At 37.5% G+C, this 72,089-nt stretch overlaps 1 protein-coding gene across 2 annotated transcripts; it reads left to right on the top strand.

Moving 5' to 3' along the window:
- The first annotated feature begins 32,680 nt into the window (after nt 1-32,680).
- Nucleotides 32,681-49,413, top strand: LOC131398923 (aldo-keto reductase family 1 member C15-like). 2 transcript variants are annotated; one of them, XM_058532841.1, is made up of 9 exons: nt 32,681-32,764; nt 38,742-38,909; nt 39,782-39,898; nt 41,089-41,166; nt 41,973-42,095; nt 43,650-43,759; nt 45,428-45,593; nt 47,434-47,507; nt 49,362-49,413. In XM_058532841.1, exons 1-9 carry the CDS (start codon nt 32,681-32,683, stop codon nt 49,411-49,413), a joined length of 972 nt encoding a protein of 323 aa, XP_058388824.1. The 2 variants fall into 2 exon arrangements, with proteins under 2 accessions (XP_058388824.1, XP_058388823.1); XM_058532840.1 differs by having other exon boundaries at nt 47,434-47,516; nt 49,371-49,413.
- Nucleotides 49,414-72,089: the final 22,676 nt, after the last annotated feature.

Here is a 72,089-nt window from a genome sequence, read left to right as displayed (position 1 = left end):
CTAAAGATACATAATTGGGATTCATCAGAATATAGTGGCCATTTTAAAGCCACAAAGGCAGATGATCAGAGATTAGATTAGATGAGTGAGTGTGGACAGAGAAGAGAAGAGTAATGAAAGATCCCATCATTAAGAAGTTGTTACAAAAGTGGAGGAACAAGTAGAGGAGTTGGAGAGGGAGGGGATACTGAGGTACAAAGGATAGCAGGTGATTTTTGTGTCTTGGAAAGCAAATGAAGGAACTGTTTCAAGGAGAAGAATCAAATGCTACTAATAGGACAAGTAAAATGAGGATTAAAAATTGGCCAGTGGATTGGAATCTAACATTCAAAATGCAGTGCGATTGTAGCAAAGTTTAAAAAGGGACCTGTTAGACAGTAGTCCATTGTATCGGGGGTGTTAAATCCCTTAGAAAGAGAGATCAAGTAACTTTTATCTTAAGACTGACATCATCTCAACCCTATTATCGTACCCACTTCTCAGTACATTCCGTTCATGGTCTTAGTTTATAATTCCTTCCCAGGATATGTCGATACAATCTTTGTTCACGGACACAACTCAAGTTTGTCAGTATTTTGACATCCTCACTCCTGAGAGTTTCAACTTGTACCTACACTACACGAGGTAACTGCTCCCACGTTTACTTCTTAGAACTGATTCATCTCTGAAATCTTAACTTTGACACATTCCACCCAATCAATTCTCTTATACTGTGGTATATTCTCCAGCTCAATCCATTAGGTTCTTGATTCACAATTAAATACAGTCACTGAGTCTCTTTCTCCCGTTTCATCCTTTCAAGTCCCATAGAAGTTTACCCATTCAAATTAGGTTAAATAATAAATTAAATTGAAGTGAAATCAGACTCCACTCATTCTCTCTACATTTCTCCTTTAAACAGATTTGCTTCTGGGTGAGGCCTCCTGGCTTTTTCACCTTTTAGTCTGTGCTTGTACCAATCATAGAGGATAAATACACCTAAAAACAAGAAAATTGCTCTGCTTTTATTAATATGGATCCTTTTATCTGAAGCTGAGACCCACATCCACTGGAGATTATTATTTGTTTGACTGTGGTAAATTTATGCATCCCTTTATTTTAAAAACTCACCAAGCAGTTCTAATTGTGGCCATGGTCTGAAATGTCTAATCTAAAGACCGTCAGGTTCTCACTATGATTTCAGTGGTCAAGGTGTTTGCCTTCCCAACACCCATTGTATTCCAAATGGTTTGTTTAGATCACTCATGCTCGCTCCATGGCCCTTGACATGTAATCACCTTGGGAAAAGGACTGTGACCCAATCCTGGCCAATGACACATGAGAGGAACGGTGCTAAGGGCTTCTAAGACAGGGTCCCTCACTCCTTAAAACTGGTGGTCCCTCTCCTTTGACTGGATATATCCTGTTGAGATGTGATGTCTGAAATTGCTGCACTGTCCTCAGCCAGCCAAAGGATGATGCCAATACACAGAAGAAGGAAAAGCCAGGAGAATATCAGAGAAGATCTGGACCTCCTGTGGCTGACCCAGACAGACATGGCCCTTCGTCTGGACTTCTTGTTATGGAGGTAACACATTTCTGTGGTGTTTAAATCAATTTGAAATAGGTTTTCTTGACCTGGCTGTATCCTAACAAAGCAGCCATTGATGTTAATTTTCTCTTTACAACACCCTGCACTATGCACCAGCCATGAGTTTCACAATCTATGGAAATTGCTGAGTCATCCTCTGAGAGCAGGAGCCACCGTGGATTCTAAGGTTTTCACAGCAGTATTGGGTGATTTTAAAGTAAAAAATGATGTTTCAGAAGGAGTGATTTCCAAAAAAGCCTCAGCTTTTCTTTCATTCTTCTTGAGGCCAGATTCAGGACACATTTTGCTTTTCAGACAGAACGCACTCCATTATACAGTAGTGTGTGAAGTGGATTGTACTTAAAATTCCATGGGTTATGAATTTCATCAAGCACCATATTTCAAACTTAATTAATATCTCTTTAAACATCTCTGGTTTCTTTTCAAAATTCCTCCCAGGGACCCGTCAGTGCCTTACATCCTCTCTCCACCCTCCCTCCCTTCCATCCCTCCTCCTACACCGCCTCTACCGTCTTCTGCCTTTTCTAAAGTAATGCCGTCTGTCCTTTGGCCTGGACAGCACATCAGCTCCACACACCACATCCATAAGCCTGTGTCAAGTTCAAGTGTACTTTATTTTTGTTTCCACATAACACCACGTGACCCCAATTCTCAACAGAGAATTCATTAAACTAAGCAGACCACTTCCTAGGGAGAAGTACTTCTGGCAACAAAATTTTATTTATTTTATAAACCATGTCCATATGCCCTTTGCTGAGCAAATATTTGCTGTTCTCTGTACACTGAACATTCTCTTACAGGGAGTGAGTGAGGAGAAAACAAAGCAATTATTTATTGGTGGCACCTGAGCATTACTTTTTTATAATTCCAGAATGTTCTCTTCTTGTCCTTCTCTTATAGGACTGGGAAATCCTGAGGTCTCTTGACGTGCAGTTTTCTTGCTCAGTCTGATTGTATAAACTGGGAAAGTGTGAATCCCCACCACTCCACTAACCCAGACTGGTCAAGCACAAGCCCCAGTGGACCAGCCAGTTCCTCCAGTGAACCTTGGGAGGCTGGAGGATTCTCACTGGTCATTGGATTAATAGGGGAATGTCCAGCCTGGGCCCTCTGTAATAAATAGTCTATCCTAGAAGTCAGAGCCACCTAGATTCCAAAAAGGAGCAGCAACCCAGGGCTCAGGCCCCTTTCGACCTTCCCTCCAAGTATGCGGGTCTAGTGAAGGCAGAAGTTGCTAAGTTCCCTGAGCTTCCCTCCTGCTTCCCATCTCCACAAGATCCCTTTCCTTCCCAAAACCCATAAAACATCACAAAGTCCTAGCAGTCCCTGCTTGTTCTTTGTCTGCACAAGTGTCACTAGCCTGTTATGGAGGGGGTGACTTTAGTGCCTGATACCCATGGCTCTATAGTTTGTGAGGATTTCTTCCAGATTGGAGGCAAATGAGAGTTTGCAGTCCTGACTGAGGCCCTGGCTTGCTCAAAGAGTGTTGAGTGGTGGTGAACTTGGTTCTCCTGGTATCTGTGTGAACCCAGATCTCTTCCAGTCCAAGTCCACACTGGAGGTAAATCCTCACATATGAGTCTTGTTACCTAAGAGTAGCCAGGGTGAACTCCCTGGTTGTTCCTCTTGCATCCTCCAGTGGACCTGGGATTCTGAACTTTTATGGAAGCTTCAGAGGTGAGTTGAATGTGGCTACTTTGTACACTAGTATTTGAGAAGTCTTTGTAAAAGACTTTCAGTAGTTTATGGTTTTTGTTTGGAAACATCCAATAATGCCTATAGGAATTGTTTTATAAGGCATTCTCTGCTTCTTCTTTCTAAGGAATTTAACATCGCTGATGTAATGGGATGTTGTCTGATCATTTCCTATTCTAATCTTTGCTCCAGTCACACTGCATTCCGAGTATTAGGTTCTGAATAAACATAGGAAGGAAGCACTGGTTGGTATGAGGTCAAATCTTACCAACTCAGAACATGGTTCCCTAACACTGAGGTGTAGGGTATGTGTGGGGCAGCTTTGCTTAGTTGGTGCAGGCTGTGTCTCCAACCTTGGCACTGAGAATGAGAATGGCAGGGCACCTTCCCACTAGCTCTCCCAAAGCCACATCTATTCTCTTTCAAGGTTTGTAATTTTCGAAACTTAACTTACTTCTTCATCTTCATCAAAGCTGTACTCAGAAAATCTGCCTATTTTGTTCTATTAGAAATTGTACCTAGTACTACTCTTTTATAACTCTTGCACATAGTTAATGATATTCATTCTTTATAGGGCAGTCTTTAAATATCCTCTTGTCTGTGTTTACTGTTGGAAACCCACTTATCAATATCTAGAAGCGATTCTGCTCTACCCACACTAATCCCCCAGAAAATGAAGAGAATAGAAACTTTGATCTTTCTTTAATTTCAGAAATTAATTAAAAGAATAACTACCATCCTTTTCCAAAGCATGGATAACTGACCATGACTCTGGTCTTTGAAAGCATACAGAAAAATATAAATAATTTTAATATTAATCCAGACACATTCAACATATATATTTCAACACTATAACCAGTATATTGTTCATCATATTAGGACCTCATCCCAACCAGTGCTTCCTTACCATGTTTATTCCAAAGCTAATACTCAGAATGCCTGTGATCAGAACAAAGGTTAGAAGAGGGTTATATTTAGACAACAGCCTATTGCATTGGGGATGTTGAATTCCTTAAAAAGGAGAATCAGTTAACTCCAAACTTCTACTAGCAACACTATAATTCCCCTTGAATTTGTCTGGATATTAAAATTTAGCAACATTCCGACAGGACACTTGCCATTTGAATGAGTGACTTCAGCGGGACAGATAGCAGGGGAAGTGAATAATCAGAGGGCTGACTAAGGAAGATAATTCAGCAGGGTAAATTCAAATAGCATCTACAAATAGAGAGGGCACAAGGAAGGTTGTGCTGTGGAATTCCAACTAGTATATTCTTGATCTCAGTGTCATCAATTTGTGGTCTCTATAACTGAGATTATGAGGCAAATCCTGAATATCTCCAATTTGAGTTTTTACTGGGGAAATCCTGATCACCCGATATGTGAGGTAATCCATGGGGCCACCCAATTCTGCACAACCTCCTCACTGATAATGAAAGATTCTTGGAAGTTTTAGCCTGGTGGCTGTTAATAGGGGCATTACATGTGGCAGCAAGAGGCCCACTGTGAGAAGGGAGGAGCTATACCTGGCTGCTGGGATATACATGAGGAATCCATTGAAAATGTAAATCACTTTGGTTAGTATTGCCATCCTAATATTAAGCCTTTCCTTTAGGAACATGATTTTATTTCCATATATTTGTGTCTTCTTCAATTTCTTTAAGCAATTTTTGTAATTTTCATTGTACAGGTCCCTTTTCTCCTTATTTAAGTTTTTCTTAAGTGATTTTTCTTTTTCATGCTATTTTAAATGGAATCATTTTTTAATTTCCTTCTCAGATTGTTTTTGTTAGTGTATAGAAATGTAATTGATTTTTCAGTGTTGATTTTGTATCCAGCACATTTGCCGAATTTGTATACTAGTTCCAACAGTCTGTTGTTTCATCTTTGGGATTTACTTCGTATAAGATTATATCATCTTGGAACAAAGATAATTTTACTTCATCCTTCCCATTTTGGATGGGTATTATTTCCTTATCTTCTCTTAACTGTAACTGCAAGTTACAAAACTATGCTGACTATGAGAAGCATAAGCAGGCAAATTTTTCACATCATTGATCTTAAGGAGAAATGCTTTCATTCTTTCACCATCGAGTATGATATTAGTTGTAGGTTTTTCATACATGGACCTCATTACGTTGAGGAAGATTCTTTCTCTTTCTAGTTTGCTAAGCGCCTTTTATCATGAAAGGGTGTTGAGTTCATCAAATGCTTTTACCACAACAACGTAGAGGATCATGTGGTTTTTCCTTCATCCTATTGATGCGGTGTATTGCATTTACATATTTTTGTATGTTGAACAATCCTTGCATTTCAGGCATGAATGCTACTTGGTTATGGTGTAAAATTTTGCGTATGCTGCTGAATTCAGTTTTCTAATATGTTTTTGAGAATTTTTAATTCTCAAATCAGATGTAATATGTATCTAGAGTTTGTTTTCTCTTAATGTATTTCTCTGGCTTTGTATCAGGGTAATGCTGGCCTCAATGAATGAGTTAGAAAGTTCCCCTCCTCTTAAATTATCTGCAAGAGTTAAGAATGGTTGTTAAAGCTACTTTAAACACTTGGTGGAATTCACTGGTAAGCATTCTGGTCCTAGGCTTTTCTTTGTTGGCAGATTTTTAATTACTGAATCAATCTTCTTAATAGTTATATATCTACTCAGGTTTTATATTCCTTCATGATTCAGCCTTTGTAGGTCATGTGTTTCTAGGAATTTTCCATTTCATGAGGATTTCTCAATTTATTGGCATACAGTTGTTCATAGTATTCTCTTCTATTTTCTTATTCATCTTCTGTCTGGAGGTTTTATCCATTATGGAAAGTGAAGTATTGAAGTTTCCATCTAGTTTTCTAGTGGGGTCTATTTCTCCCTTCAATCCTGTCAACGTGATTTTCATATATTTTGAAACTCCGATGTTTGGCACATATATGTTTATAATTGTTCTATATTCTTGGTGGATCGACCCTTTCGTTAATATATAATAGAACGTTTGTCTCTTGTCACAATTTTTCTCTTAAAAATTTTTTTTTGTCTGTTACTGATATAGCCATGCCAGTTCTCTTTTGGTTATTATATACATGGAAAATATTTTACCATCTTTCCCTTTCAAACTATTTGTGTCCATTTATTCAAAGTGTGTCTCTTATAGAGAAGAGATACTTGATCCTGTTTTTTCTCCACTTTGTAAAACTATACATTTTGTATGAGGATGTTTATTTATGTGTAAAGTAACTACTGATAAAGACTTACATTTTTTGTTTTTTTCTATTTGACTTATTTCCCTTATTTCCTCTGTTACTGTCTTCCTTAGTGTTTAGATGAATTTTGGTAGTGACATGTTTTGACTCTTGTCTCATTATCAGTTGAACAAATTCTATTGTTATTTTCTTCGTGGTTACCATGGGGATTACAGATAACACTGTAAAGTTATAACAATCTATTTTCAATTGATATTAATTTAATTGTAATGCTATACAAAAACTGTATATTTTTACAGCTCTGTTCCCCTCTTGCAATTTATGTTATTGATGTCATTCTTTTCATTTTTATACATTGTGTATATAGTAACATAAATTCATAATTAATTTTATGCATTCATCTTTTAAATCTTTTTGGAATGAACAAGTAGAAGTAGAAACTAAAGACTCGAAAGTACATGATTTTATATTTGTGCATATATTTACTTTTACTGGAGGTCTTTATATCTTCATCTGGCTTTGATTTACTGTCTAGTATCCTTTCATTGAACCTGAATGATTCTGTTTACATTTCTTGTAGGGCAGTTCAAATAGTAATAAACTAAAAAATCTTTTGTTTATCTGAGATTGTCTTAATTACTCTCTCATTTTGAAGGACATTTTTTTCTGATATAGAATTCTAGGTTGACAGGTTTGTTTTTTCTTTTAGCACTTTAAATATACCATTACACTGTCTTATGTCCTCCAAGGTGTCTGTTGAGAAATATGTTGATAGTCTTATCCAGGATCCCTAGTACCCAATGAATTATGTTTCCCTTGCTGCTTCAAGATAGTCTCTTGTCTTTGAGACTGAGATTTTGAGGTTGAAAAGCCTCAAACTTTTTCAACAGTTTGAATATAATGTATGTGGTTGTGGATATCTTTGAGTTTACCTTACCAGTAATTCTTTGAGGTTCTTGGATTTGTTGATTATTCATTTCTTACACCCAGTTTGGGGAGTTTTTGTTCCTCATTTCTTCAGATAATCTATCTGTGTCATTCTCTTTCTTTTATCTTTCTGAGACTCCCATAAGATGTATATTAGTCCACTTGAGGGTGTCCTATAAGTCCTTTAGTGTCTGTTCACGTTTCTTTGTTATTTTCTTTTTGTAACTTAGGTTCTATAATTTCTATATCTTTTTTGATATTATCATTTTATTCGTATATGATTTACCTGAATTTCTTTAGTTCTTTGTCAAATTTTTGCTTTAGCTATATCAGTATATATAAGACAATTGTTGTAAAACTCTTTGTCTCCTGAGTCCAATGACTGTGGTTGTTCAGGAACAGTTTCTGCCAATTTATTTTCTTCTCTTGAATGGGTCATGTTTTCCTTTTGTCTGTGTGTTTTTGTGTGTTTGTTTGTGAGTGTGTTTGATTGGCCATTTGAAAAAACAGCCATCTCTCCCACTCTTTGCAGATCTTTTCTGTGCCCTGACAGTACTTCACTTATTAGCTTGGCATGCTCATATTCTTGAGATCAACTCAACATGAAAGTTGAAGGTCTATTCAGTTCTTTTCTGAGCATGCATCTTGCCCAGTCTATCTGTGACTGTTTTAACTCTCCTGAAAAACATGGCTGCTTTTTGAATGCGTTGATATCCCCAAAATTCACACCCCAGCTTCTCCTCATGGCTTTATATGGTCTAACCCATATCTCCACCCTTGATCTCTTCCCCTTGCATCTGTGCATCTATAGTCCCCCTGCAGCTGTAAGGAGCCATTCTGGCTACTTTTCAGTTCATGTCTTGAGTTAAGCAGAAACAACAGCAATCTTTCAGGCAGCCCCCAAATAGGTTAGATTGTTGCAAAAAGATCTGTGATCACTCTGGTTTGAAAGAGTTAAATGGGAACTGAGCTGATGCCTTTAATAAGCCTGCACTGTGCTAGGCAGGGGGAGGGATGAGTGTGAGTAAAAGCATGATGAAATTTCCTATCACTTTGAATCTGGCTTTTTCCAAACTCGGTGTTCACTTTGTTGCTGTAGATCTTTGTTTGACTGTTTTCCAGAGCTCCTATAAGGTTATTTCAGCTAGTTTCTGATTGTTTCATTATGTTTCCATGGGCGAGCTCAGAGTTTCCTTGCCCACCATTCTGCCAACGTCACTCTATGTGTTTAATTTTAAAAGGCTTCACGATATTCCATTATATTAATGCATCATAATTTCCCTAACTATTCCTAAGTTTATTGTAATTTCAGTTGTTTTCAATTAAGTCTTTCATGAATACTGTTGAGTAAGATAATAAGGTATGCAAAATATTCATCAGTTTTTTTGGTAGTTTCATTGTGATAGTTTTCTACATGTTATGTAACTAGGTGAAAGATATAATAAACATTCTAAGATTCTTTTTGCATAGAGCACATAATGTTCAAAAATTTAACAATTAATATGCTGATAATCACCCTGCCAGAGTGTCTTTTTTGACACCTTTTTCAGGATTGCACCATTTTTAGGACTGTATACTCTTCTTATAAAGCAAATAAAAGAAAAACAAAAATAATTTTGCTGATGATAAAGGTAAAAAGGCAAATACTCTTTCAATTGAAGTTTTATTTCTTTCTTGATGGTCAACATTTTCAAAAATGGTCATTAATCATTCCTCTAAATTGTGTGTGTGTGTGTGTGTCTGTGTGTGTGCATGTGTGTTCTGTAAGATAGTTAATTGTTTCAAATGATGTATGATCAAGAAGGGGCTTCTATGCGGAAATAGAAGTACAATGATGTACACCTGAAATTTTTACAATGTTATAAACCAATATTACTGCAATAAACAAAAAAATTAAAAAAAAATTAAAAAATAAAAAAAATAAAATTAAAAAAGCAGGGGCTTCTTCCCGGCAAAATCAAAAATAGAGATTGGTATCTGGAGGTCCTAGTCTAACATATGTTCAATAATTTTTCAGCAAATCTCTTGTACTAATTTGCTAATGTATATGCATCCTAAGTGACAAATTTACTTGTATTGAGTAAAAAATGAATGATTTCTTTATTACTATATAATAATTCACTAAGATAACTCTTTGATAAAAAACAAACAAGTTAACTATTTCCAATCTCTTCGCACTCCATGGGTTACTGCTTTAACCTTGCTCCACCTGAAATCCATTTGCTAACAGTTGGAGAGTGGACTTGGGTGTTTTCTCCCTATTATTCATATAACCTGTGAAGGCAGAAGAATAAAGCAGTGTCTGCTTAGACAGAGGAGCAACAGGCAATGGATCCCAAATGTTGGCATGTGGAATTAAATGATGGTCACTTCATTCTTGTCCTGTGATTTGCTATCTATGAACCTAAAGCGGTAACGATAGTGGTCTTTTAGTGGAGGATTCAAAAGAAAATAGACCTGGTATGAGGGGAAGCAAACCTGAATCGTCAAGACATTGAGTTCCTTTGTTACTCTGGGAGCCTCACCTGATTCTTGTAACCAGGCTAGAACCATTCCATGTACAAAGAGCCAAGTAGGCAATATTCACTCTGCATTGGGGTCTGATCGTGTGGTCACCTATGGATTATTTTGTGTTTTACTTCTGTTTCAATCTATTTCCCAGGTTGACAAAAAACATGAAACTCAGTTGACAAGAACACTATCAGCTGTTTTGTTTTGAGGGTGATTTCATGGGAGTGATTTCTCTGACTATTTCTGGAATTCAAGAAATCTTTCCTCCCACCAAGAAGACATAATCCAGAAAAATATTTGTGGAGATGAGGTGAATGAGCAATTACGGGAGAGAGTTGCTGGTTTCCTGTGGGGTAGCCTGCTGGCTGTGAGGCCATAAATATTTCACCTGTAGTTTCCCTTTAACTTCTCCTTCTTCTTGGGAATTTAACCTGAATGAAAAACACAATATCATTTCTGGGAATAAGCTACTGTCTTCTAGGGCAAGGTTTCAATTCTTTGTCCTTGTTAATGTACTTTTGATTGAAGTAAATGCATAGGGTTGGACCTTGGACATAAGAGGGAGCAAAGTGGACAAGTCATTAGACTGGAAGGCAGAAGTTTGCCTTTCAATTTTGTCTTTAGACTCTTTAGTTGTGTGACAAGGAACTAGTACTTAAACTTTGAGTCTCACTTTCTCATGTGTAAACAGAAGGAAACAGTCAAAGACACATTTTTGAGACAGAAGACAGGAATTCTTTACTTTCTAGCGCAAAGTGGAATTCAGGGGAAGGAATAGTCAAGGATACCACTGAATCTTTAGCTTCGGTAACCCTTTGAAAGCCCCTAAACCTAAGGAAAGAGCATGACCTGCTGAGGGCAGTTAGACCTAGTTAGATCTAGTTCCTTGCAATATCATTGAAAAAAGAAAACTTCTGAAATTCTCGGTAAGCAATGGACAGTTATTTGGCCTTAAAAATGGGGAGATGTTGGTCAAAGTATACAAACTATCAGCTATAAGATGAATAAGTTCTGGAAAACTAATGCATTGCATGATGACTACAGCTAATAATAATGTGCTATTTTTCTTGAGATTGTCCAACAGAGCAGATCTTAAGTTATCTCATCACACATACAAAAAAATTAACTGTGTGTGGTGATGGATATGTTAATTTGTTTAACTGTGGTAATTATTTCACAATGTATACACATATGAAAAGATCTCATTTTATACCTTAAACATATACTTTTAAAATTTATATAGAATTTTATTTAATGTCTTTTGTGTGACTACATTGGTATAGGACTATGAGAAGCTGTCACCATGTTTCTTGAGACATCGTTCAATGTGCCTTTTCTCTTTGCTGATTCTGTTTAGTAACCTCTCACAATACAAATAATATTCATGACTACAATTTTATGCTGAATCCTGTGAATTGTTTCAGCAAATCATTGACCCCAGAGTGGTCATAGGGGCCTTCAATGCTTGTAATTAACGAGTGTTTGCCCAGGATTGAAGGGGTTCCTGGGATGCCCAACTTTTATTACTTAAGAGGACAGATTTAGGCAAACTGCCATGGGTTCATCTCTACACATGTAGAACTAATCTAAGACATGAGCAAAAGTTGATTTGGGGATAGTCAAGGATTGTGCCTTAGCTCTCTCTCAATCATGTGAATGTCTAAATAATACCTTTGGTTCTTCGTCTACGTTCCTAAGAGCAAAGCTGTGGAGGTCATTAAAGTAGCTGTATATACTGTGTCTTGCCATTTTTATTCTGCTTTTTCAAACACTAATGAAAAGGAGATTGGATGGGCCATCCAAAGCAGAATTGAAAAAGGCACTGTGACGAGAGAAGACATGTTCTACACTGCAAAGGTTTTGTGTATGTGGTGTGTGTGTATATGAGTGAACGTGACTGTGTGGAGATGACGATTATATGATAGGATCAGTACTTGTTGGGTGAATTTTGCTTATTGGTACAACTTTTTTGACACATATTCATGTATTAACAATAGTGTCAACAGGATGATGGTTTTCTCATCATTGATTTGTTCAAATTGATGACTTTAGAGTAAAGTCACTTTACTTTTCTAAGCCTCAAACAATATAAGTGTGATTTAGCATGGACTATGGAATCAGACAGAACTGTGATCAGATTATAGCTTCCCTTATTGTCTGGATGACTTAATCCAATTTTTTAACATTATGAATCTTGATTCTTATCACCATGAGTAAGAGAGAACAATAAATGAGGCATTTTGTGTATTAAACAAGATATAGCTTAAGTGTCTTGAATTTTGTCCAGCAATATTAATATGTTCAAAGCTCTTTTTCACTGCAGTTATCTAAACAAAAGGGATACTAATTATTCCTTATAGGATTGACCATTTGATAGAATTAGACAAAGTTTGTTAACTGCTTTGTAAACTTCATCAAACAGAATCTCGATAATGGACATAGTTATTAGTTGATAACACTTTTTATGTCTTGGGTCATTTCCTTCCACTGTTAGTAGATGTACCAATGATAAATCCAAACAAATAATAAAGTTTCTATGGGTAAGTCAGTTCAAAATGGAACCCAAGAAATAAAAAAAGTATTTTTCTTCTGTGGTTGTCAGTTTCCAACCAGTAGCAAAATGTCTAATTATTCAGTGAAACAAGGAAAACAAAACTGACTGAAGTATTAATCTAACACAATTGCTATTCTTCTATATATATTATCAAATTTTAGTTCACATATGTATGATTGCAGGAGAACCTTAATGTTGTAAAGACCTAGTGCATAATTACTGGGATTGAATCCTTTAATAGGCTGCAGTTGATCTCTTTTATTATTTACAATGTCTCCTTGGACATATTTTTAGTCAATATATTAAAAAATATATATATATATACATATTTTTTTAACTCTCCTGGGAAGATCAGTGTATATGATGACGATAAACTCCCTAGGTGTGCTTCAAGCAGGAAAAAGATAAGGAGAAGTGGGAATGCTCAGGAAAATATATTGTTTAATTCAGAACTGATCACAAAATAGGGCCAAATTTTAATAATATTGAAAAACCTAAACTTCTGGTTTCCAGTTTCATAGGTAAATACCTACAATGTCAATAATTCCACTTTCATAACAGGAAAAAAGATAAACAAACTAAAAATATGCAGCTCTTTTTAGATCCATCAGAAAATTGAAGTCACAGAGGAAATTACAGACCCCCAAATCGGAGAGACAGATGGATAGAGATAATCCTGATTTTATGGGAGCAGAAGAATAACAAATGGGTTGGACTGACATTAATCAGTCTCAAGACTTATTATAAAGCTACAGCAATCAAGACAGTGTGGTACTGGTGAAAGTACAGAAAGTACAGAAAAACCAACCAATGGAACAGAATACTGAGCACAGAAAATGACATACACAAATAGAGTTACCTGATCTTTGACAAAATACCAAAGGCAACCCCATGGAGAAGAAAAGTCTTTTCCACGAATGGTGCTAGAACAACAAGACATCGACATACAAAAAATGAATCTAGACTCAGACCTTATACCTTTCACAAAAGTTAACTCAAGATCACTTATAGAACTAAATGTAAAATGCAAAACTATGAAATTCTACAAGATCATGTAGGTGAAAATGTGGATGACCTTGGGCACAGTGATGACTATTTAGACACAACACCTAATGCCCAATCCATGTAAGAAAAGAATTGTTAGATTTCATTAAAATAAAAATAGTTCTGCTCTGTGAAAGACACTGTAAAGATAATGAAAAAACAAGCCACAGTCTGTGAGAAAATATTTCCATAGCTGTTTCTAATAAAGGACTAGTATCCAAAATATACAAAGAACACTTAAAATTTCATAGTAAGAAAATGGTCAACCCATTTTAAAAATGAGCAAAATAAGGGCCAGTCCAGTGGCGTAAGCTATTAAGTGCGTGTGATCTGCTACAGCAGCCTGGGGTTCTCCGGTTCGCATCCCAGGCACACATAGACACACCGCTTGTCGAGCCATGCTATAGCGGTGTCCCATATAAAGTGGAGAAAGTTGGGCACAGATTTAGCCCAGGGCCAGACTTCCTTAGCAAAAGGAGGAGTATTGGCAGATGTTAGCTCAGGGCTGATCATCCTCTCAAAATAAAAGAAAAAATTGAGCAAAGTATCTGAACAGACACTTCACCAAGGAAGATATACAGATGGCAAATGAACATATGAAAAGTTGCTCAACATCATTTCTCATTAGGGAATTGTGAAAAAAAAAAATGAGATACCACTACACATCTATTAAAATGGCCAAAATCCAGAACAGTGACAGCAACAAATTCTGGTGAGGATGTGGAGCAACAGGAACTCACTTTCATTGCTAGTGGGAATGCAAAATGGTACACCAATTTGGAAGATAGTTTGGCAGTTTCTTACAAAACTAAATGTACTTTTCCTACATGGTCCGGCAGTTGTGCTCCCTGGTATTTACCCAAAGGAGTTGAAAACTTGTGTCCACGCGGAAACTTTCACACAGATGTTTATAACGACTTTTAATAATCACCAAATTATACAGAGGTTCATTGGATGTGGATACATAACTGTATCCATACAGATTAATCTTTTTCAGTGATAAGACGAAATGAACTATCAAGCCATGAAAAGACATGGAGGAAACTTCAATGAATATTACTAAATGAAAAAAGACAGTTGTAAAAGGTTACATGCTGTATACTTCCAACTGTATGACATTCTGGGGGAAAAAAAAAATAGAGACAGTTAAAAGGTCAAGGTTGCCAGGAATTAAAAGCAAGAGAGACGGAAAAGGATGGATGAGAGGTGCACTGAGGATTATCAGGATGATGAAATTGTTCTGTATGTAGGGAGTGGATTTTAGTTAATAATAAAGTATCTATATTGGTTCATCAGTTGTCACAGATATCCCAGAGTAACACAAGATGCTAATAATAAGGAAAACATAAGTTGCAGGGTGTGTGGTGAGGGACTGTAAGGGAACTCTCTGTACATTATGTGCAATTTTCAAGTAAATCCAAAAGTATCCTAAAATAGAGTCTATTGATAAAAATAAAAAATATATGGTCTAGTTTTTAGTCCTTCTAACAGCTTATTTCCATTAATTAAAAAAAGTTTTTGAGCAACTGCTAAGAGTCAGATTTTGTGACTCTCTCATGGCATAGCTTTTAAAGGCTCTGACATTCACATAGTCAAGATGTCTGTCTTTCTGATAATTATGAGATCTGTGAAGGTACATTGGAACAGCAGATGAGATCATTCTCTGGTAATCACCTACATCTTGGTGAACTAGGTTAGCAGATTTCCAGGCTTAATCACATGAGATCATGTGGAATCGCTTTGGGGGAATTGGTTTCCAAGGGGGTATTTCCTTCATAAGAAAAGTGGAATCAGACCACAAGGGACCACTCACCTCTATGAGTTGACCTGCTTATGTCTGCAGGTTTTTGGCAGCTCTCTTAGGCTAGATATTTTCTGCCTGCACAACATTTAGAGATACCAGAATTCTTTCATAACTTGCCCTGAAACTTAAGGATTTCATTCCACACTTGCTTTCAGTAGCACAAAGGTACAGAGCCATTATTCCCTGGAATGATAGTAAGGTTCAGAAATGAAGCCTGAGACAGCGTGGTCTGTGAATGGCACCTATGTCTAAAAACAGCTTTGTACTTGTAGAACTGTGCTAACTGGGAAAAATCCCAAGATTGTCAATAATTTCTTCATTGTATTCTGTGGAATTAAAGGTCTCAAAAATCGTCCTCACCAGCAAAAGCCCATGGAATTTGCAATCCCAAACACAAAAAGGTTGAGTAATCATGGAATTTCTTAAAGAGATTCAGCTAAGATAGTTCAAGTAAAAGACCGAAGAATTATACTGATATTAGTCTATTTGGCTTCAATGTCAGGGAACTAGATGTTCAGAAAGAAGAGTGCAATCATCCTGACTTCTGACATAAGGCCTGGAAATATGAGAATTGCCACACAACCCTGTGACATGCAAGAACAATACAATGTTTCTCAAATCAACAATATTGCAGCTTATAAGGAATTCTACCACCATGAGAATGAACTAACAGACCCAAAAAATAGCAAAGAATTCACGCAAGAATGAATAAAAATGATGGAGTCATTTAGCATGACGTAAATAATTTGGTTTAGCATTCTCAGAAGTTGTAAGAAGGGATAAACATTTATGAAAGGACAAGGAAACCATGTACGACAGATGGGAGAAAGAACTAATTGGAAGATATTAGTTTATGAAAAATAAATTATTTGAATAAAAACAGGAAAACCTAAATATATGCAATAAACAGGAGGCTAGACAGAGTAGCTACGAATTTTATTGAAATTACTGATTGTTTTTAGAAACTACTTGTTTTATCTTTATTTACCAAAGCCAATGACAAGAGTACATTCTGACGACTTCAATGTAAAAGAGATTAATCAGCGTTATTTTCCCAGTAAAAATTATTTTGCCTCTAAAACTTTTTGGCATTTGCATTCAATTGTTAAGCCACATTATACTTAGGCTTCACTCTTTATATAACTGCTTTCAAGCTTCAATCCAACTCCTTGTATGCATAGCTATTGCTCTTGGCCCCTTCTTCTTTCTGACTCTCCTTCATGAGCCTCCACTTCTGCTGCATAGTGGAAAGCTGAATCAGTCCAATTCAGATTTAACCAGAAAATTCAATGATTCCATCCCTTCAGGCTGAAACTTTTTCACAGAAACTTTCCCATCCACAGTAATATATGTGAAGACTACTACATGTTCTCTCACTCTGTCCTTTTCTGGCTCTCTTATTCTAACCGGCAAATAATGGCAGTCCACAGGCTCTGTTTTTTTTCCCACAAGTCACTTTTGTGTTCCCCTGAGAACCCATGGAATCTTTCACATGTCATGTTCTCACCTAGAATAAGATCAAATCACTGGCACTCTTGTTGGGACTCACAAAATGGGAGCCTGTGGAATGGCGTACACCAGAAAGATTGTTAATACTCTCCAATGTCATTTGAGACAAGGTATGGAGAAATAATGTTCCTCTATTAAAGATATATTTTCTGGGAATGTTATAATTCAAACAATAATTCTCCATTTAATAGCCCCCCTATCACTAGTTTTAAAGGGAGACAAAATTGAGTGAAGACTCAATGGTTGACTATTGTAAGTTAAATGTGATCGTCTGTCAAACATTATTGAAGTCATCCAGGACATGCAAATGACTCCCGGTGACTACCTTGCTGGCACTGGTTGGGCTACCATATTTTACTCGATACCTATATCTGGTTTTCCTTCATGTATGTGGGCATTCAACCGATGATCTCCCAGCCTCTCTTGGTACCTCAGTAGCCTGGCCATGTCACACAACCTCTACTACTAGGAATGAAACAGCTAAATACACCACATTTTGGCATTATGTGGATAATATCTTTTTGTGGGGCTCGCTTTAGAATAGGTGACCCAAAATCTTAAGTCTCTCACAAGTGTTTTATAACACAGAGGCTGGGCCATTGCCTCTCATAAGACTGAAGGGCCTGCCAAATTGGTCAGATTCCTTGGTTTATGTCATGTGATCCTCTGACTGACAAATGATTCCTGAGACCACAAAGCAAGTTTTGTTTTTTAGGCCCGCTTGAACCTGAAAACAGGTATAACACCTCCTGGCTTTGTACACCTTCAAAGACGACACATATCTTTCTTGTCAATTTTACCACACCAATTTCTCAAATTACTAGAAAAACTTCTTCCTTCCAGTGGGGTGACTACAACATAGGGTCTTGGGATTAACACACAAGCTTGCCAGTAATACTGGTCCCTGGTCTCTGGTTCTGAATTTCTGGTAAGGCTCTGGCTACCACACACTATGCCTCTTGGAGTTTACGGCCCAAGCATGGCCTTAATGCCACCTGTGGGTTTGGGGTCAAGTGAGTCACAAGACACTTTGCAGGAGACACCTTAGAAAAACAGATACTTGAGCCTACTGGGTTGTCTTAGAGCCTGAGGTCCTGGGCATCAATCAGTTGCCTAAGGACTCAGATTCCGTTCTCCATGCCTAGGAGAACTTTCATGTGGCAGTTCGGGCCAGACACAAAGTCTCCTTGGTTACATGACCATAGCTCCTTCAGGACAGGGCCAAACTCCAGGAGGATGACTTCTGTTATGCTCAGCCCCACACCAGCAACCATGGGGGCGGTGCAGGTGTCCCCTCTGCCTGACACTTTGGCAAAGTGAGGAGACCCTTGGGGATCACAGTGACACTTTGAAACTGAGAACAAAGTAGTTAAAATATTCCCTAGAGCAAAAACTTTGAGATAAGCTTTTCTAACTCTAGATTTGCATACTCAGCATAATCAATTGTTGCTTAAAACTAATCAGGGCTTTCTGTTTCTCCTTAGTATAAAAGTGAGCTGTCTTTCCCAAGAACTCAAGGTTCAGACATCAAGATTCAGCCTCATAAAGCCAAACACAGGCTGATGATGAAAACGAACCAGAAAAGCCCAGACAGTCCAAGGAAAAGAAATTAAGTCTTCAAGGCCAAACATAGACTAGGGGGAAGGTGCTGACCAACAAAGCCACGTGCTTCCCTTCCCATACCTAAAACCCTGGCAGATGCTCTCTGTCTGCTACCTTAACCGCCCACACATGCTCCATGACGCCTACCTAAATCCCCAGATAAAGATGTCTACCTTTTTCCCTTCAAGGAGGCAGTTTTGAGTTTTAATTTCCTTCTCCTCATTTGGCTGCCATTCCATAATAAACCTCTTTCCTTGTGACAAGCCTGGCATTCCAGTTATTGGCCCTCCTGTGTGGTGGGTAAACAAACCAGCATTTGTGTTCAGTAACAATTTGGGGAGCCAGCCAGGAGGCTCTTACCCCTGGCTCTGTGGCCCTGGGATGACTGCTATTTTCTGGGAAGCAGTCCAGCAGCTGCCTAGGCAATTTTTCTTAGAGACTCTGCCAGATACTTTACATGTGACTGTGTACCACTGGCCATAGGAACATTTTTCATCTGGCGAGGAAACAGGCTTTAGATTTTTTATTCGTTTGTTTTTGCTTCTGGTCTGGAACAGACATCCTTTTGGTGAGTTTCTTCATTAAAGCTGACTGAGTGTTATTTTTCCTTTTGTTTGATTCTCTCTTCTTCAGGGGTTTTGTACCAGGTTGTTGGAGTTTGGTCAGGGGTGGCTCTGATTTAGTTGAAAGGACTGGGGATCTTGCTCAGAGAGAAAACTCCAGGCCCCATTTCTTTTGGTTTCATTTGTTTGCCTCTGTTTCAGGGGTTTTGTTTCAGGTTGCTAGAGTCTTGTTCTCATAAAGGAACTCTTGATGCCATTTGTTTTGATACTTGTGTGTGTATAGCTGAATGTGTATATTGGATGTGTGTGAGTGATGTCATGATGGAAAACGCAGATTCAATTCCGAGAGTCGGCCCTCTGGGTTATATATTGCAAAATTGGAATGTTTTCAGGTAAAAACTTATGAAAAAGAAAAAGAGGAAACAATCAAATTTGAGATCTTAGCTTCCACTCATGGTCTTAGAAATCCTTATGAAAATATTAATTTAAAAAAAATGAAAAGAAGCTGAGAAAAAAATAAAATGACTCTTCAACAAGGTGAAAAATTTTAAAGGGGTTTAAAGATAGTGGGGTAAAGAAAATATATACCAAAAGGGGTAAAAACAAAGAGGAATCAGAGAGGGAAAATCACAGGACTCATCCCAGCAGGATGGAAATCTTTAGCTAGTTGTTAAAAAGAAAAATGGGATAAATAAGATGGACATTAATGGGGTTAAAATAAAGGTTTTCATAAAACATAGCATAAGGTGGCAGACTAAAGGGACCCCCTATTTGTTCCCCAATATTAAAGAAATTCAAACAAGCCCATTCTAATCACCCCACTTTGGAAAAAATTTTTTTAAAAAAGCCTGAAGGCACAAATCACAATGAGAAAGCTGACCAACAATTGCTTAGGGCAACAGTTAGGCTTTTAAGGTTGATAAGATTATAAAGATTAAGATGTTTGAGGGCCGCCCTGTGGCTTAGTGGTTAAGTGTGCATGCTCCGCTCCTGTCGTCCCAGGTTTGGATCCCGGGCACGCACCGACGCACCGCTTCTCTGGCCATGCCGAGGCTGCAGCCCACGTCTGGCAACTAGAAGGATGTGCAATTATGACATACAACTATCTACTGGGGTTTTGGGGAGATAAAAGGAGGAGGATTGGCAATAGATGTTAGCTCAGTGCCAAATTTCCTCAGCACACAGAGGAGGATTAGCATGGATCTTAGCTCAGGGCTGATCTTCTTCACAAAAATAAATAAATAAATAAAATAAATAAAAAAGAAAGCAACCTTGTTTAAAAAAAAAAATCAAGATGTTTGAGATAATATTTTATGAAGAGGTCATGTCAACTTTCCCTGAATGGTTTTTGGGAATGGATGTTATGTCCAGCTGGGAATGCTTCCCCTATACAGTATTATAAAACTGAGACTTGTTGATGGAATCCTAATAGAAACTATGATTAGAGATATTAGAGTTGATAAAATTGAGATAAAATTTTGTAAGAACAAATTAGTATACTTAAATTGATTTGATATGAAATGATGGCATCTCTTTTGCCTGACTGTATTATAGAGTATGTTGTAGGGGCAAACATTGTGTCTCGCTGAGGAATCTTTCTCCTGCTGGGCAGTCTAAGAACTTATAAGTCCATCCTTCAGGTAACGTTAGTTAAACATGCTAAAGGAGAGCTCACTTTAAAATGCCAAAATGGGACAATTCAGTTTACTGAAACTGATGTAATTGCATATGCAATTGGCAAAAGCCAGCTATGAAATTAAACAATCAATGGGAAGCCGCTTTAATATTTTGAGGCTTCTAAACAAAATCAGGAAGACATTACTGCCTCTTTAGACGTCAATCATGAAATAAAAAACATGCCAGATTGGAGGGTGTCAGTTGTACCAGGGACTTGCTACTGAAACAGTATGAAATCTGCTGTTCCTCTCTCCTCTCTGGTTGAGCTCCCTCACTTCACTCCCCTGAAATTGCTGACCTAAAATTAAACAAATGAAAATAAGTAAAATTTTGATCTAATTTGAAATTATAATGGAAATTTTGGGGAACTTCTTTTTCAGATGAGTCCACTTATATGTCACCCTTAAAAGAGAGGATTCAAACCTCTCAGAGACAATGGAATGCAGTATTTGATTAATATGCAGAAGCTTCTAAAAGACAAAATGATTTCCAAAACAGCTCTAAAAAGGAGACTTACAGCAAAAAGAAATGAATCTTTCATAAAAATATTTGGCCATCTGAACAGGTCTATCTCGTAGAAAAACAGTTTGGACCCAATTATTCTTCTGAGTTTTGTACCAGAGAACTGTTTAAAATTTTGAAGATATCTGTTTGTGTCTATCTGTCTGTATATGTATTTGTCTGCCTCTGAATGGCATTATTTCTAAAGGAACTCTATTTAAGTGCCTTGAAGTAAGTGCTTATACAATTTACTTTTAAATGTAATAAAAACGAACTCTAATGTCTTTCAAGCTAACATGATATAAAATGATCTTTGGTAAATGAAACCTTATTTATGTTTGTTTGATTAAAATAAACATGTTTTCAGAGTTATCAACATTGGATATGATACAGACATGTTATCTCTTCTACAAAACTTATCAGTAAAATAAAATAGACTAATAGCATATTTTATTTGATGTCTCATAAGGCTTTTGTAGGCAATCTAAATATAATTGTGGGTAGCAAGTAAATTAAATAGATGAGAAAAAGATAAAACCTTTTGGGGAAATTTTTAACATTAATTATGTGTTATAGTGTATGTACTTAAAACAACTTAAGATAATGGTTAAATGCTTTAACGTCATGTGAAGATTTGTGAATTATTTAAACATAATTGTTGGGAATAAATAATTTAAACAGATAAAAATGTGTAAGAGCATTTGGATGCAATAATAATGTTTTATGGCATGTATGCTTGAAAAATAGCTTCCATAATCTTTTTGGTAACTTAAAACTTTAGAGTTTTGTTAAATTAAACAATGAAATTTCTTTGACTATCTGGATAAATTTCCAAATAAGATAAAATATTAATAATTAATTACTAAGTATAGATTTGACTGTCTTTGGCTTCTCATTTTAGAGAGGCTGAAAAATGCTTGGGTTTATTGATAAACATGTTTTATGCATGCTCAGAAATTTTCCATGATAGAACATAAATTTCCAGAAAGTCTATTACAAGGAAAGTATAATGTATGTTTTCAGTAAAGAAGGTATAAAAATTATAGATACTTTTGTTTGTTTTGTTAAGATAAATTTTCCTCAAGTACTAGGAAAGAAAGCATGGGACAAATTTTGAATGTTAAAAGTAAGGTACAGAAGTTTTGTAGATGTAAAAACCTGAGGAGTTTTATGTATGGTCAAGTTGGCTAAAATGAATGAAATGAATTTAATCAAGTAAATAAGTTTCAATATCAAAAGTAAACTGGTGCAAAATTAACATTTGGCTTTCTCTTTCTTAACAAGATAATTTTATTGAACTTTTGGTCTGCTCTTTATGAAGAAGATATAAAAAGTTTTTCTTTACCTTTGTGTTAGTCTACCTAAAAGAGAGAAAATTTATTTAGCTAAGAAAAATTCATATATTCAAAAAGGTTGAGAATTCTCTATTGAGTTTTTTTATTATTATTATTTCTGTTGTCTCTTTGATAGAATAGATAACTAAGAATTGTTTCCTATTTGGCCAAGTGTTTTAAAATCTCTTGATGTTTTTCACAAATTTTCCCCCAAATTGAAATCTTTCCTTAGACTTAAAAAGGATCTTTGAGAATTTCCAATAGGCCATGGAACTTCTCAAAGAATTTGTTCTCTCATTCTTTATGGAGAAAAATATTGACATAATTAGGCTTATTTGGTATGTTAAATTACATGAGACACATTGTCAAATACACGATGATAAACCCTCTTAGGTTTTATTGTGTGGGTAAATGCTACTAATATAAATGTTATTATTAAAAATTTATATAACATTCCAAAAATTCTTATCTGTCCGTGTTGTCAGTCATAATTCTAGTTATTATCTCAAAGTGTTGTATGTCACAGAAATAGCCAGCTGTCATTGTCAATGGGCATTTTTGTGTGTTTTGTTATTTGCAGATAGTTGTTGTTTTACTCTGATGTTTTTGCAAACACGTTTCATCTTCGGAGAGATTCATGGAAAGGATTCTGACACACATTCTAAAATAGAGGTTTGTGATAAGCTTTCAAATTATAAATCTGAGCTGGGTGAGAAATTACAGAACTCTAATGGAGAAACTGATGGCCTCTAAAACTGTTAACAAAAGATAAAAAATTGATTAGATGGGACTAAATAACTTGATGAGGATGATTATATGTTTCATGACTTTTTGTTTAAAATATCCCAATTATTTGGATGTTTTGTTTTTCCAGGTTTAAGGAAATCTTTTTCTCTTTTCTCTTAAGCTAACTCTGACTTATCGCAATTTTTAAGCAGAATTGAAACATTTATCGTTTTCTCCCTACCTGATTCCACCTGAATTTGAAAACTCTTAATGAGTGAGTATTCTTATTTTCACGGTAATGTATGTATTTACATAAGTACAATAAGAATCTGTTCAACTTATAGCAGGACACAAATTGGAAAAACTTATTATATTGCCAAGTCTTTGACTTGAATGTCATATGAGAGAAACATGCATAGACTCAGATATGACCGTACAAGTTTAAGGAACATGGATTGACTTTATATAACAAATGATGTCACTTGGAAATATTGGCCTGGTCCCTTGCTTGTAGGGTTCCCAGCAATGTTACCAGGTGAATAAAGAAGGTCACTTCCCTGGCAGGTGCAAGAACCTCAAGTATTTGGGGGTACTTGAGAAGAGAGGAATTCATCCAAATCTATTGAGTGTTGCAGGCAGAGTCTGAGGACAAGTTCTTGGCTTGGTTTCTCTAGCCTCGAGAGGTCTTTAAAGTTTAATTAAATTCCTTATAAAAATTCCCAGCACAGCAGATTTAAAAGAGCATATGATGAATCGCTATTCTTGCTGTACTTATGTAAATAATTGGGCCAAGGTTCTTGAAACTAGACTGATTTTGCAAACCAATGAATCTTAATTTGGCTATTGTTTGCAAAAATAGGGTGATTTTAGAGAGAAAAAAATATATTTGCATCGAAACTATACCACACATTTGTGGATGTTGGATGCTGGTTCTCTTAATTGTCTTTGAGGTGTTGGATAACTATCGATCCACTGGATTGGATCCTGAATTCTTCTGGTTTCCTCAAATACCTGGTCCAAACAAACATTTTCAATTTTTTCCCTCCTTGTAATTTGGATTCATTGAAAACTGTGACCTTTCTTATTCCTGAAGCCCTGCAAACAGACCACAAGTGGCATTCAAAAGATGGTCTCGTAATGATAAGCAATGGATGACACTCAGGTTCTTACTTGAATTGTTGGACTATTAGACAGCAGGCTACTTGACTACAAGAGATTTCACCTGAGGTTCTTGGCACCAACCTTGATTCGTTTACAGGCCTCTTCTCTTGGATTCCTCAAGAAGAGAGATCTATTATGAAGGGGACACCAAAATTTGGGCAGTATATTTTGCAATCTGTGTCGTTGCCTATGTAATTATAAAATGTGTACTTAAGTGTTCTTCCAAAGCCATTGACCAGAGTTCAAAAATAATAGTCATGCAAAGAATATCTCACTCTCCCCACTTGGTGCCCCAAATATTTTTTGAAAAAAGGTAAAACAGTTTCATACCTCTGACTCTGATCTTTAACTTCTTATAGCAGCAGGTAGGTAGGTCTTCACCCCAATTACCCAAGATTGAGGAATGATCATATGACTGTGGGTATTGAAACTGAGAATGACAGAGAAAAAGTCTTCCCCAGAGCAAAAACTTTGAGATAACCTTTACCAACTGTAGCTATGCATACTCAGCATAATAACCTGTTGTTTAAAACTAATTCTTTCTGTCTCTCCTTAATATATGAGTGAGGTCTTTTGCTCAGGAAGTCAAGGTCCAGATGTCGAGATTAAGCCTCACAAGGCCAATTGCAGGCTGAAGATGAAAACTAACTAGAAGGGCTGGCCTGGTGGCATAGCGGTTAAGTTCGCTCACTCTGATTCAGTGGACCAGGTACATGGAATTGGATCCCGAGTGCAGACGGACACACCACTTATCAAGCCATGCTGTGGTGGTGTCCCACATAAAATACAGGAAGATGGGCATGGATGTTTGCTCAGGGCCAAGCTTCCTTAGCAAAAAGAAGAGGATTGGCAACAGATGTTAGCTCAGGGATAACCTTCCTCACATAAAAAACACAAAAAACAAAACAAAACAAAATGAACCATAAAGTCCAGATACTGAAGGGAAAGGAAATACAGTTTTCATGGCCCAGTGCAGGCTGGTAGGAATGCACTAACCAGCAAGGCGACATGCTCCCCCTCTCTTACCTAAAACCCCAACCCATTCTCCCCTCACCTACCTACAACACAGCACACGATCCTGCTCCCTTACCTAAAACCCCAGATAAAAACCTCTACCTCTTTCCCTTTGGGGAGGTGGTTTTGAGTTTTAACTACCATCTCCTCATCTGGCTGCCTTTTGAAAACAAACCTCTTTTCTTGTCACCACCCTGGCATTCGAGTTATAGGCCCTCTTATGTGATGGCTAAACAAATCTTGGTTTCTCTTTGGTCACATCATTACACAGAATGGAGCTCACTGACCATTGGCAGCATTCCTCCTGCCTCGAACAATTCCCTGACTGTGATGGGACACAGGACTCTTCTCGACTGGCTGGGTTAAAAGCTGTCTGTTTGGCCCTCTTAAGATTACCTGACCAGAGACCTACTTGAGTGCCATATTTTTACTTATTCTTGGGCGGCTGCTAACGGTCCTATGACATGACCTGGAAGATGGACAAAGCATAATATTTTATTACATGGAAAACCAGCTTTGAGCAGTCCACATTTGGCAGGTGTTGGTGGATTTTCTTCTCCCATTAGGGTTACCCATGTCTCAGCTCTCACCCTGTATGGTCGGTATAAGGACAGACCAAGAAATGAAAGAGCCAGGAGGCCTCACCCAGAAGCAAACCTTTTTAAAGGAGAAATGTAGAGGGAATGAGTGAAGACATATTTAACCTCAATTTAATTTATCACTTAACCTTATTTGAATATGTATTCTTTTTTGGTAACTGAATGGATGAAAAGGAGAAAAAAGATACAGTGATGACAATTTTGATGAGTTGATAACTTGATGGATTGAGGTGTAGTAGAAACCACAAAGCAAAGAATTGATCACATGGAATGTGTTAAAGTTAAGATTTTAGAAAAGAAGTAGTTCTAAGAATTAAACATGGCTTTAGTTACCTCATTTATTATAGGTACCTCTAGAAACTCTCAGGAGTTCGGAACGTCAAAACACTGAGAATCGGGAGTTGTCTGCATGAGCAAGGATGATGTCAAAATACCCAGGAAGGAATTATAAACTTTATAAACATATAAACATTATAAAGACAATGAAGGGAGTGTAGAGAGAAACAGGTAGGAGAGTAGGGGTCAAGATGATGTCAGCATTGAAAGAATAGTCTTGTTCTTCTCTCTAAGGAATTTAACTTCTCCAATGCAATGGGCTATTGTCTGATCATTCCTTATTCTAACATTTGCTCCAGACACACTGCATTCTGACTATTAGATTCTGAATAAATATTGGAAGGAACCAGTGATTGGGTTGACGTCTTAATATTGCCAATTAGGAGCATGGTTCCACAGCACTGAGGTGTAGGTGGTGATTGGGGGTGTTTTTCTTAGTTGATGTAGGCTGTGTGTCTCCAACCTTGGCACGGATGACAAGAATGGCAGAGCAGCTTCTGACTAGTTCCCTCAAAGCCACATCTGCTCTCTTTCAGATTGGCAGTTCAGGAAGCTGAACTGATCTTCCCCTTCATAAAAGCTGTAATCAGAAATTATATCTATTCCATTCTGTTAGAAATTATACCTAATGCTATTGTGTTCTAACCCTTGAAAATAGCTAACAAATATTCATTATGTATAAGGCAGTCCTACCATATCCTAGTGTCCATATTTAATGTTGGAAACCCATTTATCAATATTCCTAACTTGGAGCAAATTTGCTCAACCCACACTATATTTCCACAGAAAATAAAGAGAATTGAAACTTTGATTTTTCATACTTTTCAGAAATTAATTAAGAGAACAAACACCATCCCTTCCCAAAGCATGGAAAACTCACCATGACTCAGGTCTGTGAAGGAGTGGAGTAAAATAGGAAGAATTTTAATAGAAATCTAGATATTTATATATATATATATATATATATATATATATACCTATATATTTAAATCAACACTACAATAAGTACAGTGCTTGTCAGATTTAGACCTCATCCAAAGGGGTGAATCCTTCCTTTGTTTCTTCTGAAGCTAATACTCAGAATACAATATGACCAAAGCAAAGGTTAGAACAGAGTTATGATTAGACAACAGCCCATTTCATTTGGGGATGTTGAATTCCTTAAAAAGGAGAAAAGGTAACTCCAACCAACTACGAAAAACACTATAATTCCCCTTGAGTGCACCTGGACATTAAAATTTAATAACATTATGACAGATCACCTGCTATTGAATGTGTGACCTCAGTGGGACAGATGGCAGTGGGAGTTGAACAATCAGAGGGCTGAATAAGGAAGAAAATTCAGCAGGTTAAATTCAAATAACATCCATAATCAGAGAGGGAACAAAGGAGGGTCAGGCAGTGGAATACCAACTAGTATATTCTTGATCCCAGTGCCATCAATTTGTGTTCTCCATGATTGAGGTCATGGATCAAATCTCAAACATCCCCAAAACAAAGTAGTCAATGGGGCCACCCTATTCTGGACAACCTCCTCAATGATTGTAAATGATCCTTGGAACTTCTAACCTAGTGGCTCTTACTAGAGTCATGTGTGAGTGCAGCATCCACTGGGAAAAGAGAAGCTCTGCACCTGGCTGTTGGGATTTGTAAAAATCTCCATTGAATATGGAAATCACTTTGGATATTATTGCTATCCTAATATTAACTCTTTTAGCTATGAACATGATTGTCTTTCCATATATTTGCACCTTTAACTTTGTAATTTTAATTATACAAGTCTTTTGCCTCCTTGGTTGACTTACTGCTAATTATTTTATTCTTTTTCATGCTCTAGTAAATGAAATTGTTTATTTTTAATTTCCTTCTCAGATTGTTCATAGTTAGTGTATAGAAATGTAATTGATTTTTCTGTGTTGATTTTGTATCTGGTGCCTTTACTGTGACTGTCTATTAGTTCCAACAGCTCGCTGTTTGATCTTTAGGGTTTTCTACATGTAAGATGATGTCATCTTGGAACAGAGACAATTTTGATTCTTCCTTCCCATTTTGGATGAATATTATTTCTTTTAGTTGTCTTATTTGTATAACCAGAACTTCCAACTCCATGTTGACTATGAGTGGCAAAAACAGGCAAATATTTCCTGTTATTGATCTTAAGGGGAAAAGCTTTCAGTCTTTCAGCATGGAGCACAATGTTAGTTGTGGGGTTTTCATGTATGGACTTCATTGTGCTGAGGGAGATTCTTTCTCTTTCTAGATTGTTGAGTGTTTTTTCTCATGGAAAGATGTTGAGTTTCTTCAAGTGCTTTTTCCATATCAACTGAGAGCATCATGTAGTTTTTCCTGCATCCTGTTAAAAGTGGTCTATTGCATTTACTTATTTTTGTATGTTGAACATCCTTGCATGGAAGTAATGAATCCCACTTGGGCATGGGTAAAATTTTTAGTATGCTGCTGACTTCAGTTTTGTCTTATTTTTTTGAGAACTTTTAATTCTCAAACCATATTAAATATTTGACTTAATTCATTTTCTCATAGAATGCTTGTCTGGCTTTTTATAAGGGTAATGCTGGCCTCATAGAATGAGTTAGACAGTGTGGAGTCCTCTTCAAATTTTTGCAAAAGTTAAGAACGATTGTTGTTAATTCTGCTTTAAAGGCTTGGTGGAATTCACTAGTGAAGCAATGAGGTCTTGGGCTTTTCTTTGTTGGGAGATTTTTAATTACTGATTCAATCTCCTTAGTTGTACGTCTACTCGGGTTTCATATTCATTCATAATTGTGTCCTTTAGGTCATGTGTTTCTGGAAATTTTCCATTTCATCAGGATTTCTAAATTTCTTGGCATAAAATTGTTCGTAGTATTCTCTTTTCAATTTCTTTATTGATCTTCTGTCTGCTAGTTTTATCCATTAGTGAAAGTGAGTTATTGATATTTCCAACTAGTTTTTCTCCCTTCAGTTTTGTCAATGCGGGTTTCATATATTTTGGATCTTTGATGTTTCGTACACATATGTTTACAATTCTTCTAAATTCTTGGTGGATTGACACTTTTATCAATATACAATATCCTTTTTGTCTCCTGTCACAATTTTCGTCTTCAAATTTTGTTCATCTGTTACTTGTATAGACATGCTAGCTCTCTCTCAGTTGTACATGGAATATCTTTTATCATTTTTCCCTTTCAAATTATTTTTGTCCTTAGATCCAAACTAAGTCAATTATAGAGAATATAGTCTTGATCCTGTTTTTCTAATCCATTCTATCAATCTGTATCTTTTGATTGGGGGATTTTATTTACATTAAAACTAATTATTGATATGGAAAGAGTGACATTTTTATTGTTTTCTATATGACTTATGTCCCTTCTTTTCTCCATTGATACCTTTCTTTGTCTTTAGATAATTTTTTCTTAAACAACTTGTTTTGATGCCCTTCTTATTTTCCATTGTGTATATTCTATGTTTATATTCTTTGTGGTTACCATGAGATTACAGATAACATTATAATGTTATAACAATCTATATTGAATTGATATCAATTTAGCTGAAATAGCATACAAAATCTCTAGTCTTATACATCTCTGTTCCCCTCTCCAAATCCATGATATTGATGTCACAAATTTCATCTTTATACATTGTGCACATATTAACATACATGCATAATTATTTTTATACATTCATCTTTTAAATGTTGGAGGAATGATAGAGTTACAAAGTAAATTTATAAAAGTACATTATTTTATATTTGCCCATATATTTACCTTTACCAGAACTCTTTCTATATTCAGATGGCTTAAATTTACCATCTGCTGTCCTTTCACTCAACCTGAATGACTCCCTGTACATTCCTTTTCAGTCTGTACCAATAGTAATGAATTCTTTCAGGTATTGTTTATCTGAGATTATCTTAATTTCTCCCTCATTTTTGAAGGAAATTTTTACCTGATATAGATTTCTTGGTTGACAGTTTTTCTTTTTCTTTCAGTACTTTAAATATGTCATCCTAATACTTAATGTCCTCCAAAGTTTCTGATGAGAAACTGTTGATAGTTCTACCTAGGATCCTTTGTGCCTGATGAGTCATGTTTCCTTTGCTGCTTCAAGATGGTCTCTTGTCTTTGTTTTTCAACATTTTGAATATAACATATGTGGGTGTACACATCTTTGAGTTTATCCTGCATGAAATTCTTTGAGTATCTTGGATTCATTGATTATTCAGGTCTTACAACAAGTTTGAGGTGTTTTTGTTCATTATTTCTTCAAATAATCTCTCTGTCCCATTCTCTTCCTCTTCTCCTTCAGGGACTCCAATAATGTGTATATGAGTCCACATGATGGTGTCACATATGTCCATACAGTCTGTTGACATTTCTTCATTCTTTTCTTTCTGTTCCTTGGGCTCCAAATTTCTATACCATTTTTGATATTGTCATTTTATTCACATATGATTTACCTGGTTTCCCTTACTTCTCTCTCAAAATTTTCCTTTAGCAATTTCAGCATGTATAAGATGGTTGTTTTACAACTTTTTTTCTATTAAGTCCAATGCCTGTGCTTGTTCAGGAACAGTTTCTATCAATTTGTTTTCTTCTCTTTAATCGGTCATATTTTCTTTTTTCTTTGTATGTTTTGTGTGTGTTTCATTGGGCATTTGAAAAAATAGCCATTTCTCCCACTCTTTGCAGATTTTTTCTATCTTGACAATCCTTCACTACTAGTTTGATATGCTCCTAGTCTTGAGATCAGCTCGTCATTGAAAGCTGAAGGTCTATTCTATCCTTTTCTGAGGATCATCTTTTTTGGCCTGTGTGTGGCTTTTTTAATTCCCCTCAATACATGGATGTTTTTTGAGTGTCTTAATATTCCCCAAATTCACATCCAAGCATCTCCTCTGGACTTTATGTGGTCTGTTTTATGTCTCCACACTTTGTCTCTTGCCACTGGTATCTGTGCATCTATATTCCCCCTGCATCTGTAATGAGTCATTCCAGCTGCTTTTCAGCTCAAGCTTAGAGTTAGGTGAAACAGACAGCAGTCATTCAGGAAGCCCACAAATACGTTGGAACATTGCAAATAAGGTCTGTGATCACTCTGGTCTGAGAGAGGTAACTGTGAACTCGGCTGATGCCTCTTACAGACCAAGCCTTCACTGTGCCAGGCAGGAGGAGCGGCAAGGGGGAGTAAGAACATGATGAAATTTCCTACCACTTTGAATGTAGCTTTTTCCTAACTGGGTGTTGACTTTGTTGCTGTAGATCTTAGTTTGGCTATTCTCCAGAGCTCCTGTAAGGTTACTTCAGCTTGTTTCTGCTTGTTTCCTTATGTCTCCGTGGGAGAACTTAGAGCTTCCTAGTTCATAATTTTGTTAATATTACTCTATGTGTTCAATTTTTAAACAGCTTCATAACTTTCCCTTGTACCAATGCATTGAAATCTGTCTAAATCTTCTCAGGATCATTGTCATATAAATTGTTTCCAGTTTTTTTTTTCATGAATACTCTTCAGTAATATAATAAATTATATAAAATATTCATCAGGTTTTTTTGGTAGTTACATCACGATCATTTTCTAAAAGTTATATGACAGGGTGAGACAAATAAACACTCAAATATTCTGTTTCCATACTGAAAATAATATCTCAAAACTGTTAATAATTAATACTCTGATAATCACTTTGCCAGAATGTCTTTTTCTGGCACCGTTTTCAGGATTGCACCCTTGTTAGGACTGGATATTCTTTTAATAAACAAAGAAAAAGGAAACAAAGTAATTTTGCTGATGGGGAAGATAAAAAGGTAAGTTTTCTTTCAATTTGACATTTTAATTCATTCTTGATGGTCAACTTTTTCAAAAATTACTCATTAATCATTCCTTTAAATTGTGCATGTGTGTGTGTGTTCTGTAAGACAGTTAATTGTTTCAAATTATGTATGATCAAGAAGAATCTTCATCCTGGCAAGAAGAAAAATAGATTAGTATTTGGAAATTTCAAGTCTAACATGTGGTCTATAATTGTGGAGCAAATCTCTTGTAATAATTTACTCATATGTGCAAATCCCGAGGAAAAAGAATTTACTTGTTGCAAAAAATTAATGATTTCTTTATCACTTGATACTTATGCACTAAGGTTACTCTTTGAGAACAAACAAACAAATTAACTAGTTTCAATTCTCTTCTCACTCCATGGCTTCCTGCTTTAACCTTGCTCCTCCTACAATCCATATGCTGACAGCTGTCCAGTGGATTGTGTGCTACTTTCCTGTTACTAACATAACCTGTGAAGGCAGAAGAATAAAACAGAGTCGGCTTGACAGAGGCCTAACAGACAATGGATCCCAAATGTTGGCGTGTGGAACTGAATGATGGCCACTACATTCCTGTACTGGGATTTGGCACCTATGCACCTGATGAGGTAACAATGGTGGTCTTGGGTTTGAGAATGAGAAAGAAAATAGACCTAGCATGAGTGGAATTTGACCTAGGTGGTCAAATCATTGAGTTCCTGTGTGAGTCTGGGAGACTCACTTGATTCCTGTAACCAGGTTAGAACTATTCCTCATACAAAGAGACAAAGTAGACAATGTTCAGTCTGCATTGGGGTCTGACCGTGCGGTCACCCACAGATTATTCCAAGTTTTCCTCCAGTTTCCATCTATTTTCCTGGTTGACAGAAAACCACGAAACGTAGCAGTCAAGAACACTGATAATCAGCTCTCTTGCTTAGAGGATTATTGCATGGGAGTGGTTTCTCTGTCTACTTCTGCAACTCAAGAAATTTTTCCTCCCACCAAGAAGACGTGATCCAGAGAAATATTTGTGCTAAAAGGTTCTGGAGATGAGGCGAATGACAAATGTTGAGAACGAGTTGCTATTCTGCTGTGGGGTAGCTGCTGAGTGTCAGGCCATAAATACTCCACCTGTTGTTTGGCTCATACCTCTCCTACTGCTTGGGAATTTATCCCGAAAGTATATCATTTGAGGGAATAAGTTAGTCTTCCAGGGCAATATTTCAATTCTTTTCCTTTGTAAAGTACTTTCAATTGAAGCAAATAGAGTTGGAGCTTGGACACAAAAGGGAACAAGGATGACAAGTCACTAGACTGGAATCTTAGAAGTTTGTCTTCCAATTTTGTCTTTAGACTATTTAGTTATATGACAAGTGATTAGTACCTAAAATTTGAGTCTCATTTTCTCATCGATAAACAGGAGTAAATGTTCAGAGAAACGTTCTGGAGACAGATGACAGGATTTGTTTACCTTGTAGTGCAAAGTGGTATGAATGAGAGGGCAGAGTCAAGGACACCAATGAAGCCTCATCTTTGGTAAACCTTTGAATGCCCCTCCCCCTAAGGAAAGAGCATACCCAGCTGACGGCAGTTACCAAGTAACTAGTTCCTCACAGCATCATTGAAATAGAAAGCTTCTGAAATACTTACAAAGAAGTCGATTATTATTCAGCCTTAAAACAGAAGGAAATCCTGCCATTTGCAAGCAGATGGATGAAGCTGGAACACGTTATGCAAGTGAAATAAGCCAGACACAGAAAGACAAACATTGCATGATCCCACTTATATATGGAATCTAAAAAAGTCAAACTCATAGAAGAAGAGAGGAATGGGGACCAGGGAGTGGGGGAGGAGGCAGTGGGAAATATGGGGAGATATAGTTCAAAAGGTATAAACTTTAAGTTATAAGATTAGTAAGTTCTGGAGTACAGTTGTACAGCATGGTGACTATCATTAATAATAAAGTATTATATTCTTCAGATTTGCTAGAGAGGAGATCTTAAGTGTTCTCACCACACACACAAAAGTTAACTTTCTGATGTGATGAAATGTTAATTAACTTAATAGTGGTAATCATTTCATAATGTATACTTGAATAAAAACATTATGTTGTGCACCTTAAATATTTAATTTTTTATTTGTATATAATTTTTATTTAGTGTGTTCTGTGTGACTACACTGCTAGAGCATTCTTAGAAGTTTTCACCTTGTTTCTTGGGACTTCGTTCCATGTACCTTTTCACTTCATGGATTTTGCTTAGTGAGTTCTCACAATATAAATCATATCCATTACTAAATCAATATGTTGAATCTTGTGAATTTTTTCAGCCGATCACTGACCCCACATGTGGGGTTGGGGACCGTCAATGATCAACCAGTGTTGGCCTAGGATTGAAACCATTCATGTGATGCTGAACATTTATTACTACCAGGAAAGGCCTAGGCAAACTTCCATGGGATCATCACCACACATGTAGAGCTAACCTAAGACGTGAGGAAAAGCTGATGCTTGGGAAGGTCAAACTTTGTGCCTTAGCTCTCTCTCAGTAATGTGGATATCCAACTACTACCTTTAGTTGCTCATCTGGGTTCCTAAGAGCAAAGCTGTAGAGGTCACCCAATTAGCTATAGATGCTGGCTTCTGCCATATTGATTCCACTCATTTGTAAAATCATGAAAAGGCAGTTGCACAGTCCATGAAGCAACATTGAAGATGGCACTGTGAAGAGAGAAGACATATTCCACCCTTCAAAGGTGCTGTTTATGTGGTGCACGTATGTGCACGTTTGTGACCATGATTGTGTGGAGATGACAATTATATGATAGGACCAGTAGTTGTTTGGTGAATTGTGCTTATTGGTACAATATTTTTCACACATGTTCATATATTAAATCTAGTGTCAAAAAAGATGATGGTTTTTTCATCATTGCTTTGTCCAAATTTTATAATTTTAAAGTAAAATCATTTTACTTTTCTGAGCCTCAGACCATAACAGTGTGATTTAGCATTGACTACTGAATCAGACAGAACTGTGATCATATTATAGGCTTCCTATAATCTGGGTGACTAACTAGGATCTCTTACCACCTTGAATCTCAATTCTCACCTCTGTCAATATGAGAGAGCACCGTTGTCACCATCTCTGGCTTTCACTAAGTGGCATGACAAGCAGTTCACTCTGGGGCTTCAGGGGCTGGGTCTTTTGAGGGTCGGTTATCATTATTATTATTTTGGTTACTTAACATATATTGAATACTTACCATGTATTTTAAGTTCTTTCCATGTATTATCTTTAATTCCTCAACACCTCTCCTAGGTAAACTATTATTCTTATTTCTTACACATGTAAAAATCTAAGCTCAGGCTACTCTCCGTGAACTCGTCTGCTGCCTCATTCTGAGTCTCTCTTCTCTTTGTTAGAAATCCCTGATGGTCACTGGGCACAGGAGGAAAATACAAGTGACATGACCAGTTCGTAGTAGCTTTGCTGTGGGTTTCTTGGTGTTGGAAGTATTTGACAATCAATTTGCCAGAGGTTTCCAACATTGAAACCTTTGTTGTATCAGAAGCCACTCATTCCAAGTATTAGGTGTTAGAAAGGAAGACATAGGCAGCATAAAGTAACAACGGAGACAGAATTCTGCTTCTCATCAAATATATAATACACACATCCATGTGGTCGACTGCAATACACTTAAAAAGTGTCAAACACTGGTAAAAGTGAGGTAGGGGCAGCTTCGTGGTTACTTTGGAGGGATTGCACCTATAAGTTACAGAAACCAATATGCTCTGTCTTGGTAGAGCTATGACACGAAATATCAATAGCTAATAGCTGTCAGACAGGGCCAGTTTGTTTGCAATGACATAATTATCCAATGTATACACCATTATATCTTAAGGATAGTGTATGTCTTACTTAGATTATATCCAATTTTTATTACTGTTGTTAAATAGGGAAGAGGACCATAGAGAATAGAACAACTAGGCAATGCTACATGGGATCCTATAAGGATAAATCCAACTCTCTGTAGCCCTTACATAGTAAGCTCTCTGAGGAATTGGGAAAAGAGATAGCAACTCATACATAGAATGTTATCAGTCTCAGTAAAGATAAATTGTGGCTTCCATCCCCAGTTAGATGGAGAGTTTAATGTAGTTAACTTGCCACTGAGGGGTTGGCCTTTCTCCTAGAGGAAGGATGCCTTACCAAGTCTCAGTGTTAGTCTCTGCTGCTGCTGACAGTCACCCATATCAAAATAGCGGTAGCTCAAACAACTTTGGTGTTGGCCATGAGATTGACCCATGCGTAATCTTAATCTCTTCCACTATGGCTATTCCATTCATGAGCCCATTGTGTAGGCACTAGTAGTACAGAGGCTAAGTAGCATCCAGGGGACAAGATATCCTCTTTACCAAATTATTGACAGCCTCTCCTGGAGACTCTGGTGGTCATAGAAATCCCCCATGCAGAGCCATAGGTGCTCACAGTTAGAAGTCTGAGTCAGTCTACACGGATACATTGAGTGCCTAGCAGATATAGGTAGAGTGACAACTGTGTCTGTCACAATAATGGACTCCATCTAGTACACTTCTCATTTAATCCTCCTTACAACCCTTCTAAAAATTAACTATTATTTTCCCTTTAAACCAATCGGTATGCTTTATTTTTTTCAATTTTATTTCAACTTTTTTCAGGTAAAATTGACAAAATTCTAAGATGAGTAAAATGTGTGATGATGAAGTGGTACATGTACACTTTGTGAAAAGATTCTACTCGTGAAGCTTAACACAAGGATCACTTCCTATATTGAACTTTTTTTTCTTTTTTGAGAACATTTAAATTATATTCTCTACCAAACTTCAGTTATACAATATAGTATTATCAAATATAGTTACCATGTTAGATCATTAGACCTCTGACCTTATTTTTCTTATTGCTGAAAGTTTGTACCATTTTACCAACCTCTCCCATTTTCCTCCAACATCTAGCCCCTGGCAAGCACTTTTCTACTCTTTCTATGAATTTGAATTTTTTTCAGATTCCACCTTACAGTATTTGTCTTTACCTGTCTGCCTTATTTCACTTAGTATAATATCCTCCAGCTTCATCTATGTTGTTACAAATGACAAGCTTTTCTTCTTGTCCAAAGCTGAATAATATTCCATTGTATACATATACCATATATTCTTTATCCATTCATCCATCAGTGGACACATAGGTTGTTTTCATACTTTAGCTATTAGGAATAATGCTGAAATGAACAAGAAAGTACAGATATCCCTTTGAGATAATGAGTTTGTTTCCTCTAGACAAATATGCGGAAGTGGAATTGCTGGAGCAGATAGTAATTCTATCTTTAATTTCTTGACACACCACCACATTGTTTTCCTCAGTGGTTGTACCAATTTACATTCCCACGAACAGAGCACAATGGTTCCCTTTTCTCCACATCTTTCCTAGCATTTGTTATCTCTTGTCTTTTTGATAATAGCCATCCTAACGGGTGTGAGGTGATATTTCATTGTGGTTTTGTATTGCATTTCCCTGATGATTTGTGATGTTGAGCACCTTTGAAGGTACCCATTGACTATTTGTATGTCTTCCTTGGAAAAATGTCTATTCAGATCCTTTGCCCATTTTTAAATTGGGTTATTTATTGTTTTTCTATTCAACTGTAGGCCTTCTTTGTATATTTAGAGTATTAACACCTTATCAGACATGTGATTTGCAAATATTTTCTCCCATTCCACAGATTGACATTTAATTTTGTTGGTGGTTTCCTTTTCTGTGCAGAAGCTTTTTATTTTAATGTAGTCCCATCTATTTATTTTTTCATTTATTGCCTTTGCTTTTGGTGTCTAATCCAAAGCATGATTGTCAAGACCAATGTCAAGGAGCTTACCACTATGTTTACTTTTAGGAGTTTTATGCAGGTCTCTTTCGTTAATGGTTAAATTCCCAGGGCTCTAGAGTCTAGCACAATATCAGGCACACAGGAGGCACTTGAATATTTCTTGCATAAATATTGAATGAGAGAACCTGGGATATGAAAGATAACAACAACAACAAAAAAACACACATTAATGACTTTAAGGGCCCAGTTGAGTGGAAACTGGATGGAGAATGGATATTATGGACTCATTTCCAATTCTAGCCTCAAAATAGATACTGGAATCTATATTCGTATCTCTATGTATATCATCTATACTTATATGTATCTCTATATCTCTATCACTATACCTATATCTACATCTACATATAGATCAACATCTCTCCCCATCTATATCTTTAGACTTTTTCTCCATATGTCAGAAGTTCTCCTGTTAGTTACCTCTTTACAATGAATCCTTTATTGAGAGAGACTGGATTTTCTGTGTTCTATGGTGAAGCCCATTTCACTAAGTTATTTCAGATTAGACGTCATATTTGAGTTTAGTCTCTACCCCCCTAGGAGAAACAAAAGGTTTCTTACCAAGGCTTGCACCATCAAGCAGGGGAATGGGAGATACGGAGAGACAACTGGTGAAACTGCTATGAAGGAAATAAATTGCTTCCCTCTGAGTCGGGTGTATTTCCAACCCTTCTTGTTAATATTTTATAGGTTCCTAAGAGCAAGGCTGAAGAGGCCACCAAAGTGGCTATTGATGTAGGTTTCCGTCACATCGACTCGGCACACCTCTATCAAAATGAGGAGGAGATCGGCAGGGCCATCCGAGACAAGATGGCGGATGGTACCGTGAAGAGAGAGGACATATTCTACACCACCAAGGTGCTGTGAGGGGAGTGATGAGAGGTTGCTGTCATCACAGATACAATATTTTGCAAAAAAAAAAAATGGTATTATTTTGACTAATGTGTTTATCTCCTAATATTGCAAAGGCCCATGGTAGAAATACAGAAAAAGCTTGCTTTGCCCTGAAATGTGTTAAGGGTGGGACCCCTTTGCTCAACCTCTCTGATCATCCGTCAGCATTCATATGTCAAGCGCAAATAATGATACTTCTTCATCTGTCATACGGAAGGACTGAGCCCCTATGGAGTGAGTCCACTCCTTTTATCCTTCAGCAGATTCTCTCAGGTCATATCCTAGTGAGAATAACATATTATTAAGAAAAGGGAGCCAGACTAGGAAATAGTTCTTTCATGTCAGCATTGAGTTTACGGAAATGTGTATAATTTTCTGAGGTGGAAAACTCTGCTTCCAATGTCAAGAGATCTGAGGTCTCTACAGAATGATCCTATGTATTTCAACATCAGTGATAACATGTAGTAAGAATGTAGGCCTCTCAGCAGAGCTCTTTCCAGGCATTTATTATATGGGCAATAGGTTCCTTTTCCCCTTACCTCACATTTCTTGACTTTCCTTCCAGAGATGACTTTTCTAATCCTTGAAACATTTGGGTTGCTTTTCCTCAGCCATCCAAGTATTTTTACATTTTTCTTAGAGTCACTCAAATAGATCTCAGTTCCCCTTGAGAAGCTCATTTATATTGTCATATAAATTTATCCCCAACAGTTCTTATTTTTAGACCACCACAGTGGTTTGTTACTCACTTCTCAATCTTTTAACTATGAGGTTTAATTTGGGTCCACAAATGTGTGACATAATAAGCCATTTTTTATTTATTTTTATCATTGCAGCTTTGGCTTACCTGCCTTCGACCAGAATTGGTTAGACCAGCCCTGGAAAGATCACTGAAGAAACTTGGACTGGACTATGTCGATCTCTTCATCATTCATTTTCCAATTGCTATGAAGGTCAGCTTCTGCTTTTCCCTGGTATGCCAAAGAGTATTTCATCACTGCTGTTGCACCTCCATTCTCTCATTCTGGCTGGGTTTTCTGAGTTCTTACTGAGAGAAGTAGGTTTGAATGTGGTGGATAGAATTGCTAAATGATTTACAAGTCTCCTTGACAGTTGTGTCACTTCACTGTCAAAAACTTTTTTTATCCTCATCCCATAGCCTTCAGAAGCACTGAAATTCAATGATCTCAGTGTCTCCACCTCAAAGAGTTGAGGATACTACCTTACATGTCTAAGTGACATGCTGCTGTCTGTAGTCTCTTAGTGATTAGGGTCCTCAAGAAAGTTGAGTTACAACAGACTGCTGAGATACAATGGGAAATCCCCACCTCTTTAGGGGGAAAGTCTCTCCCATATGGACCTCTCAGTCACAATCAAGAGTGAAACACCCTAGGATGGTCCATTTTACACCACTGGGCTCCTTTGGTCTTTGCTGATCCAAAGGATCAGTGACAGTGGATGTTCACTGAGCACACCTGGTATCCTCACTATCGCTGAGTTGCATTATCATAAGCTGGAGATAAAACACATTCCTCAATAGTAAAGGTAAGTCCAAACCAGTGTGTCCCTGGGAAATGAAATCAATTCCAACCTTGGGGGAGAATTCATTCTTAGTGAAGTTCAGGGGTTTGTGTGGATAGAAGGGCAGAGGTTACTGGGGGAGAGGCACTTTGCTACAGTCTCTCAGGTGCTGCTGATCTTTCTTCCTCTGATATCTTCCCTTATAACACAGACACACACACACACAGACACACACACACACAGACACACACAGATACATACACACACAAAAACTCCGATTAGGCTCTTGTAGGTTTTGTGACCAAGCTCCTTAGGCACAGGAAAGTAATTCTTTTTTTTTTTTTTTTTTAAAGATTTTTATTTTTTCATTTTTTTCCCCCAAAGCACCAGTAGATAGTTGTATGTCATAGTTGCACATCTCTCTAGTTGCTGTATGTGGGACGCGGCCTCAGCATGGCCGGAGAAGCGGTGCGTTGGTGCGCGCCTGGGATCCGAACCCAGGCCGCCAGCAGCGGAGCGCGTGCACTTAACCGCTAAGCCACGGGGCCAGCCCGAGGAAAGTAATTCTTAAAAAGGAAAAAAAAAAAACTCTTCTTTATCCTCTCTCCTCTCCATATTCCAGCCTGGGGAGGAGCTTGAGCCAAAAGACGCCAGTGGGAAAATAATTATAGATACAGTGGACTTTCGTGACACATGGGAGGTAAGTACCTCCACTGATGTACAAGAGACTCTGAGTGACGAGGTGGAGATCACTGGATCAGAGTCATAAAGAATGGGTTCTGGCCCAATCAGCTGTCTGTCCTCGGCCACATTGCTACACTTCTCTATAGCATGGTGTTCTCATCTGTAAAGGAAGGGAGCTGAATGGGATGACCTCTAAGGCCTATTCTTCATCTAAACTTCTGTGGTTTTAAGTATGGATTTCTTTGCCCAATGATAAGGCTGAGCCTAGGAGCTCTATAAGTAATATTCAGTCAAACTTAAGAGGAGTTAGCGCTCCATCCCAAGATGGACAAACAAGTCATGGAAGGAGGGAAAGCTTTGTCTGACTTAGCAGCAGAGTGGACTATAGGAGAGTGAAGCATGCACTTATGTAGCCCTTCCCACCACATCTTCCACCCTTCTAGGAAAGAATAAGCAGCCAAACACTTTACTAGGAAATCCTGAGGGTTTCTCTTCGCCCTTGACTGAGACACCATTGCACAATAGCTAATCCAGTCGCTATTAAATGTCAACTGGAAACAAGCACATGGAAGGGGATGAGAAGGGAAATTGAAAGCGTCTTCATGTCTATTTATCATCCTGGATGTCCATGTAATAGAATCAAGGAGACAAAATATATGTGTATAGCAGTAAAGGACATTAGGAAATGTATTCAAGCGATAAAATGGGTTCAGTCAAATCATGATATATGTGATAACAGATTTCCTGTTTTTAAAACATTCAATGTCAAATGAAAGGGCCAAAGTACACGAACTTTTTACCACACATTTCCTTCCTCCCCAGGCTCTGGAGAAGTGTAAAGATGCAGGATTAACCAAGTCCATTGGGGTGTCCAATTTCAACCACACACAGCTGGAGATGATCCTGAACAAGCCAGGGCTCAGGCACAGGCCCGTCTGCAACCAGGTGAGCCTGGAGCCCCCTAGGTCTTCATTGCTTTCTGCCCTTCACTCATTCTCCCTTAATTAACAGTCCATAAAATTTCTGTCTCGATGTCACTTGTGTAATGGTAGCTCCTTTTACTGCCATAGGAAATGCCAAAGAAGGAACAGGTAGAATGGCATGGGAAGAGTATTGGTTCAATACTTCAGAGGTGGGTGTGAGGTTCCTATGAGACGTCCAAGTGGAGATGCTGAGTTGGCAGATGGCAATACTGGTCTAGAGCTCAGGAAGGCAGTCAGGGCTATATTTTTGAATCATTTCCTCATGGATCGTAATTAAGTCAATATTTAAGGATTAGGCAAAGAGGCACTGGTTAGGAGATTGAAGAGGAGATTGCCAGAGAGGGAGAGAGAAAATGAGGAGAGTATGGTGTCAGGAAAGCCAAAGAAGAGGCATGAAAAGGTTTGTGTGAGCCATAGGGTGGGTCCTGCTGAGTAGCAGCCAATCCAAATAAGGATGGGAAGAGTTATTGGGTTAATGACATGGAGTCGGTGACACCTCGCAGGAACAGGTACACAGAGGTGAGAGAAAAAGCCAGAGAGAAAAGCAAAGGAGTGGAAAGTGAGGAAATGGGAAAATATAATTAAAGGAAATAATTTCTAAAAATAACACCCAAGGCTGCCAATTTTTAAACACTGTGGCATCGTAAAGCTGTACAGCTTTTCTGTAAAACAGATTGAAAATTATTCCAGACACCATTCAAATATTTATACACTTTGTCTTAGTTATTTCACTTCTAGGAATCTGCTTCTAGAAAATAATTCAAAATATGTCAAAATGTGTCCCTCCCTTTCCCCCTCCTTCCTCCTCCTCCTGCTTCTTTTGCTTTTTCTTTTCTTTCTCTCCAATTAATTTGTGAAATAAACTAAGCTGTTTTTCCTTTAAGTCTTCCCACACAATTGATGTAACTGATTGATCCCTGTGATACAGTTTGATACGATACTGTATTTTGTACCCTTGTATATTGGAGGGTACATAGAAAGACTTGATCACATACGTATGTCATTGTGAATTCATGAATTTTAACAAATATGATGTTTTCCTATCCAATGTAGTTACTTTTCTTATTGATGATCAGATTGTCACCATTTTCTAGCCTCATCAGTGGTTTCTCGAGTCCTTTGACATGCCTCATTGTCTTTCCTTTCTTATTCACTTTCTAGAGTGTAATTGTTCTAGGCTCAATTTGTAGCTTTTTGCCCAGACCCACAATCAACCATTTTTCTAAGAAATCTTGGTTTCTTTCAGTAGGAAATGACATTTAGAGGCCACAACCTGGTTGTACGAGTCTTTAATCATTTTAAACACTAAGAAAAATATAAAATGAGAATTGTTTGATCATTTCTGAAAACCAACAGCATTTGAAGGTATTTTCAGAATGTGCATGGGAAAAAAAGCACCAATCTGAAAAATATAGTACATAGATTAATGTAGTGTTAGATATTCCTTCAAAGTCTTTTCAAATTTACATGTTATTGGCTTTGTATTCTGATACTTTTTGATCTTGTCAACTTACAGGTGGAATGTCACCCTTACCTCAACCAGAGCAAACTACTGGAGTTCTGCAAGACCAAGGATATTGTTGTAGTTGCCTACAGTGCCCTGGGGTCCCATAGAGACCCAAAATGGTAATGAAAATATCAGAGTGAACCTATGTCAGCAACTCTATTGATGAAGAAACACTTTATTTATTTATTTTTTTGTGAGGAGGGTCAGCCCAGAGCCCACAGCCTGACTAGCAATGCATCTGTGCATGCCTGGGATCTGAACCCGGACTGCCAGCAGTGGAGCATGTTCATTTAACTGCTACGCCACAGGACCAACACCAAAGAAACACTTTTTTTAAGTTAATTTTTAGCATTTTATTGTGGAAAATTTCAAATATAAATTGTGAACACAGCACTGTAGTGATCAATGGATGAATGGATAAAAAAGAAGTGGTATTTATACACAATGAACTACTATTCAGCCACAAAAAAGATTATATCTTCACATTTTTGATAACATGGATGGGCCTTGAGGGTATTATCTTAAGTGAAATAACTCAGACAGAGACATACCATATGATCTCACTCATAAGTCAAAGATAAAAACAACAACAACAAACAAACAGATACAGAGATTAGAGAGGTGGTTACCTTAGGGGGAGCGGGGAGGGAGGAGGGTGAAAATGGTGACAGGGCATGTGTATTGATGGATGGTATCTTTGGGTCGTGAACATGATGTAGTCTACACAGAAATCAAAGTATAATGATGTACACGTGAAATTCATGTAATGTTATAAACCAATGTTACCTAAATAAAAAAAAAAAATAGTGTAGTGAGTTCCCAGGTACCATCCCTGGGCTTCAACCATCACCAAGATTCTTTCATTCTGTTTCCTCTCTACATAAATCTACTCCAAACCCACCCTAAATATTATTTTGTAAAGTGATTTAAGGTAAATCATTTTTTTTTTTCTGTGAGGAAGATCAGCCCTGAGCTAATATCCGATGCCAATCCCCCTCCTTTTTGCTGGGGAAGACTGGCCCTGGGCGAACATCCATGCCCATCTTCCCCCACTTTATGTGGGACGCCGCCACAGCATGGCTTGACAAGTGGTGTGTCGCTGCACGCCCAGGATCCGAACTTGAGAACACTGGGCAGCTGGGGCAGAGCACGTGCACTTAATGGCTACACCACTGGGCCGGCACAATTTAAATAATTTCTTAAAGTAAAATTTGCACAGCTTGTCATGCATAAATCTTAGTTGTCTAATTTTGAAAAATGTATGTACTCTATAACCCGACCCCTGTCATGAAACAGAAACTTTCTATCTCCCAACAAAGTTCTTTTGTGTTCCTTTTCAGACCATTCGTCCCCATCCCAAGGCAACCATCAGTCTGATTTCTTTTTCAACTTAGATTATTTGGTATGTTCTAGTACTTCACTTATATAAGAAGTCATAGAATATATACTGTTTTCTCTCCAGCTTCTTTGGCTGAGCATAACATCAATAAGATTTATCCACATTGTTGCAAGTATCTTCTTCAATCTCCTTTACTGCTGAGTAGTATTCCATTGTATGGTCATAAATGCCACAAGTTGCTTCTCCATTCACCCATCAATGGAAATATTAGTGGTTTCCAGTTTGGTACTATTATGCATGAATCTCTATGAATATTCATGAAACTCTTTTTTAATCATACCGTATTATGCCTACTTCTCCGAATTACCTGAGGTACTTGGAGAAAAGATTAATCTGGATTTTCAGTCAAGTACCCTTCAAATATGTATGTTTTGATTTTTGTTTTCAGGGTAGAAAGGGATAGTCCATATCTCTTGGAGGATCCAATCTTGAATGCCATTGCCAAGAAACACAACCGAGGCCCAGGCCAGGTTGCCCTGCGCTACCAGCTGCAGCGGGGGGTGGTGGTCCTGGCCAAGAGTTTCAATGAGAAGAGAATCAAAGAGAACTTCCAGGTACAGGCTGAAGGGTCTCTCCAGAGGGAGGAACCAGTGCTGCTGTGGGGCCATCTCTCTTGCCTTTCAACCCCCACACATGTTCATTCAATCCTATGTATCTCTCTCTGTGTTCTATGAGGGCAGCTTGGAAGGGTGGGAAGGGAGAGCACTGGCCTTAGAGTCCTAAGTATTATGGCCTCTAGGCCCGACTTTGCCGCCTCCTACTTGTATGACACTGAACACATTTCATCTCTGTTTTTCCATCTGTTTTAGGAGTCCTTCTTTGCAGAGGAACCTTTAAAACCAAGGTTCCTCTCCTTCCCTGACTCTACTGGATGAGCCCCTATTTGTTTGTCAATATCAAACCAAATAGCATTAGCTGCTTTCTTAAACCATCACAACACCCCAGCACCATTGTTGACCACCATGGCACTTGGTATGGCTCTGTTAGATAGTTTTTCTTTATTAAACTAAAATTGTTAGCTTACATGTCTCTGTGCTCTCTAGACAATGAAACTCTATATATAGTGATTCTCCTGGGTCATCTTTTCGCACATTTGCCCTAGAAGAGCCCTTTGGAGTTAGGATCTAGGTATACAAGTTTATAGATGGATGAAATTATCAAACGAACAAGTAAAGTTTTTCTGTAAATTCTCCCTCATACATCTCTTGATCCCTTAGATCAATCAGTGGTCTTCAACTTATTTTGTTGTGAACCTCATGAGAATTGTGAAAAACTACTTACACTCTATACCGTTTTAAGGTAACAGCTAAAAATTCTATCACGAGTTTAATATTTGCAGAAGAAGACATTCAGAGCATATTATTTATAATGTATTTGCTCTAAAACCTTGAAGCTGTAGATTTAGTTCAATCTATAAAAATATCAAATACACAAATATAAATCTCATAGTTAAACCAATCAGAAAAATTTCCCATTTTATTTTTCAGTTCAGTTCAATGTGTTAATACATATGCTTATGATAACCAAATCACTTTTGGAGTATATTTTTAAGATGAATGACAGGTAGACAGGTAGCTGACAGATATTTAGATAGTTAGATAGACAGACAGATAGAAAGAGAAGGCACTCAGTTTTCCATAAGTTGTCCCTGCTATTAAATAATGAGCTTCCCACTTTCATATTTCTCACCAAAGATCAGTCTGCTTTGCTATTAATGTCTCCATTAGGGGCTATGCATTGCAAAATAAAAAAACATCAATACTTAAAGAAAAGAAACTTTATTGAAAGGGATAACTCTCTGAATGTAAGACATGTCACAAATATCAATCAGAAAGAGTTTTCTTTTACAGGGAAGAGTAAACACCACAAGAGAGAGAATGGTGTTTGGAGTTGGCATGAGCAGGGGATATAGTCAGATGGTTGATAAGGGAATGCTTTTTCTGAAAGGTGACAGATACTTGGAGACAACCTCACGGGGAGTTGCTCTTCCTCCCAATACTTGCTTGAGTTCAAGGCTGTCAAATTCTAGGAGTTGATGGGGAAGGAAAAATCTGACTAAAGTTGGATCATGTCAGCAAGTATTCTGTCCAGACTGTCCTATTGTCCCTTTGTTTTTTTCTTTTCTGTCACAGTCAATTCACTTGGAAAGATTTAGGACTGATGAGTTGTGAGCCTTTCTTTTGTGAAGTGGAGAGAGAAGGAGAGGGAGTGGGGAAGGAGAGGTGGAGACCACAGGCAGCAGACTTCTCAGGCCACTACATCTGGAAGCTGATGACAGGGAAGGCTTCCCTGGACGCTCTCCTTGCCTGCATCCAGCTGGAAAGTCCTCAAGTTCCCAGGGAGAAGCCAGCTGCCTTGGGGGAGAGTTTAATGTGATCCTCTCTCTCATTTCAGGTTTTTGACTTTGAATTGACTGCAGAAGACATGAAAGCAATTGACGGCCTCAACAGAAATTTCAGATATTGTAAATTCCTCTTGTAAGTGATCTGTAGATTGTTTTTCACAGGTTGTTTTCTGTAGCATGCAGGTTAGCAAAGGAAGTAGACTTCTCTATATCAGGAACACAGACCTGATTTCTGGTGTAGGAGTAAAACAGGAGCTTCCTGTAGACTCAGACCAGAGATGACTCCAGGGCTCAGTCTCTGACCCAACATAAACGTGAGTGGGGCCCAAGTCAGGCCACAAGTAAAATAGCCAGAGTTTGCATCATGGGAAATTCACTAATTTTAATCCCCTAGTCTCTGTGTCTGGTGAGCTTCCACACAGGGCCACTTACTCATTCAACAGGGAAGGCACAATGCCTACAGCCCACTATACTTTTAGGAGCCTATAAAATGTATCATCTTTAATTCCTTTTAAAATCAGGAGAAAAAATGATTATATTAATAATGCAAACATAAGAATGAATCCAGGCTGGGTTCTATTCATTTTTATCCTTACACAACAGTGAAATGTAACATTAATATTTTTTGGAGGAAGGGGCCCAGGAAGGCAAATGTGCATAGGTTCTGTGCAAGTCCTACCATGGCCCTGCTTCCACTAACTCTCCAAAGTGTCCAGTTACATTTCTCTTAATGGGCATTCTTGTTCCAAGATAGCATCCATTTCTTCCAAATTTCTCTCTTCATTGGTCTCTTTTCCCATCACAACTCCCATTTCTTCAGCCATGACATCTCCCCATACTGAATTTTAAATGGATCATGGAATTAACTGACCCTAACATTAGTGACTGATGTGTGCCCAGTGGCACACCCCAAAATGACTTCATCTGGATTCTCTGTTTCTTGTGGCAAGTCTTACTCCAGGGTGGTCTTTGTCCATCAGGAGACCATCCACTGGGAGCCTCCACCTCCTTTGACTTTGACTTATTCACAAATGTAGTATTCCAGGTGTTCAGTTACTGCAGGAGCATCTCAGGATGAAGAGAAAGAAGACTCATCGAACTGAGAAGTTTGGGAGGGAGTTTAGAGATAAGAGGAATAAAATTATAGTTATAGAGTAAAGATTTAGTACCAAAAGAAAGATCACAAAATTATCCTTCTTGTTTGTAAAATTATATCATGATTCTGAGAAAGTAACTTTTCTCTTCACAAAGGCTATTAAGTATAAGTCTATGATCTCCTTCATTAGGCTGTGAATGCCTAGTCGCACTCATCTTTGTGGTCCTATGTCAACAACACAGCTCTTGACCCATAGGATTTCTCAGAATGCACTCTTCAATGAAATTGAATTGAAAAGGACAAATTTAAAAAGGAAAATGATAACATGGAAAAAAATGGAAAACAACAATAATATTAATGATTGAATAACAAGTATTCTTATGAGTTATCAATGCAGAAAACTGTAATGACATTTTGTAGGTGTGGTTATGTAGGTGTACATGTTGTCTCCTCAATAGACTAGAAGTTCCTTAATGGAGGGACTCTGGATTGTTGAGGGTGCTCAGTACATATTAGTTGAATGAATGTGTGAAAAAGAGCAGCAAAATCCTTACCATGATCATTCTCACTGGCTAGGGACAAAAGTTACACCTGGTGCTGAAAAGACCACAGCATTTTAGCCGTAGTTCTTACTTATAAATAAATATAAATTGTCATTTAAATCAAAGTCTCTGCCACTTTGGCGTTTATTTACATGGGGATGTGGGAATTGGGCATGCAGGTGTAGTTTGCACATGGACAGGGAGACTGCACGTATGTGTGTCAGAGTAGAAGGAGGGACATAGTTGTGAATTTAGTTGTCAGCCCATCCTGACCACATCCTGCAAGAATCCATCTCCTTGATGGTGTGAAGACAGAGTTAATGCATTAATATCCCTCCTTCTCTTTCAGTGCTGTTGATCACCCTCATTATCCATTTTCTGAAGAATATTGACCATGAACTATCCACCATGAGCTCCACCAGAATTTCCTGCTTCTAAGGGTGTGGAGAGGATTTCTGTACTTGGTGGGGTTGATTCAAAGCAGCGTCTCTAGTTTCAGGATGCTGTCCTCTCTTTTTTTTCATTTTCATTTTATGAAATAATAAAGACTTCAAAATAAGGATGTTTTCATTTTGTGATTATTAAAATAATATATACAAATTATAGATAACTATACAATAAAAACAAAAGAAAGACAATAAAAATAACTTTTAATTATCTCATTTAAAATTTCTTGAATTTTGGTGAATTTTCCTTAATGATTTTCCTAAAGAAATATGGGGTATGTGTTTATTTACAATATTGAAATAATCTTCAATAAACCAATTTTATCCTTTTTTTAACTTAATGAAAGTATTTTCCCAAGCTATCAAATATTATTAAAATTTCCAGTATTATATTTTGCTTGTTGTAAAACAGTGCATCTTATTAATAGATTTAATTTCTTAATCGTGTATCTACGTTTTGGCATTTTGATTTGTTCTTGTTTATTTTGCCATTGATTCATTTATTCATTCAATAAAAACTTTATTGAACATTCTTTATTTGCCAGAGATTGTTTTAACAATAAATAAGATAGGCAAGGGTTAAATTAAAATGAGCAGCGTCTTGAGTTTACAGGCTAGTGGAGGAAGAAGACCATGAAGGACATAAGGAGTACTGACTGTTAGAAATACATAAGTGTCTGTTGGGAGACAACTCCATATGGTCTCACATTTCCATATGCCTTAATCAGAGGCGCTGACTACTCTGCATTCCACAATATTTTTTCAAGAAGTTTGTCTAGCAAACAGCCTTGGAATGTAGAGATAGTGGCTCCCTCCAAAGAAATGGAAGCCATGTTTACTGTCCAGTTATATGAAGAAAATATCTCCCTCCACAGAAATGACAGGGATGCTCAGTGCCTGCTATAATCCATCTGAGTTCCTGAGACTCAGATTTCCCTCCTGTAAGTCAACCTGCAGGTTCAGGTGTCATGTGGGCTCCTTCACTTCACTCTGTAGAAATGGGAGTTCAAGGATCTAGCACAGCAAAACTTATTTTGGGAAACATTTTCACAATATATTCATGTATCAAATCATCTTATTGTAAACCTTAAACTTATGCAGCATTATAGGCCAACTGCATTTCAATAAATTCAGAAATTATGCGTTACTTTGGCTACAGCTATGGTTGTGAGTCATAAATAGTCCTTCTTCTCTGACCCACAAGTTTCATGACTTCTACCAGGATACATGAGACTGTTGCATGTTAATTTTTAGCTTGCAGGTCAGTTTAAAATCTTTGATCCTTCACTATGCTTGACAGAGATATGGAGAAAAATTAAGCCAGTAGGAAAGGAAGTAGTGGTGGGCAGTGGGAATGTTAGGGGCTATTTTAAATGGCATGGTCAGAGAAGACTTCACTGAGAAGGTGGCTCTTAAGCAAAAATTGAAATGAGACAAGAGAGTGAGCTGTGTGGATGTGCGTGGGAGAGTATTCCTGGATGCGGAACAGAAAATGCTAAGGCCAAGAAGAAAGAGTGTTCCTATAATATGTAAGTGACAGTAAGTATGCTAATACTTGTGACCTTTAGTGAGCGAGGGAGATACTAGTAGAAGATAAAGTCCCGATCTGCCCTGGTGGGAAGGGCTATGTCATGTAGGCTTTCAAAAGGACTTGAACTTTATTTCTGAGAGAAATTGAGAATGATTGTGGAGTAGCTACGTAAGCTGGCACATTTTAAAAGGATCAGTCTAGATGTTATGTTGAGAGGAATAAACGGAAAACACCTCTCTTTATGGATCCCTACAAAAATTCAGCTCAGAGATGATGATGGCTGTGACTGTAGTATGAGCAGTCAAGGTGGTCAGAAGTTGTTAGAATATGGATCTATTTTAAAAGTAGAGACAATAAAGCTTTCTTACATATAGAATATACGGTAAAAGGAAAAAAAGGAGTCAAAGTTGACTCAAGACATTTGGAGATAAAGAACTGGAAGGAAGGAATTGCCATTTGATGAGATGGAGACATTGTGGAGGAGCAAATTTTCATGGGAAGATGATGAGTTTAATTTTAGACATGTGTGTTGAGATGCCTGTTAGGTAACCAGGTGAAGATGCTGTATAGACAATGGGGCATAGAAGTCAAGAGGAGAGGAAAGGTCTAGACCAAAGATATATTTTTGGGCTTTGTCAGAATATAGTTGTCATTTTAAATCCACAAAGGCAGATAACCAAAGGTGAGATTAGATGAGTGAGTGGGGACAGACAGAGAAGAGCTATGAGGAATACCATCATTAAGAAATTATTTTTAAAAATTGGAGGAACCAGCACAGGAGGCTGAGAAGGAGGGGTAGTGGGATATGATGGAAAGTGGGAGGTGGTTCTGTCTTGGAAGGCAAATGAAGGAACTGTTTCAAGGAGAAGAGTCAAATGCTGCTAACAGGACAAGTAAGATGAGGAATGAAATTGACCATTGCATTTGGCAACCGACCTTAACAACATCAATGGCAGTTTTGATAGAATGATGAAGACTAAGGCCTGAATAAAGTGGGTTCAAGAAAGTGTGGGAAGAGAGCAATTAGAGACAGAACATAGACAGTTTTCAAAGAATTTTCTATAAAGAGGACCACAGAATTGGGCAGTTGAAGAATAAAAAATTAAGTCAAGTGAGGATTATCTGTGATAGGAGAAATAACAGCATGCCCCTGTGCTCTTAGAACATTCCAGTAGAGAGAGGAAAATCCATGATGCACGAGAGGGAGTGGAGAATTCCTGGAATCGTGTCTGTATTAGTTTCCTGTTGCTCCTATAACAGGTTACTGTAAACTTCATGGCTTGAAACAGCACAAATTTATTATCTTATACTTCTGGAGTTCAGAAGATCAAACTCAGTTTCAACGGGTTAAAATCATATTGTCTGCAGGCCTGCATTTCTTGAATCTCTAGGTGAAAATCCATTTCTTTGATTTTTCTCTCTTCTAGAGGACACTTTCATTTATTGTCTCATGGACTCTTCTTCCATCTCCAAAACCAGTTGCACAACATCCTCGAATCTCATATCTATGATTCTATCCTCACATTTCCTCTATTGGCTGAAACCCTTCTAAGTCTACTTTTAAGGACTTTGTGATTACATTGGTCCTTCCCGGGTAATCTAGGAAAATCCTCCTATATGTTGATCCTTAATCACATCTACAAAGTCCTTTATGCCATGCAAGGTGACATATTCATGGGTTTCAGCGATTAGGGCATAGACATCTTTGGAACCATTATTCAGTCTACTCCACTAGCTCTGTGGCCAATTTGGGGGCAGCTAATGCTCAGTTTCCTAATCTTTCTAGGAGAAATAATTATATCACCAAGCACTAAGTACTGAAACCCTAGATTTTCATCTCAGATACCAAGTGGAAAAACCACATTAGTAAAAAAACTGTCCTTTTAAGGCTGATATCAGTTTGACCCTACCATCCTACCCACTTCTAGGTACACTCTCTTCATGGTCTTAGTTTATAATTCCTTCCCAGAATATGTTGACATCATCCTTGTTCATGCAGACAACTCAAACTTCTCAGTGTTTTGATGTCCTCAACTCCTGAGTGTTTCTACTTGTACCTACACTACCTGAGGTTACTACTCACGTGTTTACTTCTTAGAACTGCTTCATCTCTGAAATCTTAACTTTAACACGTTCTATCCTGATAAATTCACTTATTCTGTGGCTTCTACTACACCACAATCCATCAAGTTTTTGATTTATCAAGAATTGTAATCACTGAGTCTTTTTTCCTTCTTTTCATCTTTTCAGTTCCCTTACAAGTTTACACATTCAAATTAGGTTAAGTAAGAAATAAAATTGTAGTTAAATTAAACTCTACTCATTTTGTGAATTTCTCCTTTAAACATGTTTGTGCTGAGCGAAGTCTTCTGGTTTTTTCACCTCTTAGTCTGTCCTTGTACCTAACATACAGGATGAATGTCTCTAAAACCAACACTATTAACCTACTTTTATTTATGTGTTAACCTCTATCTGAAGCTGAGACCCACACCCACTGGAGATTCTTATTTGTTTGACTGTAGTAAAGCCTAGGCATCACTATGCTTTAAAAGCTCACCAAGCAGTTCTAAGTGTGGCCAAGATATGAAATGTCTAATCTAAAGACCATCAGGTTCTCACTGTGGTTTCAGTGGTCGAGGTGTTTCCCTTCCCAACACCTGTTGTATTCCAAATGGTTTGTTTAGATCACTCATGTTCACTCCATTGCCCTTGACATGTAATTACCTTGGGAAGAGGACTGTGACACAATCCTGGCCAAAGACACATGAAAGGAACTGTGCTGGGGGGCATCTAAGAGAGTTTCCCTCACTGCTTAACACAGGTGGCCCATTGCCTTTGACTAGATATGTTCTGTTGAAATTAGTTGTCTGAAATTGTTGCACTGTCTCCACCCAGCCCAGGATGATGCCAGTACACAGAAGAAGGAAGAGCCAAGAGAATATATGAGAAGATCTAGACGTCCTTTGACTGACCCAGAGCTGGTGATTCCTCTGGGCTTCTTGTTGTGGAGGTAACACATTTATATGGGGTTTAAAACAACTTGAGAAAGGTTTTCTTGACTTAGTTGTATCCTAACTGAAACAGCCATCGAAGTTATCAATTGTCTCTTTACAGCTACCTGCACTATGCACCAGCCAGGAGTTTCACAATTTGTGTCAATTGCTGAGTCATGTTTGGAAAGCAGGAATCCCAGTGGATTTTAAGGGTTTGATGATAATACTGGGTGATTTTAAAATAAAAATGATGCAGAGAGGGAATGACCCCCAAAAGAACCTCAGCTTTTCCTTATCTTATCTTGTGGCCACATTCAGGGCACATTTCGTTCTTCAGACAGAACGTCTCTGACACAATAGTGAGTGAGTGGATGTACTTCAAATTCCATGGATTATAAATTTCATCAAATACCAGAATTCAAACTTTATAAATATCTATTTTTTTTCCCAAAACTCTTTCCAGGGCAACAGCATTGCCTGGTGTCCTCCCTCCCTTCCATCCCTCCTCCCATACAGCCTCTACTATCTCCTGCCTTTTCCAGAGCAGTCTGAACTTTGGCCTGCACACCCCTCAGCCACACCCACCACATCCACAAGCCTCTGTCAAGTTCGAGTGTACTCTATTTTTGTTCCCACAGAACAAAACATGAACTCATTCTCCCCCCAGAGAATTCATTAGACTAAACAGGTCACTTCCTAGAGATAAGGACTGCAGGCAACATTACCTTTTGTTTTTTAAACCATATCAATATAGCCCTTGCTGAGCAAATATTTGCTGTTCTCTGTACACTGAATTGTACACTGACAATTCCTTGTAGGGAATGAGTAAGAAGAAAATCAAACTCTTATTTACTGGTGAACACAAGCCATAATTATTAATAACTCAAGGATGCCTTCTTCTTCTCCCTCTACTACAGGACTGGAAAATAATGAAGTCTTTTGACATACAGTTTTCTTGTTCAGCCTGATTGTATAAACAGAGGAAAGTTTGAATTCCCACCAACTCCATTAACATGGACTGGTCAAGGACAAGCCTCAGTGGGCTAGCCAATTTCTCTAGTGAACCTTGAAAGGCTAGAGGATTCTAACTGGTCGTTGGATTAATAGGGGAATGTCCAGTCTGAACCCTTTGTGATACATTGTCTATCTTACAAGTCAGAGACTGCTCTAGTGCCCCCAAAGGAGCAGCACACCAAGACTCAGGCCCCTTCCATCCTTCATTCCAAGTGTCTGGGTTCAGTGAAGGCAGAAGTTGCTAAGTGTTCCAGACTTTCTCTCTTGCTTCCAGTCTCTGCAAAATACCTTTCCTTCCCACAACTCATATAACTTCACAAAGTCCTAGCAGTCCCTTGCTTTTCCTTTGTCTGCACAAATGGGACCAGCATGTTATGGAGGGGGTGACGTTAGTGCATGTTAGTCATGGTCCTACTGTTTGTAAGGAAAATTTCTAGATTGGACGCAAACTAGAAGGTGTAGCCCCTGACCGAGGTCCTGGCTTACTCAAAGAGTCCTCAGTGCTGGGGAATGTGGTTCTCCTGGTATCTCTGTAAACCCGAATCTCTTCCAGTCCAAGCCCACAGTCGAGTCCAATGCACACAAAGGTCTTGTTAACTACAGGGAACCAAAGTCAACTCCCTAGTTGTTTTCTCTGAAGTATGCTGGTTAGCATGGGAATCTGAACTTGTATGAAACCTTCAGGCGTGAGTTGAATGTGGCTGTTTTGTAGCCTGGTATTGGGAAGTCCTTTTTAAAGACTTTGAGTAGTTTTTTTTGTTGTTGTTGTTGGGAAATGTCCAATAATGCTTCCAGGCATTTTCTATAAGGCATTCCCTGTTTTTCCTTTTTATGTAATTTAATATCCTTGATGCAATGGGCTACTGTCCGACCATTCCCTATTCCAATCTTTGCCCCAGTCACATTCCATTCTGAGTATTAGGTTCTGAGTAAACATAGGAAGGAAACATTGGGTAGGATAAGGTCCAAATCTTACCAATCCAGAACATGGTTAGGTAGCACTGGGGTATAGGGGTGTGTGGGGGTGCTTTGCTCAGTTGTTACAGGATGTGTCTCTGACCTTGGCACTGAGAATGAGAATGGCAAAGCAGCTTGCCCCTACTTCCGCCAAAGCCACATCTGTTCTCTTTCAGATGTTGTACTTCAGGAAGATGAACTGATTTCTTCATCTTCATTAAAGCTATGATCAGAATTTCTACCTATTCTATTCTATTAGAAATTATACCAAAAACTATTCTATTCTAACTCATGCACATAGTTAACTGACATTAATTATTCATAAGGCAGTCCTAAAATATGCTCTTGTCTATATTGAATGTTGGAAACCCACTTATTAATGATGTTAACTAGGAGCAAATCTGTTCTATCCATACTATGATTCCACAGAAAATAAGGAAAATAGAAACTTTGATCTTTCACTCTTTGCATAAATTTGTTAAAAGAACAACCACCATCCCTTCCCAAATCATGGAAAACTGACCATGACTCAGGTCTGTGAAGGAATAGAGAAAAATGGAAATAATTTTAATATTAATCGAGACATCTTATATATATAAACACTATAGTAAGCACAGTCTTCATCAAATTGTGACCTCATCGCAACCAGTGTGTCCTTTCTATGTTTACCCAGAAACTCATAATCAGAATGCCGTGTGACTTTAGCAAAGGTTAGAACAGGGAATGGTTAGACAATAGCCCATTGCATCAGGGGATGTTGAATTCCTTAGAAAGAGCTAAGTAGATAACCCCAAACTGCTACTAGCAACACTATAATTCCCCTTGAGAGTTTCTGGATATTAAAATTTAACAACATTCTGACAGGACTCCTGCTATTTGAATGAGTGACTTCAGTAGGACTGATTGCAGGGGAGTTGAATAATCAAAGGGCTGACTAAGGAAGAAAATTTAGCAGGTGAAATTCATATAAGATCCACAATCAGAGAGGGCACAAGGGAAGGTCAGACTGTGGAATATCAACTGGTGTATTGTTTTTTGGTTTTTTTTTTTGTTTTTTTAGTGAGGAAGATTGTCCCTGAGCTAACATCTGTGCCAATCTTCCTCTATTTTGTATGTGGGATGCTACCACAGCATGGCTTGATGTGCAGAGTGCAGGCCCATGTCCAGGATCTGTACCCACAAAACCTGGGCTGCGGAAAGTGGAGTGTGTATACTCAATCACAATGCCACTTGACCGGTGCCCAAATAGTATATTCTTGATCTTAGTGTTATGAATTTATGGTCTCTATAATTCAGATCATGGGGCAAATTCTGAACATCCCCAATTTGAGGTAACCAGGTGCACCAGCCAATTATGGACAACCTCCTTCCTGATGGTAAATGATCCTTGCAATTTCTAATGCAGTGCCCTTAATAGAGTCATTACTTGTGGATGCAGGAGATCCACTGTGAGAAGAAAGGGCATACACCTGGCTGTTGGGATATATATAAGGAATCCATTAAATGTGTAAATCACTTTGGTTAGTATTGCCATCCTAATATTACCTCTTTCACTTATGGACAAGATTGTCTTTCCATATGTTTCTGTCTTCTATAATTTCTTTAAAAATTTTTTGTATTTACATTGTACAAGTTTTGCCTCTTTAGTTGTTATTCCTAAGTATTTTATTCTTTTTCATGCTCTAGTAAATAGAATTGTTTTCTTTAAATTTCCTTCTCACATTGTTCATTGTTAGTATATAGAAATGAAATTGATTTTTCTGTGTTTATTTTGTATCCTGCACCTTCACTGAAATTATTTATTAGTTGCAAAAGTTTGTTGTTTGATCTTTAGGGTTTTCTACATATAAGATCATCTCATCTTGCAACAGAGAAAAGTTTACTTTTTGATTCCCATTTTGGATGGATAGTATTAATTTTTTTTGTCTTTTTACTGTAACTGGAACTTCCAATACTATGTTGACTATGAGTGGAAAAGCAGGCAAACTTTTCATATTATTGATCTTAAGAGGAAATGCTATCAGTTTTTAACCATAGAGTATGGTGTTAGTTGTGGGTTTTTCATATATGAGCTTCATTACCTTGAAGAAGATTCTTTCTCTTTCTAGTTTGTTTAGTTTTTTTTTTTTTTCCTCGAAAGAGTGTTGAGATTCGTCAAGTGCTTCTTCCACATCAATTGAGATGATCATGTGGTTTTTCTTTCATCCAATTAATGTGGTGTATGGCATTTACTAGTTTTTGTATGTTGAACAATCCTTGCATTCCAGGAATGAATCCCACATGGTCATGGTATAAAATTTTGAGTATGCTACTGAATTCAGTTTTCTAGTATTTCTTTTGAGATTTTTTAATTCTCAAATCAGATGGAATATTTGTCTTTAGTTGATTTCCTTGTAGTGTTTTTCTCTAGCTTTTCATAAGGTTAATGCTGGCCTCATAGGATGAGTTAGAAAGTGTTCTGTCCTCGTCAGTTTTTTGCAAGAGTTAAGAATGATTTTTGTACATTCTGCTTTAAAAGCTTAGTGGAATTCAATAGTGAAGCAAGCTGGTCCTGGGCTTTTTTGTTTGTTTGTTTGTTAGGAAGTTTTTAATTACTGATGCAATATCCTTAATAGTTATAGGTGTACTCAGGTTTTCTATACTTCCTGATTCAGTCTTTTTAGGTTATGTGTTTCTAGGAAGTTTCCTTTTCATCAGGATTTCTGAATTTTTTGGCATGCAGTTGTTCATAGTACTCTCTTTTCTATTTCCTTATTGATCTTCCGTCTGGTTGTTTTATCTATTATGGAAACTGGGTTACTGAAGTTTCCAACTAGTTTTGTAGTGTTGTCTATTTCTCCCTTCAATTCTGTCAATGTGGTTTTCATATATTTTAGGGCTCTGATGTTCTGTACATATATGTTTATAATTGTTCTATATTCTTGGTGCATTGACCTTTTTATCAACATATAATAGACTTTTTTTGTCTCTTGTAACAATTTCTGTCTTAAAAATCTTTTCTGTCTGTTACTGGTATAGCCATGCCAAGACTCTTTTGGTTACTATATACATGGAATATCTTTTACCATCTTTCCTTTTCAAACTATTTGTGTTCTTACATCCAAAGTCAGTCTCTTATAGAGAACATACACTTGATCCTGTCTTTTTTACATCCGTTCTACCGATCTATACTTTTAGATTGGGGAAGTTTATTTACATGTAAAGTAATTACTGATAAAGACTTACAATTTATTTTTTTTCTGTATGGCTTAAGTCCTTTATTTCCTCCATTACTACCTTCCCTAGTGTTTAGATGATTTTTGACACCATGTTTTGATACCCTTCTTATTTTCAGTTGCGTATACTATATTGTTATTTTCTTTGTAACTACCATGGAGATTACAGATAATATTGTAAAATTTTAACAATCTGTTTTGAATTGATAGTAATTTAACTGCAATGCCATACAAACACTTTATTCCTATACTCCTCCATCCCCCTCTCCCCGTTAATGTTATTTATGTCACTCATTTTATCTTTTACGTTTTGCACATATTAACATGGATGCATAATTATTTTTATGAATTCATATTTTAAATCTTGTAGAAAGAAAAAGTAAAGTTACAATCCAAAATTATGAAAGTACATGACTTTATATTTCCCATATGTTTACCTTTACTGGAGGTCTTATGTTTTCATGTGGCTTTGAGTTACTGTCTAGGGTCCTTTCATTGAAGCTGAATGACTCCCTTTACATTTCTTGTAGGGGTGTTTAAATAATAATAAACTCATTAAGCTTTTGTTCATCTGAGATTGTCTTAATTCCTGCCTCATTTTTATTTATTTTTGGTGAGGAATATTGGCTCTGAGCTAATGCCTGTTGCCAATCTTCCTCTTTTTCCCCAAGGAAGACTGGCCCCTGAGCTAACATCTGTGCCCATCTTCCTCTATTTTGTATGTGGTTCCCTGCTGCAGCATGGCTGATAAGTGATGTAGGTCCATGCCCAGGATCCAAACTCAAAGTTGAGTGCACAGAACTTAACCACTATACCACCAGGCCGGCCCCAATTACTGCTTCATTTTGGAAGGACATTTTTACCTAATATTGAATTCTTGATTGACAGGTTATTTTGTTTTGTTTGTTTTAGCACTTTAAATATATCACCTCACTGCTTTGTGTCCTCCAAGGTTTCTGATGAGAAATCTGTTGATAACATTACCCAGGATCCCTTGTACCTGATGAGTCATGTTTCCTTTGCTGCTTCAAGATACTCTCTTATCTTTGTTTTTCAACAGTTTGAATATAATGTATGTGGGTGTGGATATCTTTGAGTTTATCATTCCTGAAATTCTTTGAGTTTCTTGGATTTGTTGATTATTCACGTCTTACATCCAGTTTGGGGAGATTTTGTTCATTATTTCTTCAAATAATCTCTCTGTCCCACTCTTTCTCTTTTCTCCTTCTAGGACTCTAATAATGTGTATATTAGTCCACATGATGGTAACCTATAAGTCTTTTGGGGTCTGTTCAAGTTTCTTCATTTTTTTCTTTCCATTATTTAGGATCCATAATTTCTATACCTTTTTTTGTGAGGAAGATTAGCCCTGAGTTAACATCCAAGGCCAATCCTCCTCTTTTTGCTGAGGAAGATTGGCCCTGGGCTAACATCTGTGCCCATCCTCCTCTACTTTATATGGGATGCTGCCACAGCATGGCTTGACAAGCAATGAGCCAGTCCGTGCCTGGGATCCAAACCTGCGAACCCCGGGCCACCAAAGTGGAGCAAGAGAACTTGACTGCTACGCCACTGGGCTGGCCCCTCTATATCTTTTTTTATAATATCATTTCACTTATGTATGATTTACCTGATTTCATTTAGTTTTTTCTGAAATTTTTCCTTTAGCAATTTCAGCTTGTATAAGACAGTTGTTTTGAAACTATTTTCTATGAAGTTCAGTGTGTATGCTTGTTTATCAATAGTTTCTGCCAATTTATTTTCTTCTCTTGAATGGTTCTTCTTTTTTTTTTATACGTTTGTGTGTGTGTTTAATTAGGCATTTTAAAAAACAGTGACTTATGCCACTGTTTGCAGATTTTTTTGGTATCCTGACAATCCTTCACTTATTAGCCTGACATGCTCACAGTCTTGGAACCAGCCCAACCTGAAAGCTGAAGGTCTATTCAGTTCTTTTCTGAGCATGCATCTGGCCTGGCCTGTGTTGGTTTTTTAATTCCCTTGAATACATGGCTACTTTTTGAATGCCTTCATATCCCAAAAGTTCACAGCCCAGCTTCTACTCAGAGCTTTATAGGGTCTATTTTATGTCTCCACCCTTAATCTCTTGTCCCCGGCATCTGCACATCTATAGTCCTCCTGCAACTGTAATGAGCCATTCCAGCTACTTCTCAGTCCGTGTTTCGAGTTGGGCAAAACAGACAGCTGTCTTTCAGGCAGCCCCCAAACAGGTTAGAACATTGCAAATAGGATCTTCTTTGATCACTCTGGTTTGAGAGAGGTAACTGGGTACTGGGCTGCTGCCTCTTACAGACCAAGCTTGCACTGTGCCAGGCGAGGGGAGGGGCAAGGGTGAGTAAAACTTGATGAAATTTCCTACCACTTTGAATCTGGCTTATTCCTAACTAGGTTTTCACTTTGTTATTGTAGAGCTTTGTTTGACTGTTTCCCAGAGCTCCTATAAGGTTATTTCAGCTCGTTTCTGATTTTCTCCTTATGTTTCCATGGGAGAACTCAGGGCTACCTTGTCCACCGTTTTGCTGACATCACTCTATGTGTTCAATTTTAAATGGCTTCATAATATTCCATTGTATCAATGCATCATAATTTCCTTAATTCCTCCCAAGTTTATGTAATTTAAGTTGTTTCCTATTTTTTCTTTTATGAATTCTTTTGAGTATGATAATAAATTATATAAAATTAATGTCAGTTTTTTTGGTAGTTACATCATGACAGATTTCTAATTTTTTGGTGTGGAAGATTAGACCTGAGTTAACATCTGTTGCCAATCTTCCTCTATTTGTTGAGGAAGATTAGCCCTGAGCTAACATTGGTCTACATCTTGTTCTATTTTATCTGTGGGACACCTGTCACTGCCATGGCATGATAAGTGGTGCGTAGGTCTGCACCTGGGATCTGAACCAGTGAACCCTTTGCTGCTGAAGTGGAGCATGCGAGCTTAACCATTATGCCAACGGGCTGGCCCCAGATTTCTAAAAGTTATGTAACTGGGTGAAAGATGTAAACACACTAGTATTCCATTTGCATGCTGCAAATGATATCCAAAAACTGTTAATAATTAATACTCCAATAATCACCATGCCAGAATGTCTTTTTTAGGCATCTTTTTCAGGATTACACCCTGGTTAGGACTGCATATTCTTTTTATAAAGCAAAGAAAAAAGAAACAAAAGTAATTTTGCTAATGGGAAAGGTAAAAAGGAAAATTTTCTTTCAATTTCAAGTTTTTCTTATTCATTGAAGGTCAACTTTTTGAAAAATGCTCATTAATCATTCCTCTAAAATGTGTCTGTGTGTGTGTGTGTGTGTGTGTGTTGGAAGATAGTTAATTGTTTCAAATGCTGTATGATTAAGAAGGGGCTTCATCATGACGAAACCAAAAAGGAGGTTGGTATCTGGAGATTTGTGTCTAACATTTGCTGAATAACTGTTCATCAAATCTCTTGGAAGAATTTACTTATGTATGTGGATCCTGAATAAAACATTTACTTGTGGAAAAAATTAATGATTTCGTTATCACTATATAATAATTCTTTAAGATTACTCTTTAATAACAAACAAACAAATTACTGGTTCCAATTCTCTTCTTACTCCATGGGTTGCTGCTTTAACCTTACTCCTCCTACAGTCTGTTTCCTAACAATTGGATAGTGGACTTGGATGTTTCCTTCCTGTTATTCACATAATGTACGAAGGCAGAAGAATAAAACAGAGTCTGCTTAGATAGAAGGGCAACAGACAATGGAACCCAAATATTGATGTGTGGGACTACATGATGGCCACTGCATTCCTGTATTGGGATTTGGCATTTATACACCTGAAGACGTACCAATGGTGGTCTTGAGGTTGAGTATTCAAAAGAAAATAGACATAGTGTGAGAGGAAGCTGCCCTGAGTTGTCAAGTCATTGAGTTCCTATGCGAGTCTGGGAGGCTCACTTTATTCTTGTAACCAGGCTAAAACCATTCCTTATACAAGAGACAATGTAGTCAGTGTTCACTCTACACTGGAGTCTGACCATGTGGTCACCTACAGATTATTCTGGGTTTTCTTTCAGTTTTGATCTATTTCCCAGGGTGGCAAAGAAAATGAAACTCATCAGTCAAGAACACTGACTACCAGCTCCCTTGCTTTGAGAGTGATTGTATGAGAGTGATTTCTCTGTATATTTCTGGAATTCAAGAAATCTGTCTGCTCACCAAGAAGACATGATCCAGAGAAATATTTGTGGTAAAATGTCATTGAGATGAGGTGAATGATAACTTATGGGAGAGAGTTTCTGTTCTGCTGTGCAGTGGCCTGCTGAGTGCCAGGCCATAAATCCTGCACCTGTAGTTTCCTTTGAACTTCTCCTACTGCTTGGGAATTTATCCTGAATGAAAAATATTATATCATTTGAAGGGATCAGCTACAGTCTTCCAGGTCAACGTTTCAATCCTTGGTCCTTGTTATGACATTTGCTTGAAGCGAATACATATAGTTGGACCTTGGACATCAGAGGGAGCAAAGTGGACAAGTCACTAGACTGGAAGCCAGAAATTTGCCTTCCAATTTTTTCTTTAGACTATTTAGTTGTATGACAAGGGACCAGTACTTAAACTTTGAGTCTCTCTTTCTCATATATAAAACAGAAGGAAATATTCCAAGAGATGTTTTGGAGACAGATGGCAGGACTTGTTTACTTTATAGTGCAAAGTGGGATGAAGGAGTGGGAAAGATCAAGGATACCACTGAAACTTCAACTTCAGTAAACCTTTAAAAGCCCCTACACCTAAGGAAAAGAGCATAATGAGCAGAGGGCCATTAGACCAATTACCTTGTTCTTATTAAAATCATTGAAAAAAGAAAGCTTCTGAGAAACTTGAAAAGAAATGGAATATTATTCAACCTTAAAACAGAAGGAATCCGGCTGTTTGCAACCACATGGATGAACCCACAGCATATTATGCAGGTGAAATAAACCAGACACAGAAAGACAAATACTGCATGATCTCATTTATATATACAATCTAAACTGGCAAACTCATAGAAAGAGAGTAGTGGTGTGGTGACCAGGGGTTGGGGGAAAGGGAAGTGGGAAAAATAGGGAGATGTTGTTCAAAGGGTACAAAATTTCAGTTATAAGATGAATAAGTTCTAGAGTACTAATGTACAGCATGGTGATTATAGTTATTAGTAAATGTATTATATTCTAGAGATTTGCTAAGAGAGTAGATCTTAACTATTTTCACTGCACACACATGAAACAGTTAACTATGTGAGGTGTTGGATATTTTAATAATCTTAATTGTGGGAATAATTTCACAATGTATAAGTATATGAAAACATGATGAACACCTTAAATATATAGTTTTCTCATTTGTATGCAATTTTTATTTCGTATGTTCTGTGTGACTACACTGGTAGAGGACTCTTAGAAGCATTCACCTTGTTTCTTGAGACTTCGTTCCATGTACCTCTTCCCTTTGTTGATTTTGCTTAGTAACATCTCACAATATAAATCATGTCCATGACTACAACTATATGCTGAGTCCTAGGAGCTCTTTTAGAAAATCAATGAATCCTGGGGTGGCCTTGGAGACTTCCAATGCTAGTGATCAACCAGTGATAGCCTGAGATTGAAGAGGTTACTGGAATGCCCAAGTTTTATTACTTACCTTGAAAGTCCCAGGCCTATATTGTTCATTTATCAACGGCTCTGAAGGCTGGCAATTTGCGTGGTCACACCTATTTTACTTCCTGTGTCAGAATGTCTATCAGTTTTGCATAGATGGTTGAATTAAATTTTTTCTTAGAAGGATATAGAGATTATTACACTAGAGGAGAAACTCCCCAAAATGATTCCTGATTTTCTTTTTATGGACTTTTTTTGAATCATTGATTACCTTTCCATGCCCCAAAAGAAAAGAGTTCAACAATCTTAAATCCTCTGCCTCAAATGCTTCAGGAAATGAAAAAAAGCATATTCAACACACAATCCTGGTTATGACTCTTGAGCCTCTGGGGATGTTAGAAACACAGTGTTTTCACACAGCTGTGGTGAGCAATCAAACTACCTTACTTGTGCATAATGAGTTGATGACCTCTCTCATCACTGCAAGTTGAAAACAGGTTTGGTGGCGTTCCCTCTAGGTGGGTCTAAAACTAGAAGCCTTCATAGGGACTTGGGAGACCTTACCTACACTGCTGGACACCTTCACAATGGAATTTTGTAGACTGTACTTAGCCATTAAGGACTGTATTTTGTAGAATTCTTGATTTTAGTTATAGAAAGTTACTCAAGCTATCCTAAGCAAAAGAGTTTATTGGACTATGTAAATGGGAAGTGCAAGCCATGTATAAATTTAAGAATTTAGAATAGTCTTCAGAAACATCTCCTTTTATTTGCAATACTATTGGTTTGCTTTATTTTTGTCACAACATTTTCCATTGGTGGCAAATATGGCCTTAACGCTGTTCAAGGCTCATGGTCATTAACACTGAGAGCATCTCTGAATCTTCCAGCATCCGTATTAATCCTGAAGGGAACCTCTATTGTTCACATGCCTGTTCTTCTACCATCAGATGTTCAGAGAGATATGGAACTCTGATTACCTAGCCTGGGTCACTATTGCATTAGTTATTCTAGAAATAAGGCCATGTCACTTATTGTCATTCCCAGTGCACGATAATCCTTTTTCTAGATGAAAGTTTAGAGACAGACAAGAGTAATATAAGTCACTATGAGTTCTCATTGGAATCTAGAAAAAGGTATTTATTAAAATGTATAAGTGTAAGCGATTAGTGGAGGCCTGTCTCCCAAAGACATTCCTTACAACTCCATATGCAAATAACTTTGCATATATTACTATCTAGAATGTTGCATCACTTACTTCAGGGAAATTTAGTGTCCTGGCACTAGATATACCCAGCACCCTGGCTAAGTATGCAAAAATTATTTAGTAATCTCACTGAAATGACCGCTTCTTTTCCAGCCAGGGTAGGAACTTATCAGAAGATGAACATGGAAAACTTATATTTGACACAGTGATCTCTGTGCCACGTGGGAGGTGAGTTCTTGGAGGAGAAGGCACAGAGGAGGAAGCCAGGAGAGGGGGAAACTGATTCATTTCTTTCACTTGAAAGACTAGGCCATACACCATCACAATCAGCAAATCATAAACTCTAAAACAGTTAGTATGCTGTATTGGTGTGGAGGAAATCATTATTGAAATGTTTACAGAGAGGAATAGAACAGAAGAATTTGGGACAACAAAGAAAGGTATCTCTTCAAAGTGTAATACTCTCTCACATTTTTCTAAGGAGAAGACAGTAATCCTTATTCTTGCTGTCACTACCTTCTTCCCCTCTTTAATTCACTACTTTTTCTATTCTTGGTGATCATGCCAATTGGCTTCCTTGTCGTTTCTTGACAGTTGCTCCTTTTAACAGATTTTCTTGCATTTATTATTGATCTACAGCCAATTGCACAAATGATTCTTCACCACTCCTTCTTCCCCAGGCCATGAAGAAGTGTAAGGATGCAGGACAGACCAAGTCCATCGGGGTGTCCAACTTTAACCGCAGGCAGCTGGAGAAGATCCTGAACAAGCCAGGGCTCAAGTACAAGCCTGTCTGCAACCAGGTGAGCATGCTTGGCCTCCTCTTCTTTCTGTTCTTCATCTCCTTCTTCTTGTACTACTGCCAGATCTCTATTTCACCTCCCCTCCTATTCATCCTACCTTCATGGAACAGAAGATTCTAGAGAGCAGAGCCTCTGTCTAGAAGGGTGTGTATACAACCCACAATTGTGTCTCTGTTTTGTAAAGTCTTTGTGAAAAATGTGGCGAGAACTTAGTGCTACATTGTGGCTAAGGATTTAGGGAAAGTAAAGGAGGTGATAGAGGGATGGAATAGTTACCAGACCTTCGAGAGAAAGTGACATTTCCCTGAGTTGTAAAAGATGTCCAGAGATGGGATGGATGAAAGTGATTTGGATGGAATTGGGTATAGAAAGGAAGGTCATGAAAACATGAAATGGGAAATAAGTAAGGAAAGAGTGAAAATAAGATGACATATGTGTCAGAGGTTTTTATAGGTTTTGGATGCATGAATCATTCATCTTGGTATCTCCGCTTTCAGAGGTCCTTGAATAGGAAGGATACATAGAAGAAAAATTAACTGGAGACTATGAAAGTCATCGAGGCTAGAGGGATGAAGTTACTGTTTTATGGAGATACTAATGGATGAAATCAACACTCAGGAACATTTAACAGGAACATAGATCAGACCTTGTGATTTACTCAGTCTTAATCTGGTTCTCCTCATTGATTTCTACCCTTAAATTAACTGTTTAGACACATTATTGTGTGTCTGGGTCTGTGCTCTTACTTTATTTATTCAATTTTCATTTATTGTGGTAGGAACACAAATGAGATCTAGCCTCTTAACGATTTTGAAGTACAGAATACATCACAATACAATGTTGTTAAATATGAGGACAATGTTATACAGCAGATCTCTAGAACTTATTCATCTTACATAATTGCGACTTCATTCCCACACTTAGCAACTACCAATTTCTCCCTCCTCCCAACCAGTAGTGACCACCAATCTGCTCTCTGATTCTATCAGCTTCACTATTTTGGATTCCTCATATAACTGGTATCATGTAGTACTTGTCTTTCTGCAACTGTCTTATTTCATTTACCATAGTGTCCTCAAGGTACAACGAGGAGTCAAGGAGTAAAATTCTTTGACTGGAAAATGTAGGTTATAAAATTCAAGAATTTGATATATAGTGATATAGCAGCATGATTTTCAGTTATAAATGTTAAAAAAATTTATGTGAGATTCTAGCATTAGTTTTACTCCCAACATTTATTATGAAAATTGTCAGACATTCAGAAAAGTTAAAAGTATGATAGAGAACATCCATATTTTCCCACCTACATTCGAAATTTTTTACATTTTGACACACTGGCAAATATATGTATATATATGTGGATCTATCTGCATACATATATGTGATATTTTGCTGACCCTCTTCAAAGTAAGCTGTAGACATGACACTTCACTCCTTCAGATCTCAGAAAGCTTATTGTCTAGTATCCAATCCATATTCAAACTTCCCTATGATGTCCCCAATGTTTTCTGTAGATCTTCTTTTCTAATCTGAAGCCGATTGTGCTCCACGTGTTACTTTGAGTCGTGTTTCTTAAGTTGTCTTAACCTAGAATGTTCACTCAACACTTTTTCTACCATGACATCCAGATAGTTTTTTGTTGAATATTCGGGATTTACCTGATTGTTATATTGTGATGTTAACTTGTTTCTCTATTCTCAGTTTTGTAAATCAGAAGCCAGATCTGAATGCCTTCTTATATTAAGGTTAAATGTTTTTGTCAAGAAAATCTCCATTGCATGCTGTGTCCCTCAAATTGCACTCCAGTAGGAAGCCTGTCATGACAAGTTGTCCCCCTATGAGAGATGTTAGTTTTGTCCTCTTGGTTAAGCTAGTGCTAGCCAAGTCTTTTCTTTGTAAATGTGTATTTCCCCTTTGAAATTATCTAGCAATCTGTTCGGTGGTAACTGTCATCATGGGTAGTCACATTGCCCCCATATTTTCATGTAATGGTTGAGTATCCATCAATGATTGCACCCTGAATTAGTTATTTCATTGGGACTTGTAAATAATTATTTTCAATTTTAAACATTCTTTTTAATTTTCTTGAAATTTTTATCATAAAGAGAACATTCCCTCATCAAGTCAAGATAAAATTACAATTATTCCTATAGGGCAGGGATAAAGCTAAATTCCTTCCCTTTAGCCATAAATGTTCCAAGAAAGCAGTTACTGTAATTATCATCATCAATAGGAACAATTATATTGTTCATTCTCTCTCTCTCATCACTATGGACTCATAGATTTTTGTTTACTATATGTGTAACAATTGCTTTTAGTTATTATTCCTTTTGATGCTCAAATGTACCCAAATTTCACCCCATCAAACTGGTTCTTTTGTCCTTTAGAGATCCCTTCATGAGTCTTTGAGGAATTTCTTGCTTTCTGGCACAATTTGATGTCCAAGGCTCAAACAGTTTTCTTCCTGTCCCAGATCTGGTATTACCCATGTCTCCTTGTAGCGTACTGTGGTATTGAACAACCAAGATCTGGTCCATAGAGTTACTTGTTCTCAAAAATGTTATTAATTTTTGATCCCTTTCAGGGAAGAGAGATATAATATTTATTTTTTAAAATATCATTACTTGATTTTGACATTTCCAGTTAAAATTTAATATTAAACAGTTCTTATTCAGCTTTTTTTCTTTTTAACTTTTCTGTTTCATATAATATTGCCATTTCATATAACCTGACACTTTTCTCTCTTGGCATTCTACAGGTGGAATGTCATCCTTATCTAAACCAGAGCAAACTGTTGGATTTATGCAAGTCAAAAGATATTTTCCTAGTTGCCTAAGGTGCTTTGGGAACCCAACGTATAAAAGGATGATAATGAAGACAACGTTGAGTTTACCTAAAATACCAATTTTGCTGATATCTTTTTGATCATACCATACTCAATTTTTGAAATGAACTCTCAACTGTTTTGGGAGAGAGAGGGGAGGGACTAAGAAATCCTTCTCCATTATAATCCCATCACCCAGCCAATGCTTTTACACTATGTGTATCTTGTAGATTACTTAATAACAAATGTCTCCAGTAAAATGTATATATATAATCCAAAAATTGAGAGAAAAGTTACAAGCTTAAGTCATGATTTAAATATTTATTAACTAATTGTGTTTCTAGTAATACATTCTCTAATCCTCACTTACTTTATGTCTAAAATAGGGATAATAATATGTAACTCCCAGGTTTATCATGATAGAAAAAATTACAATCTGAAACATTTTTTTAAACCTCTATAGAAATATTGCACACTATAAGTAATGGTAACATGAATAGTTCTCATTTTCAGACTACTCTATTTTTATCAGTATCTTAGAAAAGTTAAATAATATTCCAGTTTTCTCTTCTCTTTCTCCTTTCATACTCTTGTCCTTACTTTGGGCCTTTGATCCAAGAAGATAAATGCTAAGAAGTAAAACAGAAAAAAATCCATGAGTTTGGAAGTATTCGTCTGAACTCAAATATGCATCAAAATGACCTGGAAGGCTTTGGAAACACAGATTGTAGGTGTCACACCTGAGTTTCTGAATCAGGAAGTCCTGGGTGAAACCATGGCATTTGCCTTACTAACAACATTACAGATTATAGTGATTCTGCTGGTCCAGGGACCACCTTTTGAGAAGCACTGATCTAGAGTGGACATACTTGGTCTATTTGGGAAGGGTTTTACAAACCTGAGTACTTAGGTCTTAGCATTTCTACATTTCCTTCCAGGGTAGACCAGAGCTCCCAGGTTCTCTTGGATGATCCAGTTCTTTGTGCCATGGCAAAAAAGTATGAGCGAACTCCAGCACTGATTGCCCTCACTACCAGCTACAGAAAGGGATTATGGTCCTGGACAAGAGTTGCAATGAGAAGCAGATCAAAGAGAACATGCAGGTGATCAGTGAGACTGTGGTCATAGGGTTTATAAATAATTTCCTTCACATGCGTTCTTTGTAAGGCTCTCAAGATGTCTTTGGGCCCAGATGAGTTACCTGTTATTTCCCATGCGTGTGTGCCTTATGTGTATTCCCACTGGTTTTCTCCTACTGTGGCAACAGGAGAGGCAGTATGGCTGGATGGAATTCAGACTGGATGGAAAACAGAGATTTTAGTTCCAGCATGAATTCTGCACTGTACTCTGCAGCCCTGTGCCAGTGACCTCTTATTTTCTTCATTCTAAAATGAGATAATTGGATTATGTGATTTTCTTAGTCCATTTGGCCTGCTATAACAAAATATCACAGACTGAGTGGCTTATGAACAACAGAAAATTATCTCTCAAAGTTCTAGAGTCTGGAAATCTGAGATCAATGTGGCAGCGTGGTTGGGTGAGATGTCTCTTCTGGGTTGCAGAATTCTTAACAACATTCTTGTTGCATCTTAACATGGTAGTAGGGGGCAAGGGAGGTCTTTCAGTTCTCTTTTATGAGGACATTAACCTCATTCAAGAGGGCTCCACCGTGATGTCCTAATCACCACTCAAGAGCTACACTGTCTAATAGCATCACGGTTGGGGTTATGTTTCCAACATATGAATTTTGGGGGCACACAAACATTCAGACAGCAGCAGTGATCTTCAGTCTTAAAATCACTGTGATTTTAATTTGCATTTCCTTGAATACCAATGTAGTTTCATTTTTATGTATTTATTCTCCTTGAGTTTCCACTTTTCTGAAGTGCCTGTTCAAGTCTTTGTCCATTTTTATTAAGTTGTTCATCATTTTTTTTATGTATAGGAGAATATTAGTATACCATAGGCTATAGCTGCATAACAAACTATCCCAAGTTTAGAGATTTACCACAAAAGCCATTTATTTAGCTCATAATTCTGTGGTTTGACAGTTAGCCTGAGGTCAACTAGGAAGTTCTATTCTGGGCTGGGATCTTTCATGTATTTGCTGTTAAATGCAGAGCAACCAGGCAGTTCTGCTTTAGGATGTTGATTTGGCTGTTTTCAGAGGTGTGTACACTCTGTTCCCCATAATTTTCTAGATATAGCCAAGTAGCCTGTTCTTCACCTCATCACAGTGGCATGATCCCAAGGCAGTGAGTGGAAACTTGCAATGCCTTTTCATGTGTAGGCTCAGAATGGACTCACCACTGCTTCTGGCAAATTTTATTGTCCAGTGAAAGTTATAGGCCAGGCCAGATTCAAGGGGTAGAGAAACTCACAAAAGAGTTTGTGTTTTATTCATTCAAATTTGGTTCTCTAATACACCTGGAAATTATTAGTT

Source organism: Diceros bicornis, chromosome 36 (genome assembly GCF_020826845.1).
Source record: "Diceros bicornis minor isolate mBicDic1 chromosome 36, mDicBic1.mat.cur, whole genome shotgun sequence".
In the NCBI taxonomy this organism is placed as follows: domain Eukaryota; kingdom Metazoa; phylum Chordata; class Mammalia; order Perissodactyla; family Rhinocerotidae; genus Diceros; species Diceros bicornis.
Note: the sequence above shows the minus strand (reverse complement) of the source record. Positions and strands in the feature narration are given on the sequence as shown.

Coding starts and splice junctions, on each gene's coding strand:
- LOC131398923 (XM_058532841.1), top strand. CDS start 32,681: ATGGATCCCAAATGTTGGCGTGTGGAACTGAATGATGGCCACTACATT. Junction 38,910..39,781: donor ACATATTCTACACCACCAAG/GTGCTGTGAGGG, acceptor TTATCATTGCAG/CTTTGGCTTACCTGCCTTCG. Junction 39,899..41,088: donor ATTTTCCAATTGCTATGAAG/GTCAGCTTCTGC, acceptor TCCATATTCCAG/CCTGGGGAGGAGCTTGAGCC.